Source organism: Zea mays, chromosome 2 (genome assembly GCF_902167145.1).
Source record: "Zea mays cultivar B73 chromosome 2, Zm-B73-REFERENCE-NAM-5.0, whole genome shotgun sequence".
In the NCBI taxonomy this organism is placed as follows: Eukaryota; Viridiplantae; Streptophyta; class Magnoliopsida; order Poales; family Poaceae; genus Zea; species Zea mays.
Window position 1 is genome coordinate 154,321,246 of NC_050097.1, and position 70,845 is coordinate 154,392,090.

Genomic DNA, 70,845 nt, shown 5'->3' on the forward strand with positions numbered 1-70,845 from the left:
ATAATGTTTCTAAGATTAATAACATGTTTCGTAGCCCATTAACCTTAGATATAACTTATATGTGTTATAAAAGGTTAAAAAGGTTTAATATCGTTATTATGTGTTTTATCATCTTATAAACCTTTTATCTTAGACGTATCACGTGTGACGTTTTATAAAAGATTAAAATTGATGAACCCAATATTTGTATATTTTAATTAAGATATTTTTAAGCTCATGTCTTGTTTTATAAATTATAGATCACACATTTTTGAAAGGGATACCTTCTTGTTATAACCATTACTTACGACGTTTTTGAAAAGCGGACGCTTTTTTCGTTAGGTTTTCTTTTAGCTTTACGTATGGTGAATGTGGTATGTTATTGAGTGGTGTTTGTTCTTCTTGTTTGTTTGTGTGATATTCAATGGTTGATCTAGTAGTTAAGAATCAAGATCTATTCCGATCCGTGGAAGAACCTCAAGTTTTCAATAAGCAAGGCAAGTGGACTTCTCCCTCTGCATACTCTGTTTGATCCCAAACAATACATTTAATAAAGTTTATTCTTTTGGATATATATGCATAATTTGACGGGTTACCTATTTAGATAACCTTTCCAACCTTATTCCTTGATCAAACCTGGGAATTATACTTTACCTTCTTAGCTATGCTATTGCTACAACTTTAACTTTATGCTGGTACTCCCGCTTATGATATTAATGTTCCAAAATGGTAAGTTTACATTATTGTTGTTAACCCGATGGTTAAACAAGATTATTGCATATTAATTGGAACACGGAGTGACCACCCGGGAAAACAGTGCAACCACGAGTGCTATCATGGCTTTGGCTTTGGTAATTAGCTTTATATGCTTAGTGCCTGGCAACCTTACCTGAAATATGGGCAAGAGGGGGAGCGGTAGTGTGGCGGAACTGCCCGAATTATTCCGACTTAAGTGTCCAAGTCCTGCCTTAGAGGCTAGACCACACTTAAATGGGAATAACCCGTCAATCCCTCGGATCTAGTCCGACACGACCACTGACAGGATCAAGTACCACAAGCTCACTCGAAGGTGAGTCACAGAGCAAATACAATAAAGCATAAAACCATACATGCCATAATGTTAAATTATTACATCGCCATCATCATCATCGGAGTTTTTGCAAAAGTAACCATCATTGTTTGAAGTGCAGCGGAATAAAACTAACGATAATTAAACAGAGAGATGGGGAAGCCTGTCCCATCACTCCTCATGCTCCTCCTCAGCCGAGGCAGGGTCCCACTCGACAGTCCAACCCGGTGGCAGGGTGGTCGGCCAAGTAATCCCAGCAACCATCTCCTCCAGAGAACCTGTAAAAATTATGCCACAAGCAAGGCTGAGTATACTAATACTCAGCTAGACTTACCCGGTGTGAGGAGTCTACTCCTCTACCTCTAGACATGCAGCTGTTTGGCTGTGGGGTTTGGTTGCCAAAAGCACTAGCTGAGTTTCTAAATCAAGATTTTAACTTAATCAAAGTTAAGTGTGACTCTCTTAAGGCTAAAAGTGGACTATCTACTCATACATGGTAGCAAGCATCATTAACAGTCAACATCTTATCTCAACTCATCATACTTCCACTTATTACTCAATGCAGTACAATGGATCAAGCAGTCTCATTAGCTGCGACAAGCAGACGATTCGAATCGAGTTTTTATCCTTGCAAGGTAAACCTAAACACACGACATGCAGGGGCACTCCGTCCCCACACACATCAACCGTCCCCATCGATTCCCCGTCAGCAGAGAGGGGCTCACCGCCTTGGCGTACAATGCCTCACTGACCCCGACTGGCCGTCGTGCAGTGACCGCACTTGTACCCACCATAACCGGAATGGGAGACCTCGTCTCAGGTCGTGTGAGGAGGGCAATCTGCTGCCAGGTTCAATCAGGTACTAGGCTTACCGATTTACCATATTTCTCGGCATATGTTTAGTACGTTCAAACGCTTGACACAGGTATCCGCACGTAAATCCTTATTCCAATTTCATCTCGTAGACCACGCATCCCCATGGATCCGTGTCCACAGACCATCATTATTCTGTTATCAAAGTGGATACAATCAATTCCTGTCCTCGCGCGAGTGCTAGAAAAATCACTCGACTTCTACCGAGATCCCTAATTATTAAAGTAGCTACTCGACCTAGCATACTAGTATCCATCTCAAAAAGGATTCCTGAGATCATGCAACTAGGGTTTCAACCAACTCCTACACTTAAGTGCACAATACAAGCCTACAATCATTAAGTGTAGTAAAATAGCATATAAAACAGGTTATGCATAAACCGGGGCTTGCCTTCCAAAGCAGTGGCAGGCAGGTCCTCTGGTGCAGGCTCGGGTGCTGGATCTGGGGCTACCTCCTGAGCAGCTCCTTGCTCCGGCACGAGGATGTACTCTCCGTCAGCAAGATTACAGTCTATCGAAATGCAATGAACATGTATGTCATGATTATGCATGATTTAATAACATTATGCAAAAGAAACTAAGTCGAGAAGTAACTTAAGGTTTTCTTAGTTGTGCGGGGCTTCTAGTGGTATACATAGACTTTGACTTATTACCCTTTAAGCTTAGGTTTGGCTTTAGGATAACACAGATTGGTTTGGTATTGCTTGATATATTTTTGTGGACAACAAATAAAGTTTTTAGGGACAACCTTTATTCATATCTTTCATTTCTCTTTCCTTAATTTCCATTTAGGGTTTCTAGGGTAGGTTTGAACTACAACAGAGTTTTAATAATTTCCAAAAATTCTGTAAAAATTACAGTGGGTTGTCACTAGCTCTTTTAGCTTGTTTTAAGAATTTGAGGCTTAAAGTATAAAAGTTAGGCCTTAGACAAAAATAACAAAAGTTAGGCAATAAGGGCCACTTCACACTACACCTCCTAGTTAGGGGTAGGTTCTGTCCTAAAGGTTATTTTTGTTGACATCCTCTGGTAATAATAGGTCTTTGTGCTAAAAATCACAGGAAACTAAGGGGTGGTTATTTAGCTATGATTTTCTCAAGTTTAATGTCAAGAAGGCACTTTCTACTACATTATTATTTGAAAAATGTCAAACAGCAGATTTCTTATTTTTCTTAAGTCCTTTCTGATACAACAATAGTTATCCCAAGGGTGGGGGTGTTTTTACCTTGGGGTCATTTTTGTAGGGTTTTTCTAAGTTATCCTTGTTTTAATAAATTAAAAGATATCCTACTTAATTTGTACTAAACCAGGGTATGATATATTTTTCCAGTGAACTACATTGAATAAGTATCTCAACAAAAATAGGAGTGCTCTCTGGTTCATTAATTAAGTTGCATTTTCTATTTTCCTCATCTTTAAGCATATTTTAGAATAAAGGGCAAAACTAACTTAAATGGAGTGGACAGAGGTGCTTAACATTTTTAACTAGGTCAGTAGGTAGATAATAACTTCTCTAAATTTTTCTAACCTTAGTTAAATAATACAACCATTTTTCTTGCTATTATTAAGCTTTTGGTTCAAACTGTAATTAAATCAGGATCTTACATTTTTCTATAGTACTTATGTGGTTTTATATTTTTCTTAGACAGGTTACATTATTTAGAGCCTGGCAAAATTAGTTTGACCAAATTTGGGTAAACCAAATAGAAGTTATGGGTTTTTAAAGTTTCTGTTTGAATTTAAATTAGGTTTTAATTAAGTTTTCCTGGAAAAACAGTTTGCGCCGAGGTCCCTGGGTTTAAAACAATTCAAACCTCGCAGATCTACCCTTAAGGCACTATTCACTTGAGTCTCTGACCTTTCACTTAACCCCCTGGGTTTCTCTCCCTCTCACCCGCAGTCCCTCCCTCAACTGAAACAGTAGCCGCGGGAAAGAAAAGGGTGGCGCGGCTTACCGGCGGCGAGGGAGGTCCGGCGAAGGGTAGGGTTCGCTCGGGGAGGGTCTGGCGATCACGTCGATGTACGGCTCGTCGTCGGGGATGGCCGGAATCGCCCGGTCCACGTGAGCAGGCGGGCGAGCTCGTCGGCGGCGTGTGCTCCGGCCTATCCACGGCGGCATAGTTCAATCCAAGGGCATAGGGAGCTTCGTGGAGGTCTAAGAAGTCTAACCGTGCAAGGAATCGAAGAGAGGCGCACGGTGTACCTCGGTCCACGGTTGCCGGCGGTCGGTTGAAGTCCGGTGACCTTGGGCCGGCTTCTCCGGTGAAGCAGAGCCCGATTCCTCGCTCGGGGAGCTTCACGGAGACGTGCACAGTCTTCTCCGAGGGCTGGACGGGGTTGGGAATGGCTGGGCTGGCCGGTCTACGGTGGCAGGGGCTCGGGTGGCCGCGGGCACGTCGCGTATGGGCAAACGGCGGCGAACTGAGCTCCGGTGAGGCTTGAGCGCGTGCGGAGGGGTACGGCCAAGGCTCCTGGGCGTTTTATAGTCGCGGACGCGGACCAGGGCACTGGCTTGGCTTGGGCGCGGCGCGGGCGCGCGCGCGGGCGTGCTCTGGCGCGGCAGACGGCGTCGAACACGTGGCGGTTTGTTTCTTCCAGTGTTCAAATGTCGCCAGAGGTCGCAAACGTGCGAATCTTTGCAAAAGTCCGGCGCAGACCTCTTTCTGGCACCTAGGGCTGTCACTCAACTGTGAGACGCCGGGGCAGATACAGCCTAGGGAGGGAGATCTTCGGGTGCCAAAACAGGTGTGTCATACTGAGCATATCACGACAAAAGCCATGCCATGGCATGTCAAACGTCCGAGTCTCGAGCTCAACTTTTTCCAGTGGGTGCCCTAAGTGATATTGCACATTTTTGGTATAGAACCCAAGTGGTTTTGGCGCCATTTATAAAGTGAACACGGTTGGTCTTTGATTTAGGGCTAAAATGGGACTTAGAGGGAATTAGAGAGCTCTAGCTCTCTCTCCACTTGGAGATTTGAAATGGGGTTTCCCTAGGGCCTTTTTGTAATATTTCCCTCCCCTAATTGATGGTTATAATGTTGCTTAGGGTTTGGGTAAAGATTACCCATGTTTTGCACATTTGCTCACTCTCTTTCCCCTCTTATCCATGGTTTTGGGAGATAGGGTTTAAGAGAGGCCTAGGGTTCTTTCCCCCTCTCCCAAGGTGATAGTTGCACACAACTAGGGTAATGCCTTTGGTCATTCCCAACTCTTGGTAAGAACTTAGTTTCCAAAGCCCCTTATACTTTTGCTCCTTAAGTTCTTCCACATGTGATCATAGTCTTGAGTGCCAAGGTGTGCTCCAGCCATGGCAACACCTGGGGTGTTACAGCCCGCCCCCCTTAAAGGAATCTCGTCCCGCGATTTTTAGGTAGAGTCCCTTGGAGGGTGCTGGAAGGTGTGTTGGTGCTACTCTTTCTTTATACTCAAGTTTCTCTTGTTAACTACTCTTCGAATGTCATTCTCTTTGCAACTTCAGAAGGAAGCCCTTCTTAAGTTGAATTCACAACTTAGACTATTCTTGCTATCTTAGTCTCTCTTATAATTGATTTCAAAGGGCAGGTGGGGGGTGGGGTTCTGTGGTTACATACTGACTCTTTTGGGTAGAAAGTCGGGGAAGCGAGAGCGTAAAAAATCCTCAGTCTCCCATGTAGCTTCTTCCGCTGAATGATGACTCCACTGAACCTTATACATTCTGACCGACCTTGTCCGAGTTGATCTCTCCTTTTGATCTAATACCTTGACGGGGTACTCTTGGTAGGACAAGTCTGGTTCTATCTCAATGTCTGGTTCTGGCAGTACTTCAGTGGGTAGACGAACACATTTGCGCAACTGAGACACATGGAACACATTATGCACTGCTGACATGTGAGGTGGCAATTCCAATTGGTAAGCTACGGGTCCACAACTTGCCTTGATCTCATAGGGTCCAATGTAGCGAGGAGCTAACTTGCCCTTGATCCCGAATCTCTGAACACCCTTGGTGGGTGATACCTTAAGATAGACATGATCTCCCACTTCAAACTGTAGAGGCTTCCGCCTCTTATCATGATAGCTCCTTTGCCTGGCCTGAGCAGCTTCCAAGTTCTTGGTAATGACCCTGACTTTTGCCTCTGCCTCGAGTACCAAGTCTGGCCCAAAAATTTCCCTTTCTCCCGCTTGAGACCAGTTTAGTGGGGTCCTACACCTTCTCCCATACAATGCCTCAAAAGGTGCCATCTTTAAACTGGACTGATAGCTATTGTTGTAAGAGAACTCTGCCAAAGACAGACACTTGTCCCAATCCTTTCCATAATGTAGTGCACAGGCTCGCAACATATCTTCCAAAATTTGATTCACCCTTTCTGTCTGGCCATCGGTTTGAGGGTGATACGCCGAGCTTCGGATAACATGGGTCCCAAGTGATTCTTGCAGTTTCTCCCAAAAGCGTGCCACAAAAAGTGCTCCTCTGTCAGATATAATGGTCTTGGGAATACCATGCAATCTCACTATCTGATCAACATAAATTTCAGCATACTTCTCGGTCTTGTGGGTGGTGTGTACTGGCAAGAAATGAGCCATCTTGGTCAATCTGTCCACGATAACCCAAATAGAATCATGGTGCCTGGAGGTATTGGGTAATCCCACTATAAAGTCCATGCAAATGTCCTCCCATTTCCAAGATGGTATGGGAAGGGGTTGCAGAGGGCCTGCTGCCTTCAAGTGACTAGCCTTTATCCTCTGACAAGTATCACACTCGGATATGTACTTGGCAATTTCCCTTTTCATTCTAGTCCACCAATATAGAGATCTGAGATCATGATACATCTTGTTGCTACCAGGGTGCATGGAGAATTTGGAAAGGTGAGCTTCGTCCAGTATCTTCTTTCTAAGCTCAGGGTCCTTGGGAACAACCAATCGATCTCCAAACCATAGAATTCCCTTACTGTCCTGTCGGAAACATTTGTATTTTTCTGCCTTTTGCTTGATCATATCCTTGATAACCTGAACACCCTTATCCTCAACCTGTGCCCTGACTATCTGTTCTTGCAATGTGGGCTCCACCGAGATATAGCTTAGGTTACCCGAAGAAACAACTTCCAGGTTCAGTTTGCACAATTCATCACACAGGGTGGTCACTCCCACATCCATGCTCATGCAATAGCACTGGGCCTTTCTGCTTAAGGCATCTGCCACAACATTGGCCTTACCAGGGTGGTAATGCACCTCCAGATCATAGTCCTTGATCAACTCTAACCATCTCCTTTGCCTCATGTTCAGATCTGCCTGAGTGAAGATGTATTTGAGACTTTTGTGATCAGTGTAGATGTTACAGTGAGCTCCCATCAGGTAGTGTCTCCATATCTTTAGAGCATGAACTACAGCTGCCAACTCTAGATCATGGGTAGGGTAGTTCTGCTCATGGGGCCTGAGTGCCCGGGAAGCATAAGCAATCACTCTGTTCTCTTGCATCAAGACACATCCCAAACCAGTACCAGAAGCATCACAATAAACTTCAAATGGCTTGGTATTGTCAGGTTGAGCTAACACCGGGGCTGTTGTCAAATGCTGTCTCAAGGTATGAAAGGCATCTTCACACTTTTGGCTCCACTCAAATTTGACTCCCTTCTTCAACAGTTCAGTCATTGGCTTGGCAATTCTGGAGAAATCCGGAATAAATCGTCGATAATACCCTGCCAGTCCCAGAAAACTCCGAATCTGCTTCACTGTAGTCGGGGGTTTCCAATCCATTACCTCTTGTACCTTTTCAGGATCAACTGATATCCCATCCCGAGAGATTGTGTGACCCAAGAATTTAATCTCCTTCAGCCAGAACTCACACTTAGACAACTTAGCATAAAGATGATGATCGCGCAGTCGTTGAAGCACAATGTGCAGGTGCTCAGTATGTTCGTCTTCATTCTTGGAATAGACCAGAATATCATCAATGAAGACGACCACGAACTTATCCAATTCTGGCATAAACACTGAGTTCATCAGGTACATGAAATAAGCCGGGGCATTGGTCAGCCCAAAAGACATCACCAGAAACTCATACAGTCCATATCTGGTAGAGAAAGCTGTCTTGGGAATATCGCTAGCGCGGATCTTGATCTGATGGTATCCTGAGCGAAGGTCTATCTTGGAGAATACCTTGGCTCCAACCAACTGATCAAACAGAACATCAATACGAGGCAACGTGTATTTGTTCTTTATGGTCACCGCATTGAGAGGGCGGTAGTCAACACACATCCTCAAACTCTCATCCTTTTTCTTCACAAATAATGCTGGACATCCCCATGGTGAAGTGCTTGGACGAATAAAACCCTTGTCCAACAACTCTTGCAGTTGCTTCTTCAATTCTGCCAATTCCGCGGGAGGCATCCTATAGGGTCTCTTGGAGATCGGAGCAGTCCCGGGTTGCAACTCAATTGCGAACTCAATGTCTCGGTCAGGTGGCATTCCTGGCAATTCATCCGGAAAAACATCTGGATAGTCACAGACCACTGGGATCTTTTCCACTGGGGATTCTATCATAACAAAGGCACAAGAACGGGTGCATCCCTGGTCGGGTAAATATAAAACAGTCTCGCCATAAGCAGGGGAATGGATTTCAATGGCTCTGGCTGCAATGTCCAATACTGCCTGATGCCTGGTCAACCAGTCAGCTCCCAAAATAATATCCACGCTATCCAATCCTAAGATGAGAAGGGTGGTTCTAATTACCAGACTACCAAATTTTATAGGCACTTGCCTGTTGATTTGATAAGTGGCAACTCTGCCTCCTGGTGTTGAAATTGTAATGCCCCCATCGGTATGGTGAAAGGGCAACTGGCATTTGGCACTAAATTTGGCACTGATAAAACTATGCGATGCACCAGAATCAAATAGAATAATAGCAGGATAATTCAAAACTGTAAAGATACCAGTCATGACGGGTGCTCCCTCTGGAATGTCAGCCATCGTGGTGAAATTCAGCCTGCCCTGCCTCACTTGCACCTTCTGCCTCTTGCCTTGGTTCTGATTTGCATTCTGCCCCTGCCTCTGCTAGTTCCTGGGGCAATTCTTGGCATAATGCCCAGTGTTGCCACAAGTGAAGCACCTGTTGTCATTGGCTTGGCGGTACTGCTGCTGCTGATTATTCCGCTGTGCTGGAAATTGATTGCGGTTGGGTGCCTGCTGCTGCTGCTGAGGTCGGATTACCCATCGCCCTTGCTGCTGCTGGGGTCCCCTGCCCTGGGTGTCGGACACAATCCGGAAACGCTGTGGCTGAGCTGAGGGTCCTGCCACAGGGGTCTTCCTTTTCTTCTCTGCCTGCCTAGCTGTAATGCAGTCCTCTTGGGAGATAGCCATGTTGACCAACTCATTGTAGCTGTTGGCCCTGACGGTGTTGAGACGATCCCGGAGCTTAGTGCTGAGCCCCCTTCTGAATCTGTCCCTCTTCTTCTCATCTGTATCCGCATGATATCCCGCATACTGGCACAAGTCATTAAAGGCCTGGGCATACTGCAACACTGTCCTGTTGCCCTGAGTGAGTGCCAAGAACTCATTGAGTTTCCTGTCCATGATCCCGGCTGGTATATGGTGGCCTCTGAAAGCTGCCTTAAATTCCCTCCACTCTAACTCTCGGTCCTCTGGTTGCATAGCAAGAAAATGATCCCACCAAGTCCTTGCAGGTCCGCGAAGCTGCTGGGTGGCGAACCTGACTTTGGTGACCTCTGAGCAAACTCCATGGAGCAGTGGAAATTTGGACTCCACCACTCGCAGCCACACATCTGCGTCAAGTGGGTCTTCCGCCCTTGTGAACAGTGGAGGCTGGGTGCTGAGGAATTCCTGATAGGTGGCCACCGCGGGGTGACGCTGGTGGTCTCCACCACCATAATGCTGGGGTGGTGGCTGACGTTGAGCCAGCTGCCTCAGGATCTCATTCTGCTGAGCCATGAGCTCCTGCAGAGTGGGAGGTGGGGGTGGTGGTGGAACGTGCTCGTTCTGGCCACGACGCTGCCTCCCAGCCATCTGAAAAACCACATACTTACTTAACACCACAGTTCCAATTTCAAGATTTCAACACGGGGAAAAGTTAAAAACAGCATGAAAGATCTAACTTCAACAAAAGGGATTCTTTAAGAGGCATAAATTCTTCCTTCCAAATTAAACTGATAATAGCATTCCTCAAACAAGCCCCCCAAGAGAGTTTAACATGAATACATCAATTTGTTCCAAAATGACTCAACCCTACCTAGCCTAGTACCCCAAGGGTGCAAAAGCTAAGCTAGCTGCGAGGAGTCCGACTGTCCGACTTCTAAACCTACCCTGGACACCTAGTGAGCGAACGAAGCAACACTGGACTCGGGGGAAGGTGGTCTTCCCGAGCCAGCAGTGTCTATACTGGAAGCAGACTCGTCTCCTCCCTCGATGTCAACGTCCTCGTCAGCCTCCCCACCATGGATCTCTTGGTGATGCATGTCTAGGTGCTCATTTGCTTCTGCCAGCTGCTGCTGAGTGTTGAGGAGCTGATCCTCTAGGACCTCAATGGTGTTCTCCCGGGTGCCCACTAGCTCCTCCAACTCATGAATCTCACCAGACAGCTGCTCCACTTGCAAATCTTTCTCTACCATTTCTTGAGACAAGTCGACCACAAGCTCCTCTCGGTTATCCAACGTGATCTTGGTGGCCTCCAGCAGTGCCATCAGATGGGACATGGCCTCACCGCGCATCACCTGTAGACGGTACAGAGCATTCATGCACCGTACTGTCAAGTGCGCAGTCTGTCCTGGGTAGATGGCCCAGATATCCTTAGCATGCTCCACCCGATCCTTCCACATTGGGTCGTACTCCTTCTCAGCGGGGAACAAGCCAATGGGGTGGGTAGCCAGCTCCAAGGGATGAAATCCGCAGAAAGTAGTCAATCCGTGCAGCGCGATCGCCTCGATCGTGTCCTCCGCTCGGTATCCGAAGGACTCGGAGTCCAAGGAGCGCCATCTTGGCTGCAGGGGATGAGGCTCCAAAGTCATCCTCACCCTACAGCGAGGCACTCGATGCTTCTCGAACTGCTGCACCGCGTACTGAGGGGGTGTCGTGTATCCCGCCCCCTGAAGTACCTCCCACAAAATGCGGGGAAAGCCCTCTCGTGCAAGCCCGTCAGTGTGGGTCAGTGCATTTCCGTCATCGGAGGATCCGTGGGAAGTCATCTGTGTACGGTTAAGCGTAAGTAAAGAAAAAGAATTATAAAAAGAACAAGGAAAAATAAAACTCAGCCCTTTTCTAGTTAAGTAAAAAGGCACTAGGGACCTAGTTGGTTGTTATCTTGTTTTTAAGTCCTTTACTCAGTTGGCCATTTGCTTAATTATGAATGCATGCATGCTCGTCCTGAACGGCCTCACAACAAGATAAAAGGAATAGGGAGGAACTCCCATCCTGTAAAAGTGGCCTGTAGGGCCTAGTTACTTAGCCACCTAGCTACCCTTCTATTAACCTAAGGCTTCACGTCCTAGGTCTATCCTGCTCGTCCTACTATCTATCCAACTTGTTTCTATCAAGTTTTATTTAGAAAATTGATGGTATTTACATTTTATTGATTGCTCTGTGGTGGTACAAGCTCCGATACCAGCTGTGGCGGAACTGCCCGAATTATTCCGACTTAAGTGTCCAAGTCCTGCCTTAGAGGCTAGACCACACTTAAATGGGAATAACCCGTCAATCCCTCGGATCTAGTCCGACACGGCCACTGACAGGATCAAGTACCACAAGCTCACTCGAAGGTGAGTCACAGAGCAAATACAATAAAGCATAAAACCATACATGCCATAATGTTAAATTATTACATCGCCATCATCATCATCGGAGTTTTTGCAAAAGTAACCATCATTGTTTGAAGTGCAGCGGAATAAAACTAACGATAATTAAACAGAGAGATGGGGAAGCCTGTCCCATCACTCCTCATGCTCCTCCTCAGCCGAGGCAGGGTCCCACTCGATAGTCCAACCCGGTGGCAGGGTGGTCGGCCAAGTAATCCTAGCAACCATCTCCTCCAGAGAACCTGTAAAAATTATGCCACAAGCAAGGCTGAGTATACTAATACTCAGCTAGACTTACCCGGTGTGAGGAGTCTACTCCTCTACCTCTAGACATGCAGCTGTTTGGCTGTGGGGTTTGGTTGCCAAAAGCACTAGCTGAGTTTCTAAATCAAGATTTTAACTTAATCAAAGTTAAGTGTGACTCTCTTAAGGCTAAAAGTGGACTATCTACTCATACATGGTAGCAAGCATCATTAACAGTCAACATCTTATCTCAACTCATCATACTTCCACTTATTACTCAATGCAGTACAATGGATCAAGCAGTCTCATTAGCTGCGAGAAGCAGACGATTCGAATCGAGTTTTTATCCTTGCAAGGTAAACCTAAACACACGACATGCAGGGGCACTCCGTCCCCACACACATCAACCGTCCCCATCGATTCCCCGTCAGCAGAGAGGGGCTCACCGCCTTGGCGTACAATGCCTCACTGACCCCGACTGGCCGTCGTGCAGTGACCGCACTTGTACCCACCATAACCGGAATGGGAGACCTCGTCTCAGGTCGCGTGAGGAGGGCAATCTGCTGCCAGGTTCAATCAGGTACTAGGCTTACCGATTTACCATATTTCTCGGCATATGTTTAGTACGTTCAAACGCTTGACACAGGTATCCGCACGTAAATCCTTATTCCAATTTCATCTCGTAGACCACGCATCCCCATGGATTCGTGTCCACAGACCATCATTATTCTGTTATCAAAGTGGATACAATCAATTCCTGTCCTCGCGCGAGTGCTAGAAAAATCACTCGACTTCTACCGAGATCCCTAATTATTAAAGCAGCTACTCGACCTAGCATACTAGTATCCATCTCAAAAAGGATTCCTGAGATCATGCAACTAGGGTTTCAACCAACTCCTACACTTAAGTGCACAATACAAGCCTACAATCATTAAGTGTAGTAAAATAGCATATAAAACAGGTTATGCATAAACCGGGGCTTGCCTTCCAAAGCAGTGGCAGGCAGGTCCTCTGGTGCAGGCTCGGGTGCTGGATCTGGGGCTACCTCCTGAGCAGCTCCTTGCTCCGGCACGAGGATGTACTCTCCGTCAGCAAGATTACAGTCTATCGAAATGCAATGAACATGTATGTCATGATTATGCATGATTTAATAACATTATGCAAAAGAAACTAAGTCGAGAAGTAACTTAAGGTTTTCTTAGTTGTGCGGGGCTTCTAGTGGTATACATAGACTTTGACTTATTACCCTTTAAGCTTAGGTTTGGCTTTAGGATAACACAGATTGGTTTGGTATTGCTTGATATATTTTTGTGGACAGCAAATAAAGTTTTTAGGGACAACCTTTATTCATATCTTTCATTTCTCTTTCCTTAATTTCCATTTAGGGTTTCTAGGGTAGGTTTGAACTACAACAGAGTTTTAATAATTTCCAAAAATTCTGTAAAAATTACAGTGGGTTGTCACTAGCTATTTTAGCTTGTTTTAAGAATTTGAGGCTTAAAGTATAAAAGTTAGGCCTTAGACAAAAATAACAAAAGTTAGGCAATAAGGGCCACTTCACACTACACCTCCTAGTTAGGGGTAGGTTCTGTCCTAAAGGTTATTTTTGTTGACATCCTCTGGTAATAATAGGTCTTTGTGCTAAAAATCACAGGAAACTAAGGGGTGGTTATTTAGCTATGATTTTCTCAAGTTTAATGTCAAGAAGGCACTTTCTACTACATTATTATTTGAAAAATGTCAAACAGCAGATTTCTTATTTTTCTTAAGTCCTTTCTGATACAACAATAGTTATCCCAAGGGTGGGGGTGTTTTTACCTTGGGGTCATTTTTGTAGGGTTTTTCTAAGTTATCCTTGTTTTAATAAATTAAAAGATATCCTACTTAATTTGTACTAAACCAGGGTATGATATATTTTTCCAGTGAACTACATTGAATAAGTATCTCAACAAAAATAGGAGTGCTCTCTGGTTCATTAATTAAGTTGCATTTTCTATTTTCCTCATCTTTAAGCATATTTTAGAATAAAGGGCAAAACTAACTTAAATGGAGTGGACAGAGGTGCTTAACATTTTTAACTAGGTCAGTAGGTAGATAATAACTTCTCTAAATTTTTCTAACCTTAGTTAAATAATACAACCATTTTTCTTGCTATTATTAAGCTTTTGGTTCAAACTGTAATTAAATCAGGATCTTACATTTTTCTATAGTACTTATGTGGTTTTATATTTTTCTTAGACAGGTTACATTATTTAGAGCCTGGCAAAATTAGTTTGACCAAATTTAGGTAAACCAAACAGAAGTTATGGGTTTTTAAAGTTTCTGTTTGAATTTAAATTAGGTTTTAATTAAGTTTTCCTGGAAAAACAGTTTGCGCCGAGGTCCCTGGGTTTAAAACAATTCAAACCTCGCAGATCTACCCTTAAGGCACTATTCACTTGAGTCTCTGACCTTTCACTTAACCCCCTGGGTTTCTCTCCCTCTCACCCGCAGTCCCTCCCTCAACTGAAACAGTAGCCGCGGGAAAGAAAAGGGTGGCGCGGCTTACCGGCGGCGAGGGAGGTCCGGCGAAGGGTAGGGTTGGCTCGGGGAGGGTCTGGCGATCACGTCGATGTACGGCTCGTCGTCGGGGATGGCCGGAATCGCCCAGTCCACGTGAGCAGGCGGGCGAGCTCGTCGGCGGCGTGTGCTCCGGCCTATCCACGGCGGCATAGTTCAATCCAAGGGCATAGGGAGCTTCGTGGAGGTCTAAGAAGTCTAACCGTGCAAGGAATCGAAGAGAGGCGCACGGTGTACCTCGGTCCACGGTTGCCGGCGGTCGGTTGAAGTCCGGTGACCTTGGGCCGGCCTCTCCGGTGAAGCAGAGCCCGATTCCTCGCTCGGGGAGCTTCACGGAGACGTGCACAGTCTTCTCCGAGGGCTGGACGGGGTTGGGAATGGCTGGGCTGGCCGGTCTACGGTGGCAGGGGCTCGGGTGGCCGCGGGCACGTCGCGTATGGGCAAACGGCAGCGAACTGAGCTCCGGTGAGGCTTGAGCGCGTGCGGAGGGGTACGGCCAAGGCTCCTGGGTATTTTATAGTCGCGGACGCGGACCAGAGCACTGGCTTGGCTTGGGCGCGGCGCGGGCGCGCGCGCGGGCGTGCTCTGGCGCGGCAGACGGCGTCGAACACGTGGCGGTTTGTTTCTTCCAGTGTTCAAATGTCGCTAGAGGTCGCAAACGTGCGAATCTTTGCAAAAGTCCGGCGCAGACCTCTTCCTGGCACCTAGGGCTGTCACTCAACTGTGAGACGCCGGGGCAGATACGGCCTAGGGAGGGAGATCTTCGGGTGCCAAAACAGGTGTGTCATACTGAGCATATCACGACAAAAGCCATGCCATGGCATGTCAAACGTCCGAGTCTCGAGCTCAACTTTTTCCAGTGGGTGCCCTAAGTGGTATTGCACATTTTTGGTATAGATCCCAAGTGGTTTTGGCGCCATTTATAAAGTGAACACGGTTGATCTTTGATTTAGGGCTAAAATGGGACTTAGAGGGAATTAGAGAGCTCTAGCTCTCTCTCCACTTGGAGATTTGAAATGGGGTTTCCCTAGGGCCTTTTTGTAATATTTCCCTCCCCTAATTGATGGTTATAATGTTGCTTAGGGTTTGGGTAAAGATTACCCATGTTTTGCACATTTGCTCACTCTCTTTCCCCTCTTATCCATGGTTTTGGGAGATAGGGTTTAAGAGAGGCCTAGGGTTCTTTCCCCCTCTCCCAAGGTGATAGTTGCACACAACTAGGGTAATGCCTTTGGTCATTCCCAACTCTTGGTAAGAACTTAGTTTCCAAAGCCCCTTATACTTTTGCTCCTTAAGTTCTTCCACATGTGATCATAGTCTTGAGTGCCAAGGTGTGCTCCAGCCATGGCAACACCTGGGGTGTTACAGGTAGGTGTTGGCAGCCCACGTTAACATGGGGACATATTCTTGGCTAAGGTACCTCACCCAGGGGGCCTCCACCATCGTCTTTAGAAACCTTAGCGGGTTGCTTCGTATTAAGTGTATTTTGTGAAAGACTCATAGTGGATCCCTAGCCACTCACCTCGGAAGTGTTTACGGGTTTTGGCCGACCTAGGCTAGAGGGGATACACGGCTTGTGGGTAAAGTTGTACCACCTCTGCAGAGTGTAAAACTAATATATCAGCCGTGCTCACGGTTATGAGCAGCCTGGACTCCTCACTTGATAATTGAACTTGAAGATGGAAATAAATCGAGATCTGATGATTTGCCAATGGTCTGCTTAAGTGGTTTCACTTAAGTGCTTTTGATATACTCTTATACCTCTGTTTAATGGGAATACTTGGGATTCACACTTATTAGTAAGACAGGTGTTGTTAATAAAATATTGACCAACTAAAATGCTTACTGCTCAACCTTGGCCTCACCTTGTTAAACCTGCATTAGTTTTTCCCCCACTTGCTGAGCCCCGACCATAAGTGAGCTCACCCTTGCTTAATTTGCAGATGAAATTATGATGCTGAGCTCCATGGATGCTAGTCTAGTGATACCCCCGGTCATCTTCCTGTGGATGGATGTCCTTGTTTCGCTGTACTTTGATGAATAAAGGTTAAGACATTTTGTCTGTTCGAAGTGTAATATGTTAATATAATCGTTATTTACGCTCTTATCCATTATTCTTTTGATATATTACACTTGTGACGTCAACATATGCGTGGAAATAGATCCTGGCACACATATGCCATGCACCCGGCTCTGCCCCTTAGAAACGGGTGTGACAGAAGTGGTATCAAAGCAATGTAACCGTAGGTCGCTAGATTAGTTAGAAATGGAAAGCCCAGTCAGTCTTTCAAAGCTTGATATATTTTCCTCCATAAAAACTTACTTTATATCAAAACTCGTCTCTTTTATTTTCAACTCTTCTAGTCTGATTTTGGTCTATCAGAATACTCTACTCAGAAGCATTGCAAGATGATCAAGCTAGGATTGTGAAACTTGAAGCGAAGTTTGCCAGAAGAAACCCTCTCGAAGCTATCGACGATGCCCTATTCTCTATCTTATCCCCACTCTGCAAGAAGTTTTGTGATGGATCCCCTGGATCTATTATTTGACTTCTTGGTTAGGTTGGTAGGATTGTTCTTTAGTATTAAGATTTTCGACTAGATCGGTAATGGCGATATTATATTATATTATAGTGGTTTTCTAATCCCTAATATTGCTATATAACCCTTGACTTCTTATACTTTGTTGTCTTGCCATTGTTTTGCCACCCTTGCGCTATATCTACCTTGATATATTAAACCTATGCCTCTCTATTTTGTCTCCTTGATAAAGTTTTCTCCCTAACTCACTTCATATCCTTGGTTGTATCATTTATCCTCACTTTAATAATTCATGGTTATCTTATTTCACTCTTGGCCACCAACAAATATGTCTTGTCTAACTCCTTGATAATTCTTACCCAACTCCTTGATGTTATAATATCCTTCTTATCCCAAACCTTGTCTCACCTTTTATTTTGGTCAAATGAGTAGAACTGGATTGTGTTGTGCTGGTATGCTTGAATTCATTGTCATTTGTGTTCATGTTTGATTTGCTTCTTTGAAATGATTGTTGGTGTATTGTGTGACTTTTGTCCACAATGGCATCAGTTAGCTAGGTAAAACCTTTGATAGATGGGTTTTCTCTGCTCTCTATAATCTGTCTTTACTCAACTCTTTCGTCCCTTCCATTCTTCCATACACATACAGATGTCAGACCTTAGAATGTCAATAGCAAGTGATGTCACTAAGTGCAAAGAATACATCGTGTTGGCAACTCCTACAGCTAAGGATCAGATGGAACAGTTCAAGAAGGCGCATGCACAGTTTCTGCAAGCAATATCTCAAGTGGTAGCTAGACTCCAACAAGTTGATTTAGCAGAAATTATAACACATGAGCAGACTACCGATAACCATATGACATCAACCACAACATCACCCTCGATAGTTGACTTAGAAAAGCTGTTACATGCATAAGCTCTTGTAATACAGAATGTATCACAACTCACCTCCTCATACCAGCAAGTGTTGGCAAGTCGAAACGTCACTAGAAATGAAACAACTGATGAATAAAAGGATGCACACCAACAGATAAATGATCTTGGAACATGTTGTTGTTGTGAGTACTATGGAATTCCTTGTCACCAGATCAGTACAAACGAAAGTGAAACTACAAAACAGAAGAACCAGATTTTATTTTCGGGCATAAAAAGTCAATGGTCTCCCCAAGAACAACTAATAGCAGATACACTATCAGACGATGAATTGCCAGGTTTTCCAAAAAGGAAACATCACAAGGATGCCCAACTCCAAAAAGAAGCAAATGAGTGTTACATTGATGGATGGACTATTACTTGAACACAGTTACAGCCCCGTCGTCGCATCAGTTCCAAGAAACAAAAATGGAAACATGGAAAAAGTCAAGAAATAACTTCAAGAAAGTCTTGCTATCAATGTGGACGTGAAGGTCATTACTTCCGTAACTGTCCTGAGAAGAGTTCACTACCAGATACCTCCAAGATAAAGCTATCTCAGACATGGAATATGAACAAAAATGTATAGAAACTTCTATCAACATAGTGAAGAACAACAAAAGGAATAGGAAAATGTTTGGATACATGAGTAGTCCACCTCAACCACAAGCAAAAGCCCCGAAACACATGAATACCCAAACAAGAAGAATCAAGTCAGGTTCAGCTATATGGGATACAGACACCCAATCATCCCTCATCACCCGTTGGTCAAGCAAAGTTGACTCGCAAAGAACTCAAAGCAAGAGGTGCTTGCTACTATTGCAAAAATGAAGAACATCTTATTCGTGAATGCCCCAAGAAGCATCTAGACCGACTAGAGAAGAAAGCTGCCAAGCAAGACCCAAATAATAATCCAGAAGACCAACCAATTATAAGTACGATGATGAAGATCGCTTGATTTGTAGTCATTGCGGAGCAAAGAAACAATAAGTTCCTTAATTTTAGAGGAGTTCAATGTGAACCAAGAACCTACGAGTAACCGTATATCACCTTTGTTTTCTTGCTAGCCTTCCCTAATCTCGAGGACGAGATTCTTTTTAAGGGGGGTAGATTTTGTAACACCCTAAATCTAGCAAATGCAAACAAACCTATTTGAATTATTAAATTTCAGTAGAAAGGAAAAATACTTATGATTTCTAATAATAAAATGGTAATATATATAATTTGAAGAATTTCTTGAATAGATAAAATTTAACCAAGTGTTGTTGCACTCATGCCAAAGCATATGTTTTGTTTGATTTGCAAATCCAATTTATGGGTTTGATCTTGTAAAGAAAATCTCATTTTACAAAACAATAATGAATTGCTAAAATAAGGTTTTCGGCAAATATGTATATTAATAATTTTAGTTTATAATGGTAATCAGGGTAATAAGTTTTTCATTTAATTGTGTGTCATTTATTTGCATTTGGAATAATTTTGATTGCGCACGATTGGTTTTTGAATATTTAATAACATTTCTTCTTGAATGAAAATTCACAAAAATAATATAATTATTAGTCAAAAATAAATATTATATTTATAAATAACTTTGGGTAAAATTTTATAAATTTTAGGGTTATTTAGATTTGTATTTCGAAATTAGAAAAAAACAAACACTAACCTAGCCGGCCCAAGGCCCATTAGGTCGCGCCCCTCCCTAACCCTAGGAGCCGGCCATGCCGCTCCTTCTTCCCCTGCACAGCGCCGCCGCCCTCCCTGTGCTTCTCCTCCTCCCTGCCTCTCCTCTCTGCTCCACACGCGCCCTGCTTCACCCGACCGAAGCAGGTAAAGATGAACGAAAGGGATTGGTCATACGGCGAGACGTACGACACAACATTTAAATTGAATTAAGAAATAAATGACTTGCCGCGCGACAGAGCGTGCAACAAGATTCTTGCATTAATTAAAGACAAACATTAAGCGTTGCGCGATGAAACGCCCGACGGCTTACGCCAACAGAACTGCATTTAAAACGAATCGTCGCGCGACGAAGCGCGCGACGCAGCACTACAATAAATATAAATTAAACGAACCGTCGCGCGACGATGCGCGCGACGCAACACATTAATAAATATAAATTTAAGGACCGTCGTGCGATGAAGCGCGCGACGCAGCACATTTATAAAGATGAAATTAGAATGAACCGTCGCGCGGCGAAGCGCGCGACGCAGCACATTGACTAAACAAAATTAAAATGGATTAAACGAGGGTTAAACGAAACGCGACTACGGTCGCACGCGCGAGAGCACACTGCGCGTGCCGAGGGCACGCGAACCGTGCAAGCCGCGCGGGGCGCGAGGCTGCCGGGGCACGGGCTCGGGCAGGGGCGCGCGAAGGCGCAGCCGGGGCACGGCTGGGGCACGCGGCCGAGGGCACGGCCGGGGCGTGGCCAGGGCGCAGCCGAGGGCGCGGCCAGGGCACGGCTGGGGGAGCGGCGCGTGGGAGGGGCGCGGCTGGGGAGGGGTTCGCTGAGGGGGGCGCAACGCGGGGAGGGCTCAGCCTCGGAGGGGCGCGACGTGGGGAGGGGCTCAGCCGGGGCGGGACTCGCCGGGGGGCGCGACGCAAGGCAGGGCTCACCAGGGGGTGCGACGCAGGGAGGGGCTCGGCCGGGGCGGGGCTCGCCAGGGGGGGCGCGACGCGGGGAGGGGCTCGGCCGGGGCGGGACTCGCCGGGGGGCGCGACGCGGGGAGGGGCTCGGCCGGGGCGGGGCTCGGGGCTGGGCGCGGGATGCGGCACGGCTGGGTCGCCGCCACGGCGCGCGACGAGGCAGGGGAGGGCGCGCGGCGCACGAGGGGGAGGGCGCGCGGCCAGGGGAAGAAGGGAGGGGGAGGAGGGAGAGAGAGAAAGGGAAGGGGAGGGGAAAACTCACCTCCGGGGATCCAAACTCCGACGATATCGTCTCCAAACCCTAGGGCACCACGGAGGAGAGAGAGAGGTGGGAGAGGGAAGTTACTGCGTGGGAGAAAATCAAATGAGACAACGGGATTAGGGGGAGGGGGCGCGCGCATGGGTAGGGCAAGGGGCGCCAGGGGCGCGCGGGCCGGACTGGGCCGGACCGGGCCGGACTGGGCCAGGCTAGGTCACTCCACGGGTCGAACACCAATCGGAATTCCGATCGCGAACCGAAATCCGAACTGGGACGAGACAAACACGCGATTAAACACGACATCAGACAAAGAAATATGCTTCGGCATGATGCAACACTCATGACACTTAGGTTTTGTTTATACATGACATGGACACCCGTCATTATACTGGTTTGAAATTGGGAAGAAGGAGTGAAACGGGAAGAGAAAAGAGAGTAACGCCCGAATTTGGTGAATGAAAAGAAGAAAAAATCTACCCCCAAATTCAGGGCGTTACAAACCTATCGCCCTTAAAAGAATCTCGCCCTCGAGATTCAGGGTTGGCTAGCAAAGAGCTCAGGATATTTAGCCATCAGGTCATCTTCACGCTCCCAGGTTGCTTCTTCCTCAGAGTGGTGACTCCATCTGACTTTGCACATTCTGATAGTCTTCCTCCGGGTGACTCTGTCTGCAGTCTCAAGAATCTGTGCTGGCTTCTCTATGTAGGTCAAATCCTCCTAGACTTCGAGACCTTCCATTGGCAACTGCTCTTCTGGCACACGCAAACACTTCTTCAACTGAGACACATGAAAGACATCATGCACTGCGGACAAGTCTTCTGGCAAACTGAGTTGATAGGCCACTTCTCCACGCCTTGCGAGGATCTGATACAGACCAACATAGCGGGGCGCTAGCTTGCCTTTGACTCCAAATCTTCTAACTCATCTGATAGGTGACACTTTCAGATAGACAAAATCTCCAACTTCGAAACTCAACTCTCTTCTTCTTGTGTCTGCATAACTTCGCTGCCTTGATTGCGCTATCTTTAGATTCTCCCGAACCATCTTGATGTTCTCTTCAGCTTCAAGCAAAATGTCTGGCCCGAACACTTGCTTTTCTCCAGGCTGATCCCATTGCAACGGAGTTCGACAACTCCTTCCATAAAGCGCCTGAAATGGTGACATCTTCAAGCTGGCCTGGTAGCTGTTGTTATAGGAGAATTCTGCGTAAGGTAATCTCTTGTCCCATCCGGACTGATCTTGCAACGCATAGGCTCTCAACATGTCTTCAAGGATTTGATTAGTTCTTTCGGTCTGACCGTCTGTCTGCGGATGATAAGCTGAACTGAAATTCAAATGTGTACCCAAGGCTTCATGCAACTTCTGCCAGAAATGAGAGGTGAACTGCGTTCCTCTGTCTGACACTATCTTCTTTGGCACACCGTGAAGACAAACGATCCGAGACATGTACAACTCTGCTAATACTGCACTGTTGTAGTTGGTCTTGACAGGTATGAAGTGGGCTGACTTGGTTAAGCGGTCCACCACTACCCAAATGGAATCGTAGCCGGCTCGAGTGCGAGGCAATCCGACTATGAAATCCATACCGATTTCATCCCATTTCCACTGAGGAATTTGCAACGGCTGCAACAATCCAGCGGGCCTCTGATGCTCTGCCTTGATCCATCGACAATTATCACACATCGCCACATGCTCTGCGATTTCCCTCTTTATTCTGTACCACCAGAATTTCTTCTTCAGATCTTGATACATCTTCTCACTTCCAGGGTGAATCGAATAAGCTGTCTCATGAGCTTCCTTAAGAATCAACTCCCGAATAGACTGGACATTGGGAACACACAAGCGGTCTTTGAACTATATCACACCTTCTGCATCTTCCCGAAAATCTTTGCCTCTGCCTTCCAGAATCAGTCACTGGATCGCACTAATCTTCTCATCATTCTTCTGCGCTTCTTTGATTTCCCGCTCTAGGGTAGGTTCCAACTCAATCATGACTCCTTGCGTATTGTTCAAAAATCCGAGGCTCAACCTATCAAACTCTTTGGCCAACTCATAGGGCATTGGATGAGCGACCATTAGATTGACCTGACTCTTCCTGCTCAAAGCGTCTGCCATTATGTTCGCTTTGCCTGGACGGTAATGAATCTCCAGCTCGTAGTCTTTGATCAGCTCTAACCATCTTCTTTGCCTCATATTCAACTCTAACAGAGTGAATATGTACTTCAGACTCTTGTGGTCTGTGTAAACATCACATTTCTGCCCATACAGATAGTGCCTCCATGTCTTCAGTGCGTGAACCACTGCTGCCAACTCTAGGTCATGGATTGGGTAATTCTTCTCATGAACCTTCAGTTGTCGGGACGAGTAAGCCACAACTCTTCCCTCTTGCATCAACACACATCCCAAACTAGTGTAACAAGCATTGCAATACACTGAGAAAGGCTTGTGCACATCAGACAAGACTAAAACAGGCGCTGTAGTAACCTTCTCTTTCAGCACTTCAAAGGCTTCTTGACATTTCTGGGTCCACTTGAACTCAACTTTGTTGCCTAGCAAAGCTGTCATTGGTTTCGCAATCTTCGAGAACCCTTCAATGAATCACCGATAATATCCGGCCATTCCAATGAAGCTCTTGATTCCTCAGGCATCTGTTGGCGCTTTCTAGTTCAGAATATCTACCACTTTCTTCGGATCCACAGCCAATCCTTCTTTGTAGATTATGTGACCCAAGAAAAGGACTTCATCAATCTAGAACTCGCGCTTGCTCAACTTTGCATACAACTGGTGCTCTCACAATCTCTGCAAAACCATCCTCAAATGATCTGCATGCTCTACTTCGCTTTGAGAATATACCAGAATATCATCAATAAATACCACCACAAACTTATCAAGATAATCCATGAATACACTGTTCATCAGATTCATAAAGAAGGCTGGTGCATTTGTTAGACCGAAAGAGATCACAGTGAACTCATACAACCCATACTTGGTAATGAATGTCGTCTTCGGAATATCTGAAGGTCGAATCCTGAGCTGATGATAACCTGACCTCAGATCTATCTTTGAAAACACGCTGGCTCCTCTCAACTGGTCGAACAGATCCTCTATTCTAGGCAAGGGGTACTTGTTCTTGATCGTGACCTCATTCAGAGCTCGATAATCGATACACATCCTTCGAGTGCCATCTTTCTTCTCTACGAATAGAACAGGGCGGCCCAAGACGAGGTGCTTGGCCGGATGTAACCTTTCTCTGATAGCTCATCTATCTGCTTCTTAAGCTTAACCAACTCTGGTCCAGATACTCTGTAAGCTCTCTTAAAGATGGGGGTGGTTCCAGGAAGAAGCTCTATGGCAAACTCAACTTTGCGCTCTGGTGGCATACCTGGTAATTCCTTTGGAAACACATCTGGGAACTCGGACACAACCTTGATAATCTCAAGTGGATCTGCTTCACTGCTATCAACAGCCATCTGATAACAACTTCCTTTCTTTGGCTCAGGCGGGACTAACTCTGTCACCACTTCCTCTCCAAGTGGGGACATCAACTTGATTGTCCTCTTATCACAACTGATAACTGTCTGATACTTATCTAGCCAATTCATCCCTAGGATGACGTCTATTCCCTCAGTACCCATTACTATGGGATTAGCGGGAAACGCTATCCCCCTTATTTCCACACTTACATTCAAGCAAATGCTATCTGCTCGAATTCTACCACCGGCTGAGTCAATGTGAATGGGGGTTGACATGGTAGTAATTGGAAGATTATGTGTTTCTACCCATGATGCAGTTATAAAAGAATGTGTTGCTGTAGTATCAAATAACACTTCTGCAATATGGGAGTCGACTGGAAACATACCTACTATCATGCCGGGGGTTTCCTGAACTGCTTCAGCCTCCAAGTGGTTCAGTCTCCCATGGTTATAGCGTGGCTGAGAGCGGTTGCCTGCTCCAGGCTGCGACACATTCTGCTTTGCTGGGGCATTGGGGCCTGACTGCTGCTGGGCTGCCTTCTTCGGACATTGCATCACCCAATGGCCTTGCTCTCCACAGTGGAAACATGCCCTGCTTCTACCCTGAGCTGGTGCTGCTTGACTGTTCTACTGGTTTGCTGGGGTAGGAAGACGAGGTGTCTGCTGATTCTGCCTCTGAAACTAACCTCCTCCTGACTGATTGTTCTGGCGATTCTGCTACTGGTGCTGAGGATATTGCCTTTGGAACTGCTACTGCTGAGGTGGACGCTGGTTCTACCTGAACTGCTGAGGTTGATTGCCTGATAAACGAGGGCGATTGCTGCTTCCAGGCGGAGGTCCACTGATCTTGCGCTTGCGATCCTCCATCTCTCTACGCTTCCTCTCTGTCATGATTGCTCTGTCAATCAGGTGCTGAAACGTCGGGAAGGTATGATTCATCAGCTGATACTGCAGAGAGTCGACCAAGCCTTTCAGGAAACGATACTGTCTCTTGGCGTCGGTGTTGACATCTTCAGGAGCATAACGAGACAGCTGTAGAAACCTGTCCCAGTACTCACTGACAGACAATGACCCTTGCTTAAATGCCAGGAACTCCTCCTTTTTCACTGTCATCAGACCTACAGGAACATGGTACTGACGAAAGCTACCTCTGAACTCTTCCCAGGTGATGGTGTCAGGGTTGGCATGGGTGGCGAGATAAGACTCTCACTAGGACTGGGCTGCTTCTCTCAATAGACGTGGGTCATACAGAACTTTCTCTCTGTCATCACATTGAGCGGTATGCAACTCTCGCTCCACTGTGCGCGGCCAGTCTTCAGCATCCATGGGGTCAGAAGAGTGAGCAAACGTCGGGGGATGACCTCTCATGAATTCAGCACGCTTGTCTCTAGGCATCTGAGGCATCTGAGGCTGGGGTGGTGGCTGTTGCTGCTGCTGAATGGCGGCTAGAGTCTGACCGATGGCTTGAACTACCTGAGTCTGCATCATGAACATCTGCTCGATCGACATCGGGGGCAGGGGTGGCAGTTGTTGTTGCTGGGGTGCCTCATCCTGCTGAGCTGCCTGCTCCTGCTGAGCACGCCTTCCTCCGCTACGCCTGTTTTCTGACATCTACAGAATGCAACCACACATCAGAACTGATCTAGCAAATCTTGCAGCATAAGAAAAGAGTATAGAATTCTCCACCACACTGAACAGATGAACATCCTCACTGATCTCCAACACAGACCAACACAACTTCTCAGATAAAGAGGAAAGTGGAATAAAAAGGCTTCCCAACTAGACAGCTAACTTCATTAATATAACAAGTAAACCAAAATGCAGGGGATACCCACACTCTGGTGAAAGTCATTACAAATATCTAAATCCAACATAGTTCACCATGACAAACATAAATGCACAGGATAAGCAAACTACTCTGTCTAACTAAGACTAACTAAAAGCAAGACTAACGCTAAGACTATAGCTTCTATGTATATATCTTAGTAGTAATTACAAGATCCGACGATGACGATCTACGGTTCTAAATTTATCTTGGTCTTGCAGTCGGGGTTTCCATAAGACTGGTGTCCACGCTGAGGTGAGCGGTATGAGTGCTGAGTCCCGACGGGAGCGGGGGAGCTATCCTCTAGGTGACGACGCTCCGCACGCTCAGCCCGCAGCTAGGCGATCTCAGCACGAGCCCCACTCTGCTCGTCTAGTGCATGGTACAGCTCCGTGTTTAGCACGGCGGCTAGGTTGACTGTGCTGCTCAACCTAGGATTGTCCTCACCAACAGGTGAGACAATCACGCCTCCTGTGCTGCCAGATGGACGGCAGGGGTAATACTTCAGGTTGAGACCATCAGCTACCCCACCGAACACTGAATAGTAGTGCGAAAGCGCACGCCGTGCGACATCTTGCATGGCCGCCTCAGCTGAGTCCCGCTCAGAGATGGAATAGTGCTCTAAGCAGACCTCCGCACCCCGGAGACTGTTCTCCGAACGGCACACCAAGCAGGTCGCATCCCAGCGGTCTGGGTAGACCCCGCGACTATGCTGGAAGACCACACAGCGATACTCGATGGACCAAGTACGCCGGTCAAGTGCCTGACGTAGCAGGGTGTCGAGCGCATCGTGGAAGTGACACCCGCGAGTAGCGTCGCGAGTGATGGGTCGAGCAACCCATCCTTCCGGCTCCTGGTCGGTGGAAAGGTCGGTGTCATGGCTCAAGCTGATGTCGCCACCTCCGTCGTCTGGGTCTCCTCCAGCAGCTACTCCAGCGACTGGGGTGCTCAGTGGTGGTGCAAGGGGCGCCTCCAGCGGAAGCACGAAGGAGCAGCTCCTCACAGACTCTATCTCCTGCTGCAGCGAGAAAGAAGAGCCCTACTGCTCCTTCTCCTGTCGACGACGCTCCTGCTCTTCATTCAGCGGTGGTGCAGCCTCTCCAAGTGGCTGGACTGACCGGTCACCGGATGACGAAGTGGACGCTCAGCAAGACAGGAGGGTAAGAAGGGGATGAGACTTCCGTGCAGTGTGTCTAAGACGAGCCATCTACAAAGACACCATAAGCATAAGAGTGAGAACAGAACTAATATGACCAGCAAGTAATTAACCATAAATAAATGAAGGATTAGAATAAAACACAATTTTCAGCAAGGTATAATATATAGTAGAAGATAGGTTTGGTCGATATGACCAACTTTTGAAGGGATACCAAAGTCAAGGTAAGAATAGAGGTCTATAATCCTTAGAACGACCATTCTACTCTAGGTTAGCGGTCCTACAGGCAGCACGGCTTTGATACCACCTATGTCACACCCGGTTTTAGAAGGCAAACCGAATGCGAACCATGTACCTGCTAGGATCAGCAATTCACGTACACAGCAGTTACATAACTGGACATCATCACACAGTGCTCAAATAATAACATAAAAGGGGAATAATAGTCGATTACATCATATGTCTGAGACATCCACATAGTCTTTACAATAATCAAAGTGCGGAAAAGAAATGTAGATACACGCGGCCTTCACAGGCAGCCGACTGGGGGTTGCCGCTAACCCACGCCTAGAACTCATCGTAATCTTGGAATTCCTGGAAGTCTCCTTCCACGGCTTCATCTTCTCCTGAGCAGTGGTTGCAATGCAGACAACCTGGGGGGTTGGTGTGTAGAGCAAGGGTGAGTACACATCAACATACTCAGCAAGTGTCCTGTTTGGCTGTAGTGGACTAGCTTTATGTGGAGTTAAGTCAAGCAGTTGCTTTTAGTTGGTCAGATTATTATTACTAGTAGAGAAAGCCAAGTTTTAGAATTAACCCACGTTATTAACCCAAACGTACTCTTTCCAAATGAAAAGAATACCACTTACCATTACCATAATCATAAACAGAACCATCAATCTCATTGCCACCTGTAAACCAAAATGTCTCTGATCAAGTACCACTAATCAATGGAGCTCCCTTGGCCGCTCATAACCGCGAGCACGACTGATATATCAGTTTCATAACACTCTGCAGAGGTTGCGCACTTTACCCACAAGCCGTGATTCCCTCTTGCCTCGGGCCGATCAAACCCTTAAACACTACCAAGGTGAATAGGCAGGGTCTCACTACGTAGCCTTTACAAAGATTCCCTAAGGCTGTAGCCGCCTGTTAGGTTTCCTAAATGTATCGCACTCCTCCCCAAGGGGCAAACCAACCTTGGCAGAGCGAGCCGCATACACCGAGCCCCATTGACGGCACGACGACGAAGCGAACTACACCTCAGTTCCTCTAATTATTCAGCTAAGGGCGTCCCACTCCGCCCTCATGGTTGCACTGTTTTCCCGGGCGGTCATCCAACGAATAGGTCCTTACGGAGAGGCACTCGAGAAACAGCTCGAGCCCCCTTAAATGTCACAATACCATCATCATAATCAAAAGGGAAAACAACGTATCATAGATAATCTCATCATGTTCATTGATTAATGTGAAGCACTAGCATAAAGCTAAACTATAATAACCCAACCAAAATAGGTAGACAAGGACAAGATAAACAAAAGCTAGTCAATCCTTAGGTATAAAGTGTGTAAATGCGGGGAGTGAGTTATAAGAATGAGTAGGACATAGATGGGTCAAGGGACACTTGCCTCCACCAATCAGCTGCTGCTCAGGGGCTTCTCCTGTGAGTTCCTCGGGCTCTTCAACCAGATCGTTCTCTATACCGGTTCAAACATACATTCCACACATTTAATACCAAAAGAACAGTACACCATACAATGGAATGCAATAAATAAACAGACTTTCAACGCGGGGCTCGCAATTATGGCTAAGAGAGAAAGAGGAAATGACAGTTGGGTCTACGGTCGAGAGGCAACCACTTTACATAATTATAAATTAAACCATTCATTTAAACAGAAGGGTATCAAATTAGACACTACGTTTAGCATAAAGTAAAGTCATGTTCCAAATTTAGTCACTATAAATAGGTAAAGATGAATGAAAGGGATTGGTCATACGGCGAGACGTACGGCACAACATTTAAATTGAATTAAGAAATAAATGACTTGTCGCGCGACAGAGCGTGCAATAAGATTCTTGCATTAATTAAAGACAAACGTTAAGTGTTGCGCGACGGAACGCACGATGGCTTACGCCAACAAAACTGCATTTAAAACGAATCGTCGCGCGACGAAGCGCGCGGCGCGGCATTGCAATAAATATAAATTAAACGAATCATCGCGCGACGAAGCGCGTGACGCAACACATTAATAAATTTAAATTTAAAAGGATCGTCGTGCGACGAAGCGCGCGACGCAGCATATTTATAAAGATGAAATTAGAATAAACCGTCGCGCGGCGAAGCGCGCGACGCAGCACATTGACTAAACAAAATTAAAATGGATTAAACGAGGGTTAAACGAAACGCGACTACAGTCGCACACGTGAGAGCACACTGCGCGTGCCGAGGGCACGCGAACCGTGCAAGCCGCACGGGGCGCGAGGCTACCGGGGCACGGGCTCAGGCAGGGCGCGCGAAGGTGCAGCTGGGGCACGGCCGGGGCACGCGGCCGAGGGCACGGCCGGGGCGTGGCCAGGGCGCAGCCGAGGGCGCGGCCAGGGCGCAGCCAAGGGCGCGGCCAGGGCACGGCTGGGGGAGCGGCGTGTGGGAGGAGCGCGACCGGGGAGGGTTCGCCGAGGGGGGCACAACGCAGGGAGGGGCTCGGCCGGATAGGGACTCGCCAGGGGGGCGCGACGCGGGGAGGGGCTCGGCCGGGGCGGGGCTCGCCAGGGGGCACGACGTGGGGAGGGGCTCGGCTGGGGCGGGGCTCGCCGGGGGGGGCGACGCGGGGATGGGCTCGGCCGGGGCAGGACTCGCCGGGGGGCGTGACGCGGGGAGGGGCTCGGCCGGGGCGGGGCTCGGGGCCGAGCGCGGGATGCGGCACGGCTAGGCCGCCGCCACGGCGCGCGACGGGGCAAGAGAGGGCACGCGCGGGGGAGGGCGCGCGGCCAGGGGAAGAAGAAGGGAGGGGGAGGAGGGAGAGAGAGAAAGGGAAGGGGAGGGGAAAACTCACCTCCAAGGATCCAAACTCCGACGATCTCGTCTCCAAACCCTAGGGCACCACGGGGGGAGAGAGGTGGGAGAGGGAAGTTACTGCGCGGGAGAAAATCAAATGAGACAATGGGATTAGGGGGAGGGGTGCGCACATGGGTAGGGCAAGGGGCGCCAGGGGCACGCGGGCTGGACTGGGCCGAACCGGGCCGGACTGGCTGGGCTAGGTCACTCCGCGGGTCGAACACCAATCAGAATTCCAATCGCGAACCGAAATCCGAACCGGGACGAGACGAACACGCGATTAAACACGACATCAGACAAAGAAATATGCTTCGGCATGACGCAACACTCATGACACTTAGGTTTTGTTTATACATGACACGGACACCCGACATTATACTGGTTTGAAATTGGGAAGAAGGAGCGAAACGGGAAGAGAAAAGAGAGTAACACCCGATTTTGGTGAATGAAAAGAAGAAAAAAATTTACCCCCAAATTCAAGGCGTTACAGGAAGTCTTACAAAATAAATTATAAATATAAATTGAACTAAAGTCCATCCTTGTCGCCATAAAGTCAACTGGGAGACGCCACCTAGATCAAGTCGAACTCCTCGATATGTTGCTCCTCTTGAACCACCCGTACTTCTCCTGTGGGGGGTGTGAGACAGCAAGAGTGAGCTCACACATGTTCATCGCTCAACAAGTTGTGGGGAATAATATGCATGAACTCACCAAAGGTGGGAGTTCATGTGAAGTGTAAGGCTGATCAATAAAATAAAGGTTGAAGCTAAGCATTGTTTTTATAAGTTGGTCAAAATTTTATTAACAGTTACTAAGTGTAAGTAAATACCAAACCTTAGTAATAATAAATAGAAGTAATAATAAAGTAATCCCAATGCGGTGCAAATGACAAATTGAATTTAATTCCATAAATTAATCATGTGAGTGTCCGAGACGCTCATGACCGTGAGCATGGCTAGTATTCCAGTTTTACACTCTGCAGAGGTTGTACCCTTTACCCACAAGTTGTGTATCCCATGTCGCCAGGGTTAGCTAGACCCTTAGACACTACCGAGGTGAATGGCTAGGGATCCACTACGAGGCCTTTATAAAGTTCCACTAGCTTCCGAAAACCCGCTACAGATTATGGGAAGAGCACTTGCAAGAATCCCTCGTCTGACCACCATCGCAGCAAAATCAACCCGAGAACCTCCCTGCATGCAACTCCCCTACTGCCCTTGCCCCTTTCGGGTAAGGTAGTCTTCCACTAGCTTTCCTAATTAGTCAGCCAAGGGCGTCCCATACCACCCTTGTGGTGGCAGTGTTGTCTCGGGTGGTTCTCCATGTTCCCATTAACATAATAATCTTATCATGAACAGTAAATAATAAATTGATAACAAAAGTGTGAACATGAGTAATGTTTATCTCTATACCCAAAACCACATAAAGCAATAACATATACTACCCAAAAATCCAGTGGTAAAACTAGGTATAAAGATAGCCAAAACTAGGGTAACCTATTGGATCCCATCAAATTAACCTATATAGATCATTATGATTAATAAGAACATGACTGAGTAAAAAGGAAGTGATCAAGGGCACAACTTGCCTGGCACTTGAGATTCCAGTTACCAGGATGATTCTTCAGATCCTCGTGACCTCACCGCTAGTCGTAGCAATACAAACAAACAGTGTATAGACAAAATTAACATCACACCAAACATAAGAACAAACTACATAATAATAATCTACGCTGCGTAACGAGATCAGAGGAACCAGAATCACTAAATTCGGAGTTACGGTGATTTAATTATGAGTCTCTGAAGTTATCAAGTACTTGGAGTAGCATAACTCATGTGGATAATTTTAGTTCAAGTATCATGGGTAAACAGAGTTACTAGGTGATAAACAATATTAAAACAAAATTATTGCCACTGGAATGGATCAATTTGGAATTAAAATGGGGAAGTTATGAATCTCCAAAGGTTTTATGTGCTTGGTATAAGATTAATTATAAATTTAATTTATTATTGTTTTCATGTCAAAACTGAGACACTAGGTGATAAACAGTAGTATTACAAAATTATAGAAACTGAAATGGATTAATTTGGACTAAGTATGAATTTTATATGAATTAAACAAGTTCTAGGAATTATTTTTATACTCAAAATCGATTTCTAAATCTCTTTTCCTGTTTTCTTTAATTTCTGGACTACGCGCTAAATATTGGAAAGCGCAGGGACCTCCGCACAAAAATTCTCAAGACTCAGACTATTATGAGTTGGATGGCGAGTTGTTTACAGGTTTTATAGGGTCTCTTTAGCAAATATTACATCGCGAAGGGGTACGGGTAGAATTCAGTCGTTGGATCGGCATTTGAGGGCTCGGATTAGATCACCATCATCTGTGAACCGATATTCAATCTAGGCCGCAGGATCCAGGATCCATGGTCCAGATTTCATGGGTGAAGGGTTATGTGGTCGCTCTAATCACACCCGCACATCGTCCGATCGACGCCCCAGATCTAACTGTACGAAGGGGTATCTAGATATCTAATCTCCACCACCCACATCCGGATGGACGACAGAGAGATTGTCTTCCTCGCAGCCCTCCATAGCCACGACGGCGCGACCTAATACCCGGCGGCGCCATGGCCGGGGCAATCCGCCCGCGTTTTCTAGTGCCCGACTACCATGCAGATAGGTGCCTACCGAAGAGGAGATCGAGGCGATCATGATAAGGTGCATCATACCGAGGATTAGCATGCTGACGAGGCTGTCCATGCACCATGGCGGATCCGTGGTAGAGTTTGCACGACGGCGAGCAATTCCGGAATCGCATCTCACCACTAAGACCCAGACGGAACTCGGACGCGATCCTTGGCTCCTGACAACACTCCCAGGTCCAGCCGCAAAGCTCCGCCCGCCGTAGGGGTCGGAATCGATGCCGGCGGCGAAGCTCCTGTGGTCCTGGCGCACGGTCAATTCCCCCCAGATTTCCCCAAGATGGCGGTGATCTCGATGAGTTGGGGAGCACGAGGACGTGGAGTTTTATACCCCGACCCGAGGCGGTAACGAGCAATCACCGGTGAGGTTTGTGGGGTCGGTTCATCGGCCGTTCCGAGCTTGCTGCCGCACGATGGGGAGGGAGGAGCGAGTCCGCGCCACAGAAGTCGGTGGAAGATTGGTGCATGGATTACGAGGGTTCGGTGAGGTCGTTGCGCGGTTTGGTTGCAACGACCCGCGAGATCCGCGGTGAGCCGGAGGCGGTGACTACTGCTTCTGTTCGAGATCGAGCGGGGAGGGGAAATATTCTAACGAGTGGGTTCTAGGTGGCGGTGGAACAGCCGAGAGCGTGGGCGTGGTTTGGGGCGCTATCGAGGAGGCCCCACCAGCCAGCGACCCAGAAAAGGATGTGGGCACGCAACGTGTTGATCTGGGCATTGGGGCCCACTGAGTAGTGTTCCATAGCTGGCGCCCTGAGGCACTGACCACAGGGGTCCACCCACCATTGCCCCCCCTCCCCGCGCGAGCCAGCAGGTCCGAGCGAGGTAAGCGGGCAGAGGGAATTTGGGGCGGCTGAGGGTTTGAGCCCAATACGGGTACATTCTCTTTTCTTTTTCTTTTATTTTCCTTTTTATTTTCTTTTGATTTCTTTCCAAATCAAATTTCCTTTCAAATTTAAATTTGATACTGTGGCAAATTTGTCTTCAAATTACATTACACATTTAAGGTACTAACTCTGCAAATATATTTCTAGGTATATTTTATGTAAGTCTCTTATTCCTCTATTTCTTTTCTTACTTCTCTTTTATCTCTAATTTTATTTCCAAATCCTATAATTGAATGTGAATTAAATCCTTAATTCTCATTATTAATGTGCCCTTAGTAATATTATCAGTATTATTAAATGTACAAGCAACCAAAACTCCAACACGAGACATGATTTATTTTAGTGGTCTTAATCATTTGTTCTCTCATATGTGGTTATTACCATGTGATGATGAGTATGAGGCAATACATAGGTTGAGATGTACTATCTTATTTTTATCTACAAATTGGGTGTTACAGTGTAGCCCCAGGTGCATTTCTAAGGGGTCCGATTAGATCGAGCCCCAGACCACGAATGACCAGGTGACGAGGATTGTTTGGAGCGCATGCGGGCAGGTGGGTTTGTTGTGTGTAATATTGCCACCCTTCACGTGTTCGCACCACCTGGTGTGTGTGGTAGGCCAATAGAAGCCATGTCGGAAGGTGTTTCCCACGAGATGGGGCGACATGGTGTCCATAGGTCCCGCTATGGATGTCCTCTAGGAGTTGCCTCCCATGTTCGATCGAGATGCAACGTTGCTTTATTCCAATGTCCCTTTTTGTACAGGTCTTCCCCAATTAGGACAAAGGACATGGCTGATCGATGGAGCCTTCACTCCTCCGTTTCGTCCTCGGGAAGTGAGCCATTAGACAAGAAGTTATGGTACGGTATTCTCCATTCGCATACGGGACCTGTTGGGGGTCTGCACCTTCTACGACAACGACAGACTTGTGGGCTAGAGGGACCATGCCTGAGGGTTGCCTGACCTCTCGACAAGTTTCGCCATAACGAACGCTTGGTTCGAAGAGGTCGTTAGCGAAAACTGCTGGTAGGACGGTCATTCGTCCCGACGACATCTTCACAAGGGCGTTCACCACTTTATTATCCCATGCACCCCTTCACTTGTATATAAATGTAATTACTCCTTAGAATAACAGACAACAATCACTTCTCCCAAACTCGTTTTCCACTTATTCATAACATGTTATCTACACGTGCTCGTAAGAAATATTGTAATATGTACATGTGTGACCAATCTAAGAGGTACGGTAGTTATTCCTAAGAAACACATCCTTAAGATACACCTCTTCATTTATATATAAATATAATTAATCTCTGGAATAAGACAAGAGTCACTTTCTCCCAAACTGGTTTTCCACCTATTATTCATAATAGACCGCTCGCCGGCCATGCCCGTTTACCTGGGAGGTGTTTGTGTTCTGCTCCCCACGACTCCCCAGTCCCCATCCAGACAAGGGAAGGGAATACAGGCCTGCTCCGCCCTGCCTCCCCTCTCCTCTTCTTCTCTCCCCGCGCCCAACACCACGCCGGCCTCGATCCAGGCTGCCGCAGCCCGCAGGTGTCCTGGACGCCGCCCTTCCCGTCCGCCGGCGGTTGATTCCTTCTCTCCTTCCTCAGGTACGTTCGATTCGGATGAGCCCCGGCCCCTTCTTTGGATGCGCTGTGCATTTCTTTGTTGCGAGCTTTCAAATCCCCCGCCTACAATATCCCCGAAAGAAAAAAAATGTTTCTGTTTCGTCTGAAACAATAACAGTTGCAGAGATCGAGCGGCAGATGTATATTTCATCGGAAAAACTTGAGAACGCCGCTGAGCTGCTCGGCACGGCGCCTTCCCGTGTGCAGGTTCCTGGCCTGATCACAAAGCAGGCGGCGACGGCGCGGATGGAGCTCCCGGTGGCGGAGCCCGGCACGGAGCGAGGCGAGGGCCCGCTGATCCAGTGCCCGTACTGCGACTCGGAGGCGATGCACAAGCTAGCGCAGATCCTGCTACCGGGGCTCGCCGCCGTGTGCGTGGACGGCACGACGGGGGACCCGTTCCACAGCCCGTCGGTGGTGGCCGTGGACCTGCGCAGGGAGATGGTGGACTACATCACGCAGCGGAGCGAGAGCTTCATCGCGGACGCGCTGATCGAGTCGGAGGCCAATCAGGAGGGGCCCGACGCGGCGGTCCCCGACGACCCGTTCGAGGCCGTGTCCGTGTTCATGGACGACTTCGGCAGCACGAAGCGCAACATCATCGGCCACGTCTCCGGGTGGCTGCTGAGCGACAGCCGCGACGACAAGATCGACGACTTGGTGCAGGAGATGGAGGCGACCCGGTTCTGGCCGCTGGAGCGGCGGGAGGCCGTCGCCGAGACGCTGCTCAAGAACGTGGACCTCAGGACCCGGTTCCACTGCCCCGAGAAGTACGAGAGCGAGGCGCGCCTGGCGGACCACAAGCAGCAGTGCAGCTTCCGCCCCGTCGCCTGCCCCAACGACGGATGCCGCGCCAGGGTCTCCGTCCGCTGCGCGCGGGACCACGACGCCGCCTGCCCGTACAAGCCGCTCCAGTGCGAGCAGGGCTGCGAGAAGCGGCTGCTCAGGCGCGACATGGACAGGCACTGCGTCACCGTCTGCCCCATGAGGCCCATGAAGTGCCCCTTCGGATGCGACTCCTCCTTCCCCGACCGTGACCTCGAGAAGCACTGCGCCCAGTTCCTTCGGCCGCATTTGATCAAGGTGCTCAAGGCGATTCATAAGAAGGCGCGTTCGGAAGATGAGCTCAAGGACCTCGCTCTGAAGCTGGAAAAGGTTCGCCTTTTGACTCACACCTTCGTGAATGAACTAAACATACATTGCTTCTGAATCGATCCGAGTTTGCTTCCCAGATATTTTGTGATGAAACTGAGTTCGCAGGCCAATCTGGTCTGGTCACTTTGCCAGTCTTTTCATCTGGTTACAGAATAAACCATAGTTCTTCTCTTTTGTCAAAAAATGGGTTCCATTTTTGTTTGATGACAAAACATACTACAAGTTTACTGCAACTAGATGCACGCACAGGCTGATCTGGTATCCCTTGCCACGTTTTGAACTGATGATGGCTGCGCCACTCTCTACCTTCCTGCAGTACGATGGAGATGGTAAACTGGCTAAAGCTCTGGATGCAAGGCCTCTCACTAACGCTGTCAAGGACCTCGAGGCCAAGATGAAAGCTGAACACTCGAGTCGAAGGGCTGTTTTACACTGACAGACTTTACAGAATGGATAATGCCATTGTTTAGTATGAAGGGATGACGCAGCTTGTATACAGAGAAGAATATAAGTTTTGTTTTCGTTTTTTTTTTGCTTCACTTTCTCCTCCCTCACGATCAAATCAACTGTCAGTATGAATATTCCACTATTGCTCTGTACGAGTATATTGTTTGTTTTAGCGTATGAATGAAGGAATGAAGAGGGGGAACCATTAAATCCATCAAATAAATTGAATGAAGACTTAACGAGTTAACATATCATCAAAACCAACAATTCAAATCGCTGGATGATCCCTCCCTTACCCTCTTAAATCCAATCTTAAATCAAATAGATAACATTATTTAGATCAACCATCATTCCTTCCCCTGACCCTATCTTCCATCTCTAGCCTCAACCCCCTCCCCATGTTCTCGTCGCCCTCTCCTTACTCATACTATCGTCAATCTCTCCTCTTGCATTGCCACCGTCCCCGTCGATCCATCATCTCCCTGGGATCGTAGCATTAGTACGTGCTACATGCTAATAAATGTAAAAACTTGACTTCCACTAAGCATTATTAATCATATGCCAATGTATGATTTTACATTTACGGCCACGCCAAAATTAGGACTTGTATTGTATATCCAGTGACGCTCACGTATCATCAAAACAATAAGGCATTTGTGCCTTACAATTATGATTTTACCCCAGATTTTTTAACTATATGATTTTACCCATTCGTTTTGAAAACGAAGGGTTACCATAACCTTGTGTCGTTACGTGTAGTTAACTCTATTAAATCTGATGCGAAAAGACAAAAGTATCCATGCAATTTATTGTGCTTTTACTTTTTGTTATATTATGCATTTGTAATTTTGCTCTTGTTGGGGTTGCGCCTTAAAAAATAGGAGGGTGGTTGGACCTTTCACCCTTTTCTTTTCTTTTCTTTTCTCATTTTTTTATTTTTAATCACTAATTCTGATTTTTCAATAACAGAGTTGAGATGGAGGTGCAAAAGTAACTTCGTTCAAAACGGAGGAATAAAATCACAAAATTGAAAACCAGAGGGTATAATCATAATTACAAGGCCAGTGAAAGTAATATAATCACAGTTATCCCAAACAATAACACGAGCCGGGTTGGACACGTAAGACATCAGCCTCTGTTATCCTGGCCCACACATCAGCCTCCCTGGAGTAAGCGTGGTAGTTGCCACTGCCGTCCCCTCCAGAAGTGCGATACAGTTCGGATTCAGATCGCGGCCGGTGCGAACCCACGAAGGCACGAACGGTAGAACCCGACCGAGCGCGGCAGCGCAAACCTCCGATCCCTGCTGCGAGCAAGGGGTAAGGTTTTTCCAAGATCGCCATGCTCGATACCTCATATCGATTTCCGCCAGCGGTTTTCCTCATTTTTTTCTCTCCCTCTCTTGCCCGGTGATCGGTCGGGATCGATTCGAGCAGATGGCGGCGGCATGGGCAGTGCTGGCGGCGGTCCTCGTCGCGGCGCAGGTGGCGTCTGCGGCGCCGGTCACGGCGCCAGCGTTCCTCTGGGCGCCTAAGAACTACGGGTGGGTACCTCGTTGCGCTTATCGTTTTCCGTCCCTAGGATGATATTGAGGTTAGATAAGATGGGTGATATGGAAGTTGCGGGGGTTCCGGTAGTTCTACTTCACCTAGAAAGTACGGTAGGATCCACTGCGAACTGGTGTTCAGAGCTCTGGCATACAGATGGAATTTCCTAATAATATTCGTTCAACGAATAGTTGCTCTACCTGCGGTTTGCCCATCGTTGCCTTCGTTAGTAACTATAAAAGATTGCCCAATCAATATGATAACTAGCTCATGTTCTTAGGCCCTGTTTGTTTCCCTCCAGAATTATGGGGGGTGTTTGGTTTCTAGGGACTAATTTAGTACCTACATTTTATTCTATTTTAGTCACTAAATTGCCAAATACAGGATAAAATGGAGGGTAAACAAACAGGCCTTATATAGGGGCTGGGTTCGGTGGCCCTCCGAACACTTGTACAACAAACTGCCAATTTGCATCTTTGGCGTTGCATGAGTTCGCCACATATAAGGTGGGCTTGGGGGTTCAGCTTCTTCTGCTTCACTTTGAAAATACAGACCATTGTAGCTTGGCTTGGTGTACAGAGCATTGTCATGCACACGAGATTTCGTGATCTTTGTTTACAGAATGATTTCTTTATTTGCAGTGTGTTCACTATTACCTTGCTGAATTAATATAAGATGGCTCAATCAATGTGTTCAGAATTTGTCTGTGGGCTTCCGTAGAAGAGTGTAGCACATGTTATTGGGATGAAACAACGGTTCTCTGCAACTTCGATTATGTGTTACGGTTTACCACATTATATGAGATGTCTTTCTGTTTACAACTGAAACGGCATGTTCATCCAGTGTACCGTTGAAAATTCAAGATCTGGACTTTGGGCCTAGGGAATTCATATACTCAATGGCCCTTATGAAAAATTACAAAACAAAATAGCAAATTTTGTATCATTGATGTTGCATAATACGCATTGTGGCCTACTATAGCTAGTCATCCGAAATATTTATGCCCTTCTTTTGCTACCTGCAGCATACATGGAGTTACTTTTTAGCATTACTTTTTCTGGGTTACCTGTGGCCTCTACTTTCAATCGAACTTGAAGCCATCATTACTAACCTGGGGATTTGAGAGAATGAGTTACTCCATTAGTGGAGATAACCATATAGAGAGAGCCTCATTAGCCATATAGGCCTATAGTAGACGAGCCTTCATACACTTAGCAGCCATGAGTTCAGTTAAAGAACTATTTCTCAGAGAATTTAACATCAATGCAGTGACACATCTTAAGCACTCAGTGATATAAGGCGATTTGCTTGCTAGACCCTTCAATATTGGTATCTTTTCAGTCCGCTTAGTGTTAATGTTAGTTGAATTCTCTAGCCCATGACAAATATTTAGCGTACCTTCAAATAACTGTTTAAGCAATAATATATGAGCTTACTTTCCTAGAATAACCTACATTCCGTCTGCCCCTGTCCTCCAGATTCCGCTCTGATGATGCTAAGGAGGTAGTCCATTATCAAACAATCTCACCAAAGAACTTAGCTAAATCTGTTCTTGAGGAAGGTGGCTGGTCAACCTTTATGGTAAGTATCCCACTGGTGAAACTTATCTCTCATGCAGTTTATTTTCAAATTATCAACTCTTGCGTGGAAGCAAGCTTAATAAGTTCCCTGATGTCATGATTTTCTATTCTTAGTGTTCAAGGGAGGATACTGAGAAGCATGTTGATGTTGCCATTGTTTTTATTGGCTCAAAGGTATACTCATCTAATATTTACTTCTTTTAAAGAATCTGTTTGTGCAAAAACTGTTTCAATTAAGGATTAAAAAAAACTGAAGCAATTCTTATGCATAAATTCAAAATTCAAAATCATATTGAGGGCCTGTTTGGTAATGCTCTGGTTTGTCAAAAAACAGTTGTAGCTCTGGCTTTTCCTAAAAAACAACTTTTCTGGTAGAGCTGAAGTCATTTCGCAAATCGTTTGGCAGAAACGGCTTATCCTAGAGCCAGAGCCATTTTCCTATATTAAAATGCTAGAGCCAGAGCTAAAGCTGGTGACACTACTATTTGTGGCTTCTTCTGCGTAGTACAAAAATGGCTCTGGATTTTAGGTGCTTTTCGCAGTAAACCGTTTTAAAAAATGGTGTTTGGCAGAGCTCTGGCTTTTTTCCATTGAAAAGTGAGAGCCGAAGCCCTGTCAAACGGGCTTGATTCTGTGAAGCTATATCCACCATTTAATATATATGGTGAAGTTATTACCAAGAAATCCATTGCTTCATCGTGTTCTCATATGGGCTACGGTGCCGCTGTATATGGGTGGGACAGGGGTTCAGTGGTTTTCTCGACCTGCGTGAGAATGTCTTCTTTTTAATATAATGCCCTGGGGTTGTCTTACCCCCCGTAGATCGAGAGAGTTGTAACTGACCATTGACTTGTTCTTTTTTACTTAGCTACAATCATCAGACATATCGAAAGATAAGCAAGTTGATCCAGCTTTAGCAGATACATTGAAGGTAGGTAACTGTTGGCGCTCATTTTTTTTTTCTCTCTCTCAGACACCATTTAACTGAAGCATCAAACTTTCCATGGCTCATAATCACTATGCTTGTACCAGCTCTCCTTCACAGAATCAGAGTTTTCTATGGCATTCCCCTACGTTTCCACATCAGACGATGAGAAACTGGAGGAGTCATTGCTATCAGGCTTCACTGAGAACTGTAAAAGTGGTTTTGGAAGAAACCGTATCACCTACACAGACACGTGCGCCGTGAGTGGCCAAGATCTGAAGACGTATCACAACATGGATGCTATCAATGTAAGTCGATACGCATTTTCCGGTTCTGCTTCTGTTCTATATTTGCTCCCTGTACCGAGTTCACGCATTTTTGCAGGACTTGGTAGTGTCAGGAAGAACCAACCCGAGTGGACAGACTGATGTAATCGTCTTCTGCAGCGGCGGGTTCGAGAAGTTAGGCACCACGGAATCGGAAGGTTAGGCGAAACACTGCTAGTACTGTTCTTTCGCTTCCATTCAATCTTACTGCTGAGAAGCTCGATTTGTGCAATGGCACCACAGGGGAGCTGCTTTCCCAGCTTGTCGACTTGCTGAAGCTGTCTGGGGCTAGACACACGATTCTCTACGCTTCCCAGCCATCTGGTTATCTACTGGAGAACCCTTCCGGCTCGCCAGTGGCTAGGCACCTTGCGGAGAGGACTAACGGTACAAAAACTGGCCTACTGAGCAAATGTGACGGAGAGTGCCTAGTCAAATCAACTCTTCTTGAAGGAACCTTTGTCGTAAGTCGTTTACCTGTGCTCTGTTTCATTGCTCGTTGGTTCTATTCTGAACGTGGGCTTGCATGCAGGGGGGTGGGGGGAAATCCATGTTACGTTGTCAGTGTGCCTTGTATCCTTGTGTTGTATTCTCACGCTTGTCTACTATGTGCAGGGAATAGTGCTCCTTATCATCTTGATATCAGGGCTCATGTGTATGATGGGAATCGATACTCCCTCCAAGTTTGAAGCTCCCCAGGAGTCTTGATCTCCCTTCGAAGCAGAACCCTTGTTTTGTTGGTCTGCACTGTGGATAGATATTATTCAGTTTCCCCCTTTGAAAGCGCCTTTCGTATAATTATTATTATTTTTTTACTGAGCCATCTGTTATTTACGATGTGCTCAAACTTTTGACACCAAACGAATGCATGTGTGTGAGGCTTGTGCTGTGACCAGACATAGCATTGCCTCCAGGTGTTTTCTGTGAATAACCTGGAATTTCAGGTGGGTACTGTGCATCAAATAAAAAAGATGAAATCTTGCTGTTGCACCTTGTGCCTCAACCAAAAACTGTAAAATGTCATGGTCGATGTTGTCAGCATCCATGATTAGGACAGAAACAAAAGCCAACTTTTGTAGCTTTCACTGCTTGCGCGGTTACGGTCACTGCGCAGCCTTACCGCGCAAGCAAGTGATCAAGTCAGGAGCCATGCATCGATTATGATCTGCTTCTAAAAGAAATGGGATCCACTCCTGTCTTGATTTCCGGCAGGGGTCAATTTGTCCTTTTATCTATGCTGTGACTCTCCAAGTCCGTCCACTGTCTTTGCTTCGCACTAAAGCACAAAGAAATTTGTTGTTCCAGCCTGCAGACGAAAGCATAGTTGTCCAAGGCTTTGCATGCACATTGCTCTTCATTTTCGTATGGTCGGTACGGTAACGACGGCTACGGCGGGGCATAAGCAGCAGGCTGCCAGATCAAGATCAGCTTGTTCTCACTGTCCACTGACTTATTATGTATCTATTAGCGTTAGTCTTTATCTAACTTTTCAATGTACAATATTTACCATCAACCTAAGGCCACATCACTGTCACATCAGTTTTTTTACAGACTCATACATAACAAAACTTTTTTTTTAATTCAAATAAAGTACGAAAGTACGGAAAATATTTAAAAATACATAGCTCGTTAAAATTAAAATTACATAAATTAATCATAGCTCATAAAAGCGATAAATTTAAAAACAATATAAGTAAAAGTTTATAAAAACTACTTTTGACCAATCATTTAATGACCAATATGTGAACTCTTCTCATGTCGCCATTCGTGTTTTCATTGCTTTGATCTATTAATTTAGTGAGCGAATTGTACAACTTTGCATAATTTAACTTCTCGCTGGCCTTATAGAGACGTTTTGCTATGACCTGTTTCTGTTCAGGGCCCTCATTGCTGCTCGTTGCTGGCCTTTGCCTTTGTGTTGTGATCTTGCTCTATCGCGACCAATAGGACGTGGTGCGTCGACACTATCAGGTGATCCGAAGCACCACATGAGCCATATGGAGTGTATAGACACTCGTATGGGCGCGGAGGAGGATATGAATAAATGAAAGGTTGTGTAGGACAAGCATCCGTGGAAGGGTCTTCATCGGTGTTAGGAGGAGCGTAAGTGGTTGGAGGCTAACTACTAGGAGGAGGAGCATTGACATTTGGTCAGTACGAATACGAAGGAGGATACAAGTGTTGAGCACCAAAATAACCACCAGACGGTCCGGCACTATAGGCTAGACAGTCCGCAGTACAAACGGTCCGCGCGTGTGTAAAATCAGTTAGGGTTCCAAATTTCTAGCGGGATTTGTTAGCAAAACCTGTGGGATTAACTCAAGAATCAACTTGTAACAAGCCTAGACCTCCCCCTATATATATGAAGGGGTATGGCCAATTGAAAACCCCCATAATTCCTAGCCCTAGTTTAGATCTAGTTTAGTTTTCCACAACCATCCCTCTTCGACTCTACGCTGATTAGGGACACCCCGGGTGGCCTGCCAACCCCTGGAACTCTTCTCCTCGATGGGATCGACCCGGAGACGTGTTCTAGGGTTCTTCACGGAGGAGAAGATCCTGCGCCATCGCGGACAGTCTGACCTAGGCGCAGATAGTCCAAAAGTGTACAGAGAAGGATCTGCTCCTGCGCCAAGGTCGCGGACCATCCGTGTCGCCACATAGAGCACCACCAGGCGGTTCATTCCATTGTTTGGCGCCCAGATCGATGCCAACATACTTTTGACGACTCCGCTGGGAACAAGGATGTTTAGATCTATTGAAAATCAGCCCCCTAGATGGTCGGTTCCAAAGATCACATCGACGTCTCCACCACCAACATCATCAAGCCGACCATGGAGGCACTCCCGGCTGATGACTAGCAGCCCTTCAATGACCTCATAAGGCACGAGGAGGAGCAGGTGCTGCGACAACTCACCGAACGTCACGACAAGGAGGAGGTGCTGATGCAGCAACTCAAGGAACAACAAAAAAGGCGGCAGAAAAGTACATATCATACTTCATGGTGGATCGCCACCAGAAGGTCATCCGTCAAGGGGAGATCGATATGACATCTCTCTTACCTTTGCTTCAGGCTCCTATTGTAAGTATTCTAGATCCATTTTAAAGGATTTCGTAGATCATCAGGGGGATTCGTTAAAACAATACGTAGAGTTTGGGAGCTAGGTCGTGTCCCTAGTTTTCAAATGAGAAATCTACTGCCCCTAGTTTTCCCTCGTATGAATCTATTAAAGGATGGACGCGTTCATATGAGAAATCTACTGCCCCTAGTTTTCCCTCGTATGAATCTAATATCGACCCACGCACTAACCAGCTAGGTCGTGCCATATATGGCTAGAACGTCCGGATATAACCTTGGACCATTTGGTCCGGTCGTGGACCGTCTGACCCCTTACGACAGACAGTCCGGGTAATACACAGTTCCCGCACCCATCGCTTAGCACTATGCTACCCCACCGCCAGCATATTATAACCATGTGAAAGTCGCCTAGAGGGGGGGTGAATAGGCGAAACCTGAAATTTATAAACTTAAACTTGCACTAAGGTCGGGGTTAGCGTTAGAATTAAATCGGGGTTTGAAAGATAGTTCTCCTTACTTAGAGTTGCTCAATTAATGCAGATGGTGTTTGGGAGCAAACTCAACTCAATATGAGCAAGAGAACTTTTAGAGAGAGGAAAGAGGAGAAACAATCAAGTGAAGATCAACAAGTGAACACGGTGATTTGTTTACTGAGGTTCGGTTCCAAAGAACCTAGTCCCCGTTGAGGAGGCCACAAAGGCCGGGTCTATTCCAACCCTTTCCCTCTCTTAATCAGTCACACAGACTGGTCGAGGCTTCTCCTTAATCACTTGGGTCACTAAGACCCCGAAAGGATCATCACACACTTAGGTGTCTCTTGCTAGCTTTACAAAGCACTTATAAGAATAAGAATAGAGAAGGAGAAGCAATCCAAGCAACAAGAGCAACAAAAGAACACAAAACATCCTCTCTCAAGTCACTAAGCAATTGAGTTGATTTTGAGGCTTGGAGGGGATTTGATCTTTGAAATGTGTCTTAGAGTGAATGCTATTGCTCTTGTATTGAATGTGAACTTCAGAAAACTTGGATGGCTTGAATAGAGGTGGTTGGGGGTATTTATAGCCTCCAACCACTTCCTAGCCGTTGGCTGAGTTTGCTGTCGATGGGCACGCCGAACAGTCCGGTGGTGCACCGGACAGGGCATTGTTCACTATCCGGTGCATGCCATGTCAGCACACCGTTGGGGTTTGGAGCGGTCGACCGTTGAAACCCTTTGTCCTGTAGCTGCACTGGACAGTCCGGTGGCACACCGGACATGTCCGGTGCGTTCTAACTTTCTGCTCTGATTTCTGACTGTGCACTATTTACTTTCACTGTTCACCGCAGTCGACCGTTGAGGGCAGGTTATCGTTGCTCCGTTGGCTCACCGAACATGTCCGGTGCACACCAGACAGTCCGGTGAATTATAGCGGTGCACGCCCTGTAAAACCCCGCGAGTGGATAGTTGGGATGGTGCTCGGCCTGGGGCACCGAACACTGTCTGGTGCGCCACTGGCAGCACAATCTCAAGTCTTCGCTCCAATTTTATTTGATTCCCCAACTTAATTTCTTTCTTGGTTTATGTTGAACCTTATGCACATGAGATAAAATACATCTAGGCAAACTAGTTAGTTCACATGGTTTCTGATGTACGTCAAACACCAAAATCGATTATAGGAAATGTTTAAGCTCATTTCCCTTTCACCATGCCATGCCACCTTATGTGCACAGAGCCGGATATTATTCAACCACCAGAGAGCCCGAGAGATTTAGGGTAGGAGGTGGTGGCATTAATAGGACACCTAACACACATCTCAGACATACCTGGAAAGAAAGCCAACAAAATGATGTCAGGCAACCTAAGATTTTCACCCCAAAACTTAATGGATGGTCACCAGACGTGGTGGAAAAGATCAAGGATGAGGTAGCTATGTTGTTCAGAGACAAACTTGGTGTTAGTGTGTCAGGCATATGTCAGTCATGTAGGAAACCTTGTAGTCACCGATTTGATGACGTGCCATATCTGCAGGGGACTAGGATACCAGATTTCTCTAAATTTTCTGGTGAAGGCGGGAAAAGCACGAATGAGCACATAAGCCAGTTCTTAGCACACACAGGAGAATTAGCTAATAGGGAAGCCTACCGTGTCTGTTTATTCTCGTTATACCTGACTGGTACCACATTTGCATGGTACACAACCCTGCCACCTAACTCTATTAACTCTTGTGAGGAATTAGAGCAGAAATTTTAAGAACACATTTTCTCAGGAGAACATGAGTTAGAATTAGCTGATTTAGCTTTAGTCTAACAAGGGCCCAAAGAATCGGTTAATGACTACATTCAGAGGTTCTGGGATACTAGAAACCGATGCTTTTAGATCCGTGTCGCGAAAATAACTAGCAGAGCTGGCTTTTAATGGGTTGTGATCTTACTTAAAAGAGAAATTAGATGACACCCAATTATTTTCATTAGTGCACTTGCACCAGCGAGCTTTGGCCTGTGAAAGTCGAAGTAAAGCAGCATCAAAATTGGCTAGCCATAAGATGCATCTAGTGGGACATGATAGTTCGGATGATGAATCCACATATGTATATACAACCGAACTTGATTGGCAAACATAGGCTAAATCTTCTGCATGTTCTTTTTTGTAGTCGGTTCAAAAGAATCAGCAAGAAGTTAAATTTATTTTTAATGTTACCAAATGTGATAAAATATTTGACGAGCTAGTAAAAAGTGACAACATTAAATTAACACATACTATTCCTCCTACGGATGAATTAAAGAGACGTGATTATTGAAAGTGGCATAATTCTTTTTTCTATGCCACCAATGATTGTAATGTTTTTTGCAGACAAATACAATCGACCATAAATGAGGGTTGGTTGATCTTTCATGTTCACGAGATGCAAGTGGACACACAACCATTTCCTGTCATTATAGTGGAACTAACAAGCAAAAAAGTCTTGGTTCAGCCTGAAGTGGCTGATAAAGGCTAAGGAAAAAACATTGTCATTAGTGATCCTCGCACATCGAATGTTTTACGAGGAGTGGTGGCTCAGAAGGCTCCGGGCAAGAATACTAATAAGACCGAAGGCACCAGGGACAAGGGCGATTGGGCAACCAGTCAAAGCTCACTATCTCGCACATCGTGGCCGGTCCGGCATCTGTGCCCGGACAGTCTGGAGCCAATGTGGCCAGCCCAGCTAACTCAGCTGGACGGTCCGACAGCAACCAGAGGCCACAACATCCATGCGCCTTCAAGCATTGACAACCAGAAACAGGTTTGTCGAAGAAAAATTCATCTAAAACTTTTGGACGGCTAGTTAAAGCCATCCCTGCTTTTGAAAAGGTCGTACCTTGCAATCGACCAATGAAGCATCTCCGATCACTCGCAAAGGCAACACGGCTGAATAAAACGGCCAGAAAGGCGATGCAACAAGCATATCCTATTCATCCAGTGATGCCAGGATACTTTCCACCCACCTACTCATCGTCGATATATTATCTTGTTCAAATGTGGAATAGTACGACGATGAACCCGTGGTACATGAATAGTCAATTTGCCTATTGAGGCTAGGGCACATCCATTCTATACCTTCTTAACCATTGATCAGATGGTCATGGTCGAGAAATATGCAATCTAAAACGACCTTTATGTGCTGAATAATCATCCTATTGAATTGAAAACCAATAACTTGCATCAGGCTTAGTTCTTACTTTGGGAACAAGATAACTTGTGAGATCTATTGTTTCTCGAAGAGTGTTGGCAGTAAATATGCTTTTTGGTTCGTCAACCTGCACCAAAAGGCAGGGGGCATATGTTGAGCACCAATATAACCATTGGACGGTCCACGATGGCGACGCGAACGGTCCGCGCGTGCTCAGAATCAGTTAGAGTTCTAGATTTCTAGCGAGATTTGTTAGCAATACCTGCGGGATTAACTCGAGAACTGATTGTAACAGGTCCAGACCTTCCCCTATATATATGAAGGGGTAGATTGAGAACCCCCACAATCGATCCAATCAAATCTACTTATCAAATTTATCTTAATTGCACTGTTCTTTCCATTCCTTAAGAGGAGTAATCTAGCCCTATTTTAGATCTAGTTTAGTCTTCCACAACCATCACTCTTCGATTCTACGCCGATTAGGGATGCCCCGGGTGGCCTGCCGACCTCGGAGCAACCCCTGGAACTCTTCTCCTCGACATGATCTACCTGGAGGCGAGTTCTAGGGTTCTTCACGGAGATGAAGACCCTGCGACATCGCGGACGGTCCAGCCCCAGGAGCGGACCGTCTGGATGTGTGCAGAGGAGGATCCGCTCCTACGCCCATATGTCGCAGACCGTCCAGGCTAGGGTCACGGACGTCCGTGCCGCCGTAGAGAGCACTGCCAGGTGGTTCATTCTAGTGTTTGGCACACAGATCAGCGCCAACAAGTAAGGAAATAGAGGTGGTTGAGGAGTTAAGCCACGAAAATAAGCATGACCTTCCTCTCGTCGATGGTGAATGGGAGAAAGACAATTGAATAAAACTTATTAGACACCCAAAAGGGTCTCGGGACGTTGCGAAGATTGTTCGTTGAGCAAATCCATGAAAGTTTAGTAGTTGGGACTCCACCTCGGATGGAGGTTCGAAGGATCCTAAACCCTAAACAAAAATGGAAGTGTGTGAATGAAGGATAAGACTTGAGAATTGAAAGTGAAAGTGTGTGAATGAAGGGAAGGACCACCTCTATTTACAGAGTGAATTTAATAATTTTTCTGGTTTTTTATTGATTTTTTTTTGGATTTTTGCAAATTAAAATGACTGAAATTGAATGGATGAATCGCATGCTACCACGTGGACACCAAGCGGTCGGTGCCAACTGTGTCCGGACGGCAACGGTCGTGGCCCAACGCACTGGTCGGTACAAACCGTGTGGTCTCCAACATGGGTGATGTCGCCTAGACCGATCGGTCGGAGACCTCATCCGATCAGCCAGCCAGTCGTACCATCCCGCGCTGCGTCTGGAGGGGTCGACACCGATCGTCTGAGCCGTCATGCTAGCGGTCAATACCGCCCCCATTGACACCGGTCCGAGGAACCATGCATGCATGCTGGCCATAGTAGAAATATCTTGGATAGTTAGGCTGCGGCCAGTAGATTGTGCATGTGATTGTGCAAAACACTGTTTTAGACTACTGTTTATCGAGTGAAGTTTGAATAAGAGATGTGATAAGTAAAGTTGCTGAAGATGGCCTTATTAGTAGATGATGAAAGATACTGAATGCTGCGGCAGGCACTGCACATGATCTTCTGGCATGATTAGCTTGCACCAAGCTGTACATCAACACTACAGCTCCCGTTTTATTTGCTGACTTGTGCGCCAAGGTTTTCCTTTGGCTTCGTCTTTATAGTAAGCTAGTGACAGATTCAAATGCCTTTTATATATCAAGAAGCCTTTATAAGAATCACAGCTAGTACAGTATCTACCAATGCAAGCAAGAGCTAAGGGCTATTCCTAGTGAAGATTTCATTTGAGTTTCATCTTTATTAAATTTTCTGTCACATAATCAACTAGGATGATATGGTAATAAGAATTTAATAAGGAGATAGATAAAGATATTTCTATGAGAGATGAGAGAGTTGCATCTAGTTGAAACTCAGTGTACACGGTTCCATAAACAAAATTTGATGTGACATTGTTTTAAAACTGTACAGTAAGTGTGAATAGCCTAACACCACCTATTGGATCACTATATTTTCGGCAGCGGCTCATCATCCATCGTTAATTAATAGTTGTTTGTATGGTAGCCAGAAGCATCGTTTCCCACGTAGTCCGCCACCGGCGAGCTCGGCAAACCAGCGGAGAAACTCGGGGAGGTGACGCCGCCTACAGTTTTCGCCTTCATTGCCTGGTGGTGCAAGCTGTAGCTCCCCACCATTGCTTGCTGGTCTGCCGGCGCGTGACGAAGCATGCTCCAGGAGGAGTCGTCGTCGTTCGTTGCAGGTGCTGCGGCTGAGTTGGCCGTCGTGCTGGGCAGAGGCAAGCCACCGGTTGCGAAGCAGTTGAAGTAGCTGGAGTAATCCAGCAGGGAGTCGACGAGGAACTCGTCGCCGCCTTCGACGGAGCTGACGTTGGGCGTTGCGGTGGAGTAGTAGTGCTCCTCGCCGCCCCCGCCGGCGGACTTCTTGGCGGCGCTGGCCTCTTCGGCCCCTTTGTGGTGCACCTTGCACACGACCCATTCATCCTGAAGATAATAAACCAAAAAACAGAAACAAAAAAGATACGATTTTTTCAACACGTCCAAGAGAAGAATTAGCTAGCGTTGTTGAAGAAGTAGCAGTAGCAGTAGAACTGAAACCGCACGTTATTACCTTGGGATTGAAGCGTAGGTCGTTGCAGGTGTGCCTGGACTTGCCCTCGAGGCGGAACTCGTGCATCACCCAGTTGGTCTTGGTGCCGCGCGGAGCCCTGCCCATGTAGAACACCAGCGTCTTCCTCATCCCCACTAGCTCGCGGTCACGGTCACGCCCTGCAGCTGGCTTGAAGATCTCCCTGTCCTTGCCTGTGGCCTTCCAGTAGCCCTCCTTGGTGGCGCGGTTCGCGCGCGTGCCCGTGGGGTATTTCATGTCCTTGTGGCAGAAGAAGTACCACTCCTTGGAATTCTCCCCCATCTTCGCCTTGCCTTAGTGATTAAGCATTAATTTACACATGTACGTCTAGCTAGTAGCTACCGGCCTTCTTGTCAAAAGAAAAGAAAGGAAGAAAATCAGCTGTGTGTAATGACAACTTACTTGGGAGATCCCATGGCTCGCACTTGTTGAGGTCCACCTCCCCGATGGCGTGCGGCGCGAAGCTAGGGTTCAGGAACTTGTGCAGGAGGTAGCTGGTGATGACCTCTTCGTCTGTGGGATGGAACCTGAAGCCAGGAGGCAGGACCAGGCCGACTCCTCCACCATGCTCCGACTTCACACTAGGCTCCAGCTCCACCATGGCCGGTCGCCTGAAGCACCAGGGACCACTGCTAGCTCTGCTGCCCAGCCTGAGTAGGAACAGCCGAGGGGGAAAAAGCAGATAAAAAAAATGGAGGAGGAAGCTTGTGGGCACAAGAAAGATGGAGGAATCGTTAAGAAGTGGGAGAAGGAAGCCGAGTTTTATAGCGCTGCGGTGGCTTGCCGAGGAAGGAAAGTCTTCACACGGTTTTGATTAATTAGGACAGATAAAAAAAATTATCTATATATTATCTAGGTCCAGGTATATAATGAATCATGGCCATCGGATCAGTATCAAGATTTCAGTTGCATTTACTTGATGTTTTTTATTGCCTCACTATTCAAACACGAGACTAAGGGGCTGTTTGGTTTGTGGCTAAACGTGCCACACTTTGCCTAAGGTTAGTCGTTCGAATTTAAGAACTAACCTTAAGCAGAAAAGTGTAGCAAAGCGGAGCAAGTTAGTCATCAAACCAAACATGCCCTAAGTTAGAACTACAACCTATTCCTAAAAGTATACACGCGTATCATATAAGCTCGAACCCAGCACTACTATAAAAACCATTTTACACTCGGTAAAGGCTTAACAAATATTTTATCGATAAATGGTTCTTTGCCGAGTACTTTTTTTCGCACACTCGGCAATGCAAATTAAGAATAAAAAACCCCCAAAAACAGCAAATCATTTTTTTAAATTATGGGAACAACTCACCCACCACTATCCATTACCATATTCATCGCCCTATCATTTTCACTATTATTTTGAATCAAATTTACATGCTTTGTGAATGGTGAAATTTGAACTCGCAACCTCTCTCGCGCGTACCCTCCTCTACCACTACACTACTACATCAATTATATCTATATTACGCTTCTATTCCTCATGTACTATAACAAACCGAGAGTAATTTGATTATTTAAGGTACTAAATGAATTTATTTGAAAATGTGACTAACTATAAAGTTGCATAACTTTTGAGATCTACAAGTTCTATTTTGATAGTTTCTACATCCGAGACCGTTTACAAAATTTGAATTTCAAATTTAAAACTTCACATGAATTTTTCAATGATAAGATGATTTCAAATAAAAAAATTATCAGTTACAAAATTTCATTACATTTCAAGATCTACAACTTTTATTTTGATAGTTTTTCCATCCGAGGTATTTTAAAAATTTCAAATTTTAAAATTCAAACATAGTTTTGCATGACAAGATGATTTCAAACCAAAACATTGTCAACTACAAAGTATCATAACTCTTCAATACCTACAAATTTCATGTTGGTGGTTTTTTCTTTCGAGGTCGTTTTAAAATTCAAATTTAATTTTTTTTAAATTTAGACGTAGTTTTCGTTGACAAGATGATTTTAAATGAAAAAGTTGCCAACTACAAAATTCTCTTTGCCTATATACAAATTTGTAGTTAAAAACTTTTTTATTTGAATTAATTTACTGCTTTAAAATGTGATTTTTAAATTGTCTTTGCATAGTGTTGAAAAAACTCTTTGCCGAGTGTCAAAAATAAAACACTCGGCAAAGAAGTTTTTTGCTGAGTGTCAAAAATAAAACACTCGGTAAAGAGCTTTTTCGCCGAGTGTTTTATTTTACCGAGGGTTTTTTTCCGTGGCACTCGTTAAAAAACTTTTGCCGAGTGTCCGAAAAAAACGATTGACAAAATATTTGGCACTTGGCAAGAGCCAAATTCCGGTTGTGCAGGCCCGGTTGCTTCCACACCGGGAGGCAGAGACCATCCGAGGGGCTAGGGCTCGGCCCCCATTCATTTGCTAGAGGTTAGTTGTTGGGGTTCATGTTTTTTTTTCTTTCTTTTTTGGCGATGGATGGCGACTGCCATCTCTTGTGAAAAAAATCTGAGCACGCGTCATCGCCGTCGCTCGACTCCGCCCGCATTCATGGCCGGACACACATGCATGGACGCGCGGCCTACAGTACTCCATGTACTGTTTTCATAATATATACGTCTGGTCGATTTTCTCTGCATTATTTTCTTATGTGTGTGTATATGCTTTCTTTTCTTTTGGGTCTTGGATCGATCAGGCAGCCGCTGTGCAAATTCCTAGCCGGCGCCGGTGGTAAACGAAAGTGAATTGCTAGCTACGACGACATGTCGTCTTTGAATAAAGAAAAGGATCGAAGACGACGGAGATGGGAAAACTAGTGATCTGTAGAGTTGTTGACAGATACATGCATGACCGACCTTTGTATTTTGTATTATATTTGTATGCATGGAGACGACCAGCTCTACAGCCCAGCCTAGAAAGAGGCGACATGTCACATATATAGGAGTGATAGAGACACTCCACGTACGACCCTGATGGGTGTTTAGGTAGCTAAGTACGCCAAGTCCAGCTATGCTAACTTAAAGCAGAGGAGATGATGGTCACCATTAGAGCAACTTCAACATTTCACTAGACACCCCCACCCCCATCCACCCACACACAAAGTCCTGGTTTGAGGTTGCAACTTTGGAGGTATAGATGTACAAACAGGCCACCCGACACGGACCCGGTCCAAACCCGTTTTGGCCCGGTACGAATAGTGCCGGGCCAGGCATGACCCGTTGATGCTCTGGGCCGGGTCGTGCTGGCCCACGTGCCTAGGGACATGCCCAAACCCGACACGCACAGGGATAAATCATGCCGGGTCGGCCCGTCCGCCCGATGGGTCTGAACGTATCGGGCCGACCACTGACCCGAACCAACAGTACAACAGTATATAAATACATACATTTAACACAATTAATCAGATATAATAACATATTATTTACAGATATTAAGACAACATAATTCATTTGTCAATTCACAAGATAATACCAGATTAATACAAATATGAAATGATCACAAGAAATAACAGTTGGTTCACCAGATATTACACAAACACATATATGAAATGACTATTAGGAGCTGTTAGTGCAATGGCCGCCTCATTGAAAACCTTCTTAGGTAAAAACTCACACCTCTTGAGAAAACCCTAAGAAGGAAAAAAGAGTGCAACCCAGCTCTCAAGTTTATAAACTCATTACAATCCATTACAGTGTGTACAAATCATTAGTTCAATACAACTCATAAGACATAAGGCTAGTAGGTTGCAAGACTAAGCATTTTCATCATCCCTAGCTGATTGTGTTGCTGGATCATCAAGCCACAGGTTGTCATGCTCAGCTTCAAGTTCTTGTGTGTCTTCCTCCACACTGTATTGCAGGTGAGCATCAACAAGTTCCCAATCTTTGATGCAGGACAATATCTCTACCATATCAGGAGCTAGACGACGTCGACGCTCTTCAATCACCCTGCCAGCATGACTAAAGGTAGACTATGAGGAAATAGTAGTTGTTGGCACAGTCAAGACATCTTTAGCTAGTAGTGAAAGAATAGGATAAGTTAACTTATGTTGATGCCACCAAGAAAGGACATTGAAGTCCTCATCAAGCTCAGTGATAGTATCACTGTCTAAGTAGGAAGCTAACTCAGAGGTAGATGCAACAGTAGAGATAGCTTGAGGGGTTGAAGAAGAAGAACCTGATCTCCTTCCTAGAGGAGTAGAGAACTCACCATCAAGGTCATCATCACCATAAATGTCATCCCATGCCATTTTTTCTTACCAGATAGGTGAGATGATGGTTGGTGGCCGCCACACATGCGCGTGTCACCAAATTTGGTCTCATACAACTGAAATACCTTGGTTAGCTTAGTACGAACATCAAATGGAAGCCTAGAGTAATCCATACCAGTTAAACTGGATAACTTGATAAGGACTTGTAATACCCAAGTTGTAAAAAATAAGAAAAGAGATAATTTCTTTATATGGTTTGCCTCTACATATAAACATATGTGAACACCCCATTTAAAAGTAAGTAATTAATAAATGACACATCACTAAATTGTGCATCATGTTGGCTTTTATTTGTATGTGCATTTAATAATAATAGTAGTCACATTAATAGAAATAAATTAATATCCAAATTTGAGAGTTAATGACTAACTTGAATATTTGGAAATGAGGAATAATCAAGAAAATGAAAAGGAAAAGAAATAAAAAAATTGTAAAAGAAAAAGAGAAGAGAGAAAATAGCTGGTTTGGGCCACAGGTGTCATTTCGGCCTAGGAACACGTCACCACGCGCGCAGTCCAGCGGATGGGTGGCGCCGACAGGTGGACCATCCCGGTCAGTCGCTCGCCGTGAGCAACCATTGAGTGATGCGCCGGACCCACTTACCTGCGACTGCCCCGCGCACGCCAGATCGCTCTCAATCCCGACTGATGGGCCCCACTGGCCATCAACACAGGCAGAGTCCGCACGCCAGCCGTCTCGCTGTTCTCGGGACCCCACTCGTCATCCACACACTGCACGAGTCCTGCACTCTCGCTGCCGGGTGGACCACTCCCGTCAGTTCCGTCTCCTCAACCACCTCGCGACAAAACGCGGTTGGATGTGCCGCATCGTGAGCTCCCTTCAGGCCTCATACCACCGACCCCTCCAGGGTATAAACCCTACGCCCGGCGTCCCTTTTCCTTCTTCCTCCCCTCACAACCCTCGGGTCACCTCGGGAAGTTGGGCGCCGCCGCTACCGCTCGGAGCCATTGCCGCTGCCGCCGCCAAGCCACCTCACCGTGAGTACAGAATTCCTCACGTCACCGGACCTAGGTAAGATTTCCCCGACTCTCCTCCTTACCCTCATCAAATGTAGGCCCGAGTGATTGAGTTTTCCTGTCGCGTTGGGGGCGCTGATTGCTCGTCGGCACTGGTAGAACCACCGTGGACTGCCCTCTCCTATGGACCGTAGTTTTCATTGATCATACACATAAATTGGTTCGCTAGATCGATTCGCCGTATTGCAGGCTCCGTGTGGGAGGTTTTAATTGGGTTATGGTACGTCGATTGGTTCAGGAGAACGGAGTTGCGTGCCATTAATCCGTAGTCGTAGATCACAGATCGGATGGATAGCGTGGCGTACCACTTCATGGCATGAGCAATCTAATCCGGGGCGTCCGGTGTTGATCGGACGGCTAGTGATCAACGATACCCCTTCGCGTATGCACTTTTCCATATGAGTCCCTGGACTATTTAAAAATAAACCCGCCATCCAATGCGACAGTAGTCTGAGTCTAGGTTATTTTGTGGACTAACCCTCGAGCTTCTCAGTATTATAAGCGCGGTCCAGGGAAATATAAAAATCAGAGAAATTCATTTTGAAAGTGATTTTTAATGCAAAAATAATTGTAGAAACTTGTAAAATTCATAGAAAACTCATGCTAACTCCTTTTCAATCCATTCATGTTTCTATAATTTTGTAATAATATTGTTTATCACTTAGTGCCACTGTTTTAACATGAAATCCATAGTAGAATTGATCCCTCAATTAATTTTTGTACCAAACACTTAAGAACTTGTGAAAATCATAACTTAAAATCCGTAATCTGAATTTAGTGATTCTTTTTCCTACGATCTCATTTTAATGCGTAGATTATTAATATGTATTCTGTATTCATGTTTGGTGTGATGTTAATTTATCCCTTGTACTATGCTTGTTTGTGTTGTGGCGAGTAGAAGAGCCGGTGGCTGAGGATCCGGGTGTTCAGCAGGTAGACGTTGCTGAGCAGAAGCTCATTGAAGGCAAGTTGTGCCCTTGACCACTTTTATTTACCCAATAATGTTCTTTATAATCATTTATTCATGCATAGGCTTAATTTTGATGGACCCAATAGGTCGTCCCAGTCTGGTTATCTTTTCACCTTGTTGACCTCTGATTTTTTGGGTAGTCATTGCTATTGCTTTACATGGTTTTGGGTGTTGAGATAACTACGACACATGATTATTCTTTATTATTGTTCTATTACTGTTCATGATAAGACAACTATGTTAATTGGAACATCGAGCTTAACTTGAGAAACATGTGCCACCACAAGGGTGGAATGGGACGCCCTTGGCTGACTAACTAGGAAAGCTAGTGGAGGACTACCTTACCCGATAGGGGTAAGGGCAGTAGGGGAGTAGGCATGTAGGGAGGTTCCCGGGTTGATTTTGCTGCGATGGCGGTCAGACGGGGGATTCATGCATTGCTCTTCCTATAAACTGTAGCAGGTTTTCTGAAGCTAGTGGAACTTTGTAAAGGCCTCGTAGTGGATCCCTAGCCATTCACCTCGGTAGTCTCTAAGGGTCTAGCTAACCCTGGCGACATAGGATACATGACTTGTGGGTACAGGGTACAACCTTTGCAGAGTGTAAAACTGGTATACTAGCCGTGCTCGCGGTCATGAGCAGCTCAGGACTCTCGCATGATTAATTTATGAAATTAAATTCCATTTGTCATTTGCATCACATTGGAATTTATTATTAATTTTGATATATTATTATTCTAGTTTGGTATTTACTTACATTTAGTAACTGCTAATAAAATTTAACCAACTTATTAAAAGCAATGCTCAGCCTTAAACCCTATTGTTGATCAGCCTTACACTTCACATGAACTCCCACCTTTGGTGAGTTCATACACATTATTCCCCACAACTTGTTGAGCCATGATCTTTTGTGAGCTAACCCTTGCGATATATAAACCCCCCAAAGGAGAAGAACAGATTGTCCAGGAGGAGCCGTACAATGAAGAGTAAGAGTTGATCTAGGAGGCGTCTCCCAGTCAGCTTTATGGCGCCAAGGGTGGACGTTTAGTTCGCTTTATTATTATCATTTATTTTTTAAGACTTCCGCTAAGTAATAATTACATTTATGATATTTGTGACATTTATCTCTATACACTTTGCCATTATATGTGTTGTTCTTCTTTGGCGCACATATGAGACGCACCTGACTTTATCCCTTAAATCCGGGTGTGACAAGACTTTGTTAAAACCACTCATTTTAGCTCTAGGATCCAAAATAAATGCATCTGCATATATAATTGGAATGTCTCTCCAGTACTTCAAGAATTTATCTTTCATAGGAATAACAACACATCTTAGCAATATATCATTCTCAAATGCATTTAGATGTCTAGCTATCCTCAGAATGTGATGCAACATTAAGGTAGCAGTTGGTTTAGCAATATAATCATTAAATAGGTAGAGTTCCATCTAACATCCATGTCAACACCAAATTTACGAGGGCGAATAGCCATACTCATACAGTAGCTTTTGTATGCAGCTATACGTTGGTTGGATGCATTTAAAAATGTTATAGCAGTTCTAAAGTCATCAAGATATGTTCTGATAGGATCCAAACCAGCTTTAACAATTAGATTAATAACATGACATGAACAATGTTGATGCAAAAACATAGTAGACAATTCATCATTAGATGCATCAGTACCAAGGCTACTATCAAGGTAACGACACAAGAAAGGTCTTAGAAATTTCATGGCAACATTATTTGAGGAAGCATTATCCAAAGTTATAGCAACCACTTTTTTAGTTAAACTATACTCATCAATAACAGTAGCTACAATATTAGCAATGTTAACACCACTATGCTTACCATCAATGAGCCTAAGTGCAAGCAATCTTTTTTCTAATTCCCACTTAGAATTAAAAAAATGAGCTACTACGCTTAAGTAATCCTCCTTTGCCTTGCCAGACCAAATATCAAAAGTAAGATAAACAAAACCAACATCATTTTTAAAAGTTCCAATTAAGTTCACCATACGTTCATTATAAAATTTAACCATGTCCCTAGCAATTGTCTGTCTAGAAACATGCACAAATCTAGGGTTATGAGAACGATTGATATAACATTGAAAAGCAGGAGTAGAACCATGCCATAAAGGAAGGTCATCCCTAGCAATCAAACGACACAGTTCAGTCCTAGCAATAGAAGCAGAGTACCCCCAACGTTGCAAAGTACTGTTAGCATTGTACTTAAGCGCATATTGGACTTGCCCAGAGCGTTCATGTGCTTTCTTAGCAGGGCAATTATGACGAAGCAAATGACCAGTACCAGAAGTAGATCGAGCAGTAAGTGTTTGCTTACAGTGCTTGCAACGAGCAGCATACCTGACTTTCTTACCATTCACAATCTTAGTTAATTCATCAAAGTCATTCCAGCACTTGGACCTTTTCTTCGAGTTCGAGTTGCTACCACCAGCATCAGGATCAGAGACTAACTCTGGCAGGCTCGTGGAGCCTATGCCAGTCCCTATTCTAGAGCCGGTGACAGTATCGATCTCAATAGGATCTCCATGGGTCTCACTCTCACCAAAACCAATGAAGAACCTAGCATCCTCAGCCTCATTATGGTCCTCGAGCCTGCCCTCCTCCTCCTCCTCTGCAGCCGCGTCAAGGTCCATGAGCCCAACAGCTACAACGGACACGAACCCGACGGCTAGGAGGTTCAACGGCAGAACGACTACAACGGACAGTCGGCTCCGGCTACCTCAACGGCTACAAGGTTCAAGGCAAAAAAATGTAATTAAATGTACATCTAACTATCCAGACGATTACAAGAATTAAAGGGCTAAAATAAAACAAACCTTTTCAAGCCGGAGCACCAGAGATGACGGAAGGGAGTCGAGGTCCGAGGAGCAGCCGAGCACCAGAGACAGTCTGTAATACCCACTTTGTAAGAAATTCGAAAAGGAGAAAATTACATCCCATTGTATACATGAGTGTGTCATCTCTATCTATCATTTCATGTGAACACCATATTTGAAAACAAATAATTAATAAAAGAATATATACCATTAATTTATGCATCATGCTGGATTTTATTTGGTGTGCATTTTGTGACAACATAAAAAGATAGGAAATATTAAAGCTCATAGTGGAATTTAACTCCTAAAAGGGGATCCCGGAATTTAGAAAAGAGAAGAAAACAAGTATGAATTGGGTATAAAAAAAGAAAATAAAAATATATTATCCCTGAACTAGGATTTGAATTTGTGTAATTTACCCAAGAAAAAAAATAAACTCATAACAAGATTCAAATTTAAATTTGAGGTTTAAATGAAAGGGAAAATGAAAATATAAAAAGAAAAAGGGGAAGTCTCACTGTTGGGCCCGAAATCACCATTTCAGCCCATGTTCCCATTACTTGCCGCGCAGCCCGTCATCCTTTGCCGCATCATTTTGCTGGAGTCGCTGTAACGTGGTCCCACCTCGTCATTCACTGGCACGCGCGCCCCGCCTGTAACGCTGTCGTGCGGGCCCGCATTGTCATCTCCCAGCTCAGCGCAAATGCCACGCGATCCAACGACCTCCGCCGCGCTCGCTGTAGAAATTGACCGCCGTGGCCACCGTAGTTCTCGCCGGGTCCGCTCGCCAGTCGTTGGTCCTTGTCGCCACGCATCCGCGCCCTGCCAGTTACCTCGCTCGTGTTGCCGACCCCACCTGTCAGGCAAGGATTTCTCTTTCTGTTTCTCTTCCTCGCTGCGCATCTCGGGCGAGTTGTTGAACCCGCGGCACCTCTGCTAATCCGCGACTGCACCTGGACTCAGCTTCAAAAGCGGGCCGAAGACCCTCCTCGCTTCTTCCCTTACCTCCCCTGCTCCGTGGATTCCATACCAATCGCGCCACCACGTTGCCGCCGTTGCTTTTCGCTCGTGAGTGAAACCGCCGCTGCCGAACCACGCCGGTAGCGCCGCCGCGCCCGCAAGGCCCGGTTTTGGTGGCTTGGCGTGCCTGGAACCAGATTGTTGCAACCGTCGAGGGTGTGGAGTCCGGGGTGACGACGAATTGCTCACCGTGCTTCTTCCTCCGCCGTGGATCCGCGCATCTCCGTGGACAGGGCGCTGCACTGCGAGATTGACGGTATGGGTCCCTTCCCCATGTTCGCATTCTTCCCAATTTCAATTCGCACCTAGTATACCTAGCAGTCGTGCACCGTAGATTGAAAAGGGTGAGTCGGCCATGGCGCGCCGCCGTGGGTCTGTGTGCGGTCACCGGAGTTCGCTGGGAGGAGGGCAACGACCGGGGGCCATCGGATCCGACTTGATCGGCTAGGATCTCTCCTAGCGTATCGGTTCTGCATGGATGCGGGTACGTCGTTCGATCGAGATCGGGGGCTCTGGGTTGGATCCACGATAATTAAATCTGGACCGTAGATTGTTCATCCAAAGTCTCCTATAGCATACCGGTTCAATCTCGTGCGGATGTAATCCTGGTCGTCCAAAGTAGATCGGACGGTTGTGAGCGCCCCGTACCCCCTTCGCGGCACATTTTGCAAACGAGCCCCTCTGGAATTATAGATTATAACCCGCCGTCCACTGCGTAGTATTCTGAGTCTTAGAAACTTATGCGCCGGGGTCCCTGACCTTTCTGGTAAATGAGGCCCAGTCCAGAACCCATTTAATTTGAATAAATGAAATAGAAAATGGATTTTTAATATGAAAATAATTACTAGAACTTGATAAATTCATAGAAAATCCATTTTTAGTCCAAATTAGTCCATACCACTTTCTAAAATTTTGTAATTTTATTCTCTAACACTTAGAGTCTCTGTTTTGCCATGAAAACAGTAAGAAAATTTAATTCTCATTTAATCCTATTCCAAGCATATAAAACCTTTGAAAATTCATAACTTAAAATCTATAACTCCAAAAATTATGATTCATGTTCCTAGGTTTTTATTTTAATGTGTAGATTATTACTGTGTATTTTGTTTAGATGTTTGGTGTGATATTAATTTTCTCTATATACTGTGCTTGTGTGTATTGTGGTGAGTAGAAGAGCCCGTGACTGAGAATACTGGTGAGCAGCAGATAGAAGTAGCTGAGCAGGAGCTCCTTGAAGCCAAGTTGTGCCCTTGACCACTTTTTACCCAATAATGTTCTTAATGTCACTTATTCATGCATAGGTTAATTTTGATATTGCTATTGCTTGGGTAGTTTTGCTACCCCTGAATCACTTGGGTAGTTTTGCTATTGCTTTATATGGTTTTGGGATAATCATTTATTATATCTATGTTCCAATTCTTTTGTTATTTTATTTATGTTCATGTCAAGATTATTAATGTTAATTGGAACATAGAGCTTAACTTGAGTAACACGTGCCACCACAAGGGATTAATGGGACGCCCTTGGCTGACTAATTAGGAAAGCTAGTGGAAGACTACCTTAACCGAAAGGGGCAAGGGCAGTAGGGGAGTTGCATGCAAGGAGGTTCTCGGGTTGATTTAGCTGCGATGGCGGTCAGACGGGGGATTCTTGCAAGTGCTCTTCCCATAAACTGTAGCGGGTTTTCGGAAGCTAGTGGAACTTTGTAAAGGCCTCATAGTGTTGCCCTGCCTCGCCTCCTAGGTAGAGGTGTATGGGAGTCGCGACCCCTTGGCAGATGGGTAACATGACTTGTGGGTAAAGGGTACAACCTCTGCAGAGTGTAAAACTGGTATACTAGCCGAGCTCACGGTCATGAACGACTCAAGACTCTCTGATGATTAATTTATGGAACTTAAATTCAATTTTGTCATTTGCATTGCATGGGTTTATTATTAATTTTGTTCTATTACTTTATTTAAGGTTTGGTATTTACTTACACTTAGTAACTGTCGGTGTTTCGAGACCGGGGGGTCCCTTGGGCCGACGAGTGAGTGTCGCCGCGTGCCCCAGCCCAGATGGGTCGAGCGCGAGGGCGAGCGCGAAGGGGGGAGAGCGAGGCGGCCGGAGACCGGCGTGAGAGAGGTGGGAATCCTGCGGCCTTCGTGTTCGTCCCGCGCCCAGGTCGGGTGCGCTTGCAGTAGGGGGTTACAAGCGTCCACGCGGGTGAGGGAGCGAGCGGCTTCCAAGCGAGCGCCTGTCTCGTCCTCGTCCCCGCACGGCCAACCCTCTCTAAGAGGGCCCTGGTCCTTCCTTTTATAGGCGTAAGGAGAGGATCCAGGTGTACAATGGGGTGTAGCAGAGTGCTACGTGTCTAGCGGGGGAGAGCTAGCGCCATAAGTACATGCCGTCATGGCAGCCGGAGAGATTTTGGCACCCAGCTGGTGTGATGTCGTGGCCGTCGGAGGAGCGATGGAGCCTGGCGGAGGGACAGCTGTCGGAGCGGTTGGGTCCTTGCTGACGTCCTCTTGCTTCCGTAAGAGGGCTGAGAGCCGCCGTCGTCACAGAGTATGCGGGGCGCCATCATTGCCTATCTGGCGGAGCTAGCCAGATGGGACACCGATCTTGTTCCCTGCGGCCCGAGTCAGCTCGGGGTAGGGTGATGATGGTGCCTCCTGTTGACGTGGCTGGCCTGCGCCCTAGGTTGGGCGATGTGGAGGCTCCTCCGAAGCCGAGGTCGAGTCTGTCTTCCATGGCCGAGGCCGAGTCCGAGCCCCTGGGTCGGGCGAGGCGGAGGTCGTCGGCTGAGGCCAGGGCGGAGTCCGAGCCCTAGGGTCGGGCGAAGCGGAGTTCGTCGTCTTCTGGGACTTAGCCCGAGTCCAAGCCCTGGGTCAGGCGGAGCGGAGTTCGCCGTCTTCCGGGACTTAGCCCGAGTCCGAGCCCTGGGTCGGGCGGAGCGGAGTTCGCCGTCTTCCGGGACTTAGCCCGAGTCCGAGCCCTGGGTCGGGCGGAGCGGAGTTCGCCGTCTTCCGGGACTTAGCCCGAGTCCGAGCCCTGGGTCGGGCGGAGCGGAGTTCGCCATCTTCTGGGACTTAGCCCGAGTCCGAGCCCTGGGTCGGGCGGAGCGGAGTTCGCCGTCTTCCGGGACTTAGCCCGAGTCCGAGCCCTGGGTCGGGCGGAGCGGAGTTCGCCGTCTTCCGGGACTTAGCCCGAGTCCGAGCCCTGGGTCGGGCGGAGCGGAGTTCGCCGTCTTCCGGGACCTAGCCCGAGTCCGAGCCCTGGGTCGGGCGAAGCGGAGCTTCCTATGGTGCCTTTGGCAGGGCCTGACTGCCTGTCAGTCTCACTCTGTCAAGTGGCACTGCAGTCGGAGTGGCGCAGGCGGCGCTGTCCTTCTGTCAGGCCGGTCAGTGGAGCGGCGAAGTGACGACGGTCACTTCGGCTCTGCCGGGGGGCGCGCGTCAGGATAAAGGTGTCAGGCCACCTTTGCATTAAATGCTCCTGCGATTTGGTCGGTCGGTGCGGCGATTTAGTCAGGGTTGCTTCTTAGCGAAGGCAGGGCCTCGGGCGAGCCGGAAATACGTTCGCCGTCGGAGGGGGGCCTCGGGCGAGACGGAAATCCTCCGGGGTCGGCTGCCCTTGTTCGAGGCTAGGCTCGGGCGAGGCGTGATCGAGTCGCTCGAACGGACCGATCCCTGACTTAATCGCACCCATCAGGCCTTAGCAGCTTTATGCTGATGGGGGTTACCAGCTGAGAATTAGGAGTCTTACCCCTAATTATGGTCCCCGACAGTAGCCCTCGAGCCTCGAAGGGAGTGTTAGCACTCGCTTGGAGGCTTTCATCGCACTTTTTTGCAAGGGGACCAGCCTTTCTCGGTTGCATTTTGTTCCGGTGGGTGCGCGCGAGCGCACCCGCCGGGTGTAGCCCCCGAGGCCTCGGAGGAGTGGTTTCACTCCTTCGAGGTCTTAATGCCTCGCGTAATGCTTCGGCTGGTCTGGTTGTTCCCTCATGCGAGCTGGCCGTAGCCCGGGTGTACGGTCGGGTCCCAAGTTCCCGGGCTGGTATGTTGACGCTGTCAACGGTTCAGCCGGAGCCGGGTTTGCGAGAGCAGCCGCCGAGCCTCTGCACAGGGCGAGAGGGCGATCAGGGACAGACTCGACTTTTTTACATACGCCCCTGCGTCGCCTTTTCGCAAGGAGGAGGGGGGGAAAGCGCCATGTTGCCCTCGATGGGCGCCGAACATGGTGTCTCCGGTGAGCTGCAAGCGGGTAATCCGAGTGGACGTCCGTGCCCCATTCGTTAGGGGTCGGCTAGGGGCCCAGAGGCACGCCCAAAAGTACCTGCGGGTGATCTGCCGGACCCGGTCCCCTGGCGACGGGGTCCGAGGGCTCGATGCCTCCCTCTGATGGGATTCCGTTACAAGATCACTCCCGCTGGTCTCGGAAATGTCCTAGGGTACCTCGGGAGCGCAGCCCGAGCCTTGGTTATGTATCGAACGTACCCATGGTCATCCCTCGCTCGGCGTCTGAGGCGGCTGTGAACCCTTCGGGGGCCAGCCTTCGAACCCCTGATCAGTAATGGGCGCGGAGCCCGAGTAGCCTGAGGCGGCCGTGGAACCCTTCGGGGGGCCGGCCTTCGAACCTCTGACCAGTAGTGGGTGTAGGGCCCACGCGATCTGAGGCGGCTGTCGAACCCTTCGGGGGGCCAGCCTTCGAACCTCTGATCAGTAGGGAGGCTCGGAGCCTGGTTCCTTCACGGGGAAGGATCCTTTTCGGGGTATCCCCCTTTCCCGGTCCCTGTTGCAAGAGAGAGAGAAAGAGGAAAAAAGGAAAAGGATACGAAATCGAACGACGCGGCGTACCTTTTTTGGCGCGGTTATTACGGCGAAGGCGAAGCGTCGCCCGCTTCTCCTGCCAGAAGCGCCGCCTGTCCCGCCGCGGAGTTAATGCGACGGGGCGAGTGGTTGGCGGGGCGGCCGTTGCGCGTGCGTGAGCCGTTCGAGGAACGGCTGTTTTGCTTCGCGTTTTTTGAATCCCGCGTTCGGTCCGGGCGGAACGTTGGAACTGGTCTCGCCTTGGTCTTTATATACCCGGGAGAGGGTCTGGTGACGGTTCTTTGCTCCGCTTCCTGCCTCCCTCTTAGGTTTTCGCAACCCGAGAGACTTAGCCAGAGAAGAGGAAACCGCCCTTCCTGCCCCTTGCGCCGCCATCCCTTCCGCTCGGTGATGGCTGACCGGGTGACCATCATCTCGCCGCGCGATCCATGGCCTTTTTCCACGGTGACGGCGAGTGATCTGGAGGATCTGGTCGGCGAGGGTTTGCTTCGCCCTCTCACCGATGAGCAGCGACCGGAATGGATTCCTCCCATGGGCGGAGCCGCTCCGTCCCCACCGCCGGGGTACATCGTGAGCTTCGTCTCCTTCCACGAGCGGGGATTCGGTGTGCCGGCGGGCCGCTTTATGCGGGCGATCCTGTACCACTATGGGGTGGAGTTGCACAACCTCACCCCCAACTCCATCTCGCAGGCCGCCATCTTCGTAGCGGTGTGCGAGGGGTACTTGGGGATCACCCCCCATTGGGATTTGTGGACCCATCTCTTTTTCACGGAGCTTTTTGCCTCGCCGACAGGGGAGAGGAAAGTCCGCGCAGCGGTGCGGGCCGGCGGCTGCACCCTCCTGCTGAGGCAGTCGCGGGCGTCGCTGTATATTCCTGCCATCCTCGCGTCCTCGAACAAGGGGTGGCAGCGCCGGTGGTTCTACCTCCGGAATGACGGCGAGTTGCTCCCGCCGTTCTCCCAGCGAGTAGTTACCACTGCCACCGACGCTTGGCGCCACGGGACCCCGCACGAAAGACAGAAGAACCTCGAACCCCTTCTCCAGGCCTTGGAGGCGTTGCGGAAGGGGGGACTCACCGCTGTGGGAGTGATTGCCGCCATCCACCGTCGGAGGGTGCTTCCCTTGGCGGAGCGACGGCTGTCGCTTTGGGAGATGACCCCGGAGGCTGACTGGGAGGGCTCGCGGATGTCCTCTGATCCTCTTCCCTTCGACGCCCTCCAATGGCGGGTGTCCGTCGCATTGGGGAAGCCGGACCCCCACGCCTTCTCCCAGCTTTTGATGCGCCCCGACCGAGGGTGCGTGACTCTGGTGAGTGTCCGCTCCTTCCTTCTTCATACATCAGGATGCTCCTGGTTCTTACGATCGGGGTTTTCCCCCCTTCTTCAGGAGGTGGGGTGGCACAAGCCTTCCCTGCCACGGGTCCCGCAGGATGCGGTGGACCGAGCAGCGCGGTGGGTCGCCGCGGAGGAGAAGAAGAAGAAGAAGGACGCGGAGAAGGCCCGGGCCCGCGAGCGGAGGCGGGCTCGAGACGCCTTGGAAAAGCTCCGTCGCCGATAGGAGAGGGAGGGGCTCCCGAGGGAGCCGTCGCCGGAAACGCCCGACGACGACGACGATGATGAAGATGATGACGAGGAGGACGACATGGCCGCCCACCTTGGCCTCTGCCCCGGCTTGGGGTTTGGCCAAGAGCCGTCAAGCCAGCCCCCGAGCGGGCTGACGCTGTCAGTCCCTGGAGTTGGGGCGTCGGGGTCCCGGCCCGAGGGGCAGGGGCAACCCGAGAGGGCACCTGACCCCTCGGCTGGAGGAGCTGAGGTGACCCCGGGGGGCCAGGCCAGGGCGTCTGCTTCTCGAGAGCCACCGCTCGCGCCGGCAGCGCAGGGAGGCGACCCTCAGGTCACCGTGACAGTGCCTAGGCAATCTACCCCCCGAGCGTCCAAAGCAAGGGTGGTGCCGAAGTTGCCAGCGAAGCGGACCTCAGCGGCGGTTCCGGGGGCCGAGATCTAAGAGACTTCCCCCCAGGCACGGTGGATCATGGCCCGGAGCGGGTAAGTATCTCGGAATGTCTTCGTCCTGGCTTTCCATTCATATGTCCCGGCCGTGATTTTTCTTTTTCCCTCAGCAAGCGAAGCCATGGCCTGACCGACCTGGCACCCCGGAAGGCCCTTAAGACGACGCCGGCCTGTGCGGCCAGCGCCGCTCCGGGCCTTGCCGTTCAGCCGACCTTCTCGCAAGGCGTTCCACCGCAGGGGGCTCGGGCGGCACCGGTCGCCGTGGAGCAGTTTCCCGAGGCTGGCTCTTCTGCCGAGGCGACCATTGTGATAGGGGAGGCGGCTGACGCTGACGTGGTCCCGAGCCCACCGGACGTGCCGGCCATGCCGGCGCCTGCCGCTACCAAAGTCGCCGCCGTCCTAGTCGGAGAGCGACCGGTTGCTGCCGACGTTGAGACGGCTGATGCATCGGCGCTTGGTGCCTCGGAAGAGGGGGGCGTGGAGGCGCGATCCGTCCCGCCGGGCGGCAGCCTCGTCGCTGTGCGGCAGAGCTCCGAGGGTCGACGCCAGTTGCTCCGGTTCCGGACCCGTGAGGCCTCGGACCCCGTCTTCGTTCTCGACGATGAACGGGAGGACCAGTCCTGGGATGAGCTCCGCGAGTGTGCTGAAGCAACGGTGGGGTCGCTCCGGTCGTCGCTGGAGGTTTTCTGCAGGGACGTCCCCAAAATCCTCCAGGTAACGGTTTCAGGCATACCTTTTCTCTTCTGTGACCGAGGCGTTCTTCGTGATGCCCCGCTTCCTTCCCTCAGGATGTGACGGATCGGAGCACCGCCAAGTCGTCGTTCATCCGCCACGAGGTCGACGTCTGGGGCTCGCTGCGATCCCTGAGGACCTCGCTCGCCGGGGCTACTGCGCGCCTTTCTCAGCAGGGTGCCGAGGTAGCGGACCTCCAGTTGCTCTACACTGACCTAAGAGCCGAGGCGGCAGCGGCGCGCGCAGAGGCGGCCGCGGCGCGCGCAGAAGCGCAACGGCAGCGGTCGGAGTTCGACCGGGTCGTCGAGGAGCGGGACCAATCTCGGAGCCGGGCTGTCGAGGCCGAAAGCCGGGCCAAAACCCTTGCAGCCGACTTAGCCGTAGCCCAGGTCGCGGCCTCGGAGCAGCGTGCCCGAGCCGGAGGTACGCCTTGGACATCCTTGGTTCTCGTTCCTGTTTGTTTCCTCTGCTTGTGTTTGAGATCTTTCTTCTGGTTGTTCGCAGAGCTCGAGTCCGCCCTTGATGAGTCCGCCAAGGCGCTTGCCGAGGCGCTTGCCGGGGCGGCCGAGCAGAGGGAGGCCGACCACGCGGCCATGTCCGAAGCCGTCTCGGACGTTTATCGGATCCTTGGCTCCGGCGACGTCCCCTCAGGAAGCTCCCCTCAAAGTCGCCTTCAAGCCTTGGGTGATCACGTGCGCGACAGACTCCGCGAGGCGCTACACCACGGCGTCAAGCGGGCCTTCGCCGTGCTCGTTTCCCACTACGTTGTGGACCTGGAGCGGGTTAGTGAGGGGTATTGTCTTCCTGACGAAGACGAAGCTGCCCTGGCAGAAGTTCAGCGGCTCGACGCGGTCACCACGGGTCCGAGCGCAGTGCTGGCGACCACCTTTGAGGCGGAGATCCTCCCACCTGCGCCGTCGCCGGAAGCTGAGATGGACTTTACCGAAGGCGGGGACGGAGCTGAAGGCGCGGCTCCTTCCCAAGGCGACGCCTAACTCTGTTGGAACAGTTTCTGTTGGATGCGCGTGTGTCTTTCTGTTGCCACTGAGGCCTGAACACTTTGTTTCCATTGCATGAAGTCGTACTCCTCTTCCTTTTATTTTGCGTGTCCGGCTTTGCCTGTCAATAACAGGGTGGCTTCCCGAGTAGGGGTCATTTTTCGTGGCGGGTGATGAGTGAGGTGTCCCTAACCCGGAGGCATAGGAGTTCCTCGGCTCAGTCGGCCTTGCCACTTACATGCACCCACGTTCGCTCCTTGGGGCCCTGCTTCTGACATAGCCGGGAGAACGCAAAAGCCTTTTTGACCGAAAATTTTGGATGCGGAGAGGTACACCCAATCTTGACGCAGAGGGGTTCCCCCCTTTTTAGCCCCCGAGGGAGGGTCGGGCTCTGCCGAGGCGAGGCTGACCCTTCCTTGACGACTGAGACTTGTGTGGGAGCGAGGTATACGAACAGCTTGAAAACATCTTAAGGGTAGAAGCGACGTAGCTGTCGGATGTTCCAAGCGTTGCCGTAGACCTCGCCTTGACCGCCGGCCAGCTTGTACGTTCCGGGCTCCAGAACTTTGGCGATGACAAGCGGCCTTTCCCGGGGGTGCGTGTAGCCCCCGGGTGCCCCCAGCAAGGGCTCGGGGTGCTGTGCGATGGTCGCGATCTTCTCTGGGTTGGCTTTGATGCCCCGCTTGGAGATGATGAACCCCAAGACCATGCCCTGGGGCACCCCGAGGACCCACCTTTCGGGGTTGAGCTTGACGCTTTTCGCCTCTTTTATGGACTTCGCCGCCATTAGCTTGTGGATCTCCTCGCCTATCGCTCTGCGCTTCTCCTCGTTGAATCGGCGCAGAGACTATTTGACGGGTCGGGCTCCGGCCCGAATATCCAGCGAGTGCTCGGCGACATCCCTCGGTATGCCGGGCCTGTCCGAGGGACTCCACGCGAAGACGTCGGCGCTCGCGCGGAGGAAGTCGACGAGCACTACTTCCTATTTGGGATCGAGCCCAGAGCCGATCCGGATTTGCTTGGAGACGTCGCCACTGGGGTCGAGGGGGACGGCCTTAACCGTCTCCACTGGCTCGAAGTTGCCGGCATGACGCTTCACGTCTGGCACCTCTTTGGAGAGGCTTTCCAGGTCGGCGATGAGGGCCTCGGACTCGGCGAGGGCCTCGGCGTACTCCACGCACTCCACG

At 47.8% G+C, this 70,845-nt stretch overlaps 3 protein-coding genes across 6 annotated transcripts; 2 read left to right on the forward strand and 1 right to left on the reverse strand.

Moving 5' to 3' along the window:
- The first annotated feature begins 35,299 nt into the window (after positions 1-35,299).
- Positions 35,300-37,376, forward strand: LOC100285858 (prenyltransferase/ zinc ion binding protein). 4 transcript variants are annotated; one of them, XM_008669945.3, is made up of 3 exons: positions 35,300-35,577; positions 35,803-36,750; positions 37,067-37,374. In XM_008669945.3, exons 2-3 carry the CDS (start codon positions 35,842-35,844, stop codon positions 37,184-37,186), a joined length of 1,029 nt encoding a protein of 342 aa, XP_008668167.1. In that variant the 5' UTR covers positions 35,300-35,577; positions 35,803-35,841; the 3' UTR covers positions 37,187-37,374. The 4 variants fall into 4 exon arrangements, with proteins under 4 accessions (XP_008668167.1, XP_035820743.1, XP_020403394.1 ...); XM_035964850.1 differs by having other exon boundaries at positions 35,334-35,577; positions 35,714-36,750; XM_020547805.1 differs by having other exon boundaries at positions 35,334-35,577; positions 35,720-36,750.
- Positions 37,377-38,319: 943 nt separating this feature from the next.
- On the forward strand, positions 38,320-42,565 carry LOC100276806 (uncharacterized). The gene is made up of 9 exons (NM_001150516.2): positions 38,320-38,516; positions 38,634-38,740; positions 40,223-40,325; positions 40,439-40,498; positions 41,193-41,255; positions 41,357-41,557; positions 41,634-41,733; positions 41,819-42,039; positions 42,191-42,565. The coding sequence occupies exons 2-9, from the start codon at positions 38,634-38,636 to the stop codon at positions 42,281-42,283; spliced, it is 948 nt and encodes a 315-aa protein (NP_001143988.1). The 5' UTR covers positions 38,320-38,516; the 3' UTR covers positions 42,284-42,565.
- A 7,703-nt stretch (positions 42,566-50,268) lies between these two features.
- LOC100281227 (uncharacterized) lies at positions 50,269-51,746 on the reverse strand. The gene is made up of 3 exons (NM_001154146.1): positions 51,414-51,746; positions 50,994-51,304; positions 50,269-50,866 (listed from the first exon to the last, which is right to left on the reverse strand). Exons 1-3 carry the CDS (start codon positions 51,610-51,612, stop codon positions 50,408-50,410), a joined length of 969 nt encoding a protein of 322 aa, NP_001147618.1. The 5' UTR covers positions 51,613-51,746; the 3' UTR covers positions 50,269-50,407.
- Between the last annotated feature and the right edge of the window lie 19,099 nt (positions 51,747-70,845).

What these genes read in the sequence shown, in the direction of transcription:
- LOC100285858 (XM_035964850.1), top strand. Translation starts at nt 35,349, where the DNA reads ATGCCCGTTTACCTGGGAGGTGTTTGTGTTCTGCTCCCCACGACTCCC. An exon ending in TTCCTTCTCTCCTTCCTCAG is followed by an intron (nt 35,578 to 35,713) that starts GTACGTTCGATT and finishes AAACAATAACAG; the next exon opens with TTGCAGAGATCGAGCGGCAG. An exon ending in TCGCTCTGAAGCTGGAAAAG is followed by an intron (nt 36,751 to 37,066) that starts GTTCGCCTTTTG and finishes ACCTTCCTGCAG; the next exon opens with TACGATGGAGATGGTAAACT.
- LOC100276806 (NM_001150516.2), top strand. Translation starts at nt 38,634, where the DNA reads ATGGCGGCGGCATGGGCAGTGCTGGCGGCGGTCCTCGTCGCGGCGCAG. An exon ending in AGGCACCACGGAATCGGAAG is followed by an intron (nt 41,734 to 41,818) that starts GTTAGGCGAAAC and finishes ATGGCACCACAG; the next exon opens with GGGAGCTGCTTTCCCAGCTT. An exon ending in TTCTTGAAGGAACCTTTGTC is followed by an intron (nt 42,040 to 42,190) that starts GTAAGTCGTTTA and finishes TACTATGTGCAG; the next exon opens with GGAATAGTGCTCCTTATCAT.
- LOC100281227 (NM_001154146.1), bottom strand. Translation starts at nt 51,612, where the DNA reads ATGGTGGAGCTGGAGCCTAGTGTGAAGTCGGAGCATGGTGGAGGAGTC. An exon ending in CGAGCCATGGGATCTCCCAA is followed by an intron (nt 51,305 to 51,413) that starts GTAAGTTGTCAT and finishes TTAATCACTAAG; the next exon opens with GCAAGGCGAAGATGGGGGAG. An exon ending in ACCTACGCTTCAATCCCAAG is followed by an intron (nt 50,867 to 50,993) that starts GTAATAACGTGC and finishes TATTATCTTCAG; the next exon opens with GATGAATGGGTCGTGTGCAA.